This window comes from Lygodium microphyllum, unplaced genomic scaffold (genome assembly GCF_053477565.2).
Source record: "Lygodium microphyllum isolate KBCC unplaced genomic scaffold, Lygodium_microphyllum_v1.1.10 scaffold_33, whole genome shotgun sequence".
Taxonomy (NCBI): Eukaryota; Viridiplantae; Streptophyta; class Polypodiopsida; order Schizaeales; family Lygodiaceae; genus Lygodium; species Lygodium microphyllum.
In genome coordinates, this window is record NW_028229516.1 from 2,003,489 (window position 1) to 2,075,577 (window position 72,089).

Consider the following 72,089-nt stretch of genomic DNA (forward strand, 5'->3'; position numbering starts at 1 on the left):
AATTACTCGAAGTACCATTGGCATCCTCGAAGTGAGCAAGGATACCACAATCTTGGGTATTTCTCTTTTCATCTATACGTTGAGTTCGAAGATGTTTACCCTCACACCAAAGTGCATTGAATAATGTGCACTAGTCATAAAAGATAAAAGATCAAACTAGACATGCTGGACCCTCATGAGGTGTTCAAATAACTAGACATGTTGGACCCTCACGAGGTGTCAGTAGCAAAATATATTGGGTAGATGAAAGAGCCCTTAAGCTATGGTACACTTACTTGGGCCTTAAAACAAAGATCAACATTACTCCTACTCTAGACTTGGATAAAAGTGCCAGTGAAGACTCGAGTGTTTTATGGCTCGAGACTCAATCTATGAATGGAAAAACATCACGTCCACATCTAGGTTCTATCCCACCCTTCAAGTTCAAAAAGGGCATGGGGTTTGGAATTCCTGGCTTTTTTAAAGGCAAGCCAAAACCATTGAATAGTTTGATGGAAGGCCCTCCCTTTTTCTATTTTGAAAATGTTGAGAATGTTCCCAATTCAGAGTGGGAGACAATCAAACAGCATTTTAATGGCATAGATCCACAATTCACAGACTCTAGATATTTTTCAGCATGCTTTAGGCTGAGGTGGTTATGTTTATAACCTTCCACTAGATGGAAGAAGGTTGATCCTTCCCCTTGCTCCCATGACAATCTTTGAGGTGCTTTCGAAAACAAAGAAGTATTGGCCCCCATGGGATCCGAGAAAGAAGCTGAATTGCATAAACACACGGGGTGCCCCTAGCACTATATGTGGATTGATCAGAAAAATATTTTCTTCCCACAAAGAAAGCAAGATACCTTCTTATCTTCAACATGAGATTGTCCTGGCATAAAAAATATGGAACTTGGTTTGGGTCAGCCAAGGCCAAGCTGCCCCACTTGAACCCCATGAGATTGAGCTAGTGCTTGGATATGATCGTGACCGCACTTGAGGCTGCTCTACCTTTTCAAATCGGTATGATGCATTGGGCAACTCATTTCAGGTCAATACTATTGCATACAATCTTTCACCACTAAAATAATTATATCCACAAGGTTTAACAGTTTTGTCCTTATTCTCGAGCCTTGGTGGGAAAGAAGTGGCATTGCACAAATTGGGTATAATTTTGAAGGCTATTGTTATTGTGGAGATCAATGATAAATGTAAAAACATAATAGCCAGTTAGTGGAACAAAACCTTACAAACAGGACGATTTCAAATGGAGGATGATGTTAGAGATCTTACTGATGATAAGTTGGCTGAGATTGTGGATGCAGTGGGAAAGATTGACCTCATAATTGGGGGAAGCCCCTGCAACAATCTCTCAGGTAACAATAGAGTAAGCAGGGTAGGCTTGGGTGGCAAAGAATCCTATCTTTTCTTTAAAATTTCCAAGATTCTGAGTAGTTTAAAACATATCATGCAAGCAAGAGGTTACCTGAATATGACCAAACCTCTTAACAGCTAGTATTTTTTTGAATCGGGCATGATTGGATAGGGCATGATTGGATGTATATACATCATAATTACACCTGGATCATATGCTAGGACATGATATACATGTATAGGATCATACAGACATGATATACATGTATATACGACATGATATACATGTATAGGGCATAATATACATGCATAGGACATGATATATATTACCAACTTTACTTCTTTCTGAGTATTACAAATATACATCCAATCATTCAAAGCTAATTACATATATGTGATTTCATGCCCTATATACATCCAATCATGCCCTATACAAATGTGATTGGATAGGGCATGATGATTGGATGTATATATAAATCAAAGGTTGACTTGTGCATTTGCAATATGTATATATAACTGATCAATACACTCACATGTCTCATTTAATGTTGTACACTTAACCTAGCCATGCATGCGAATTCATAGCATGAGTAGATTGATGTAAATTAGTTGGCTTGTGCATATGCAAGCTATTCCAATCATGTCAAGGTACACTTATAGCGCACATATATTTGATTGATTGATTGATAATATGCCTTTCTCTATCTCTTTCCTGTACACCTTTATTTCATTATCTTTCTCTAGCTAAAAACCATTCGTGCTTTATCCACCTATTGATATGTAAGTGGGATAATATGCAATTGTAAGTGGGATGGTCTAGTAAGTCACTACATATATATGTGCCAATTGACTTGCGAATGTGTTATCTCTTATCCTCAAGCTTTGTTATATATGTCACGACATAGGCCAATTGATTCCCTAAATGCATGCATTGATTTCTTAAATTGTTGCTGCGCGTCTATAAGCGCGTGTAATAGGAATTATCTGCGCATATACACACGCTATTACACGCGCTAACAGACGCACCATGCAAGTATAGAAAAATTTAAAAAGAGTTTTGGCTTTCTTTTCAAACTTGTGCTTTCCTACGTTTTTTGCGTGTTTTCTGCCGTTCGAGCTCAACATCACTACTCGTGTCTATCTATCACTTCATGAAGACAATGAGGCAACGAAATAAGAGTAAAAAGAGGACAGGAGGAAAGAAGAGCCAAAGAGTAAAGAACAAGAGCCAAACAGCAAGGAAGAGAACAAGATTGAAGCAACTTACCAAGGGAAGGGAGAAGGAGGACAAGGAGCTTGCAACCTAGCCACTGCCACCCATTGGAACAAGCAAAGAAGGTGAATTCTTCTTCTCTCTCTCAATCTTGTTTGGTTTCTCTGTTTGTTTGTCTCTCTCTTCACATGCTAGATCTTGTCATCTATGGAGGTTTTTTAGCTTTGTTTTTTAAGCAAGTTTGAGAAGAAATGGTGCGACTGTGCGCGTCTATCAGCGCGTCCAAATGACAGTGTAGACGCTGCTATAGATGTGGAAATAGACGCGCTCACAGATGCCCACAGAGACGCGCTGACAGACGCTCACAGAGACACAGGTATAGACGCGCACAGAGATGCATGTATAGACACTGTATGTAATATGTTTTATCTACACAGGGTAATATGATTTTTATTGTGTAGATGTGGAATCCCGGATCCTCGAGCACCCCATTCAACAAGGAGAAATTCATGGGGGAGATGACCAATTATCTTGGTCGCCCTCCCACTGCAGATGAGGTTTTTAGTGTGATGTCTGGGGCACCTATCACATCTCTGCCTACACAGGGATCAGCTGAGGTACATGGATCGGCCGAAGCACGTGCATCTGCAGAAGCACGTGTATCGAGTGAGGTAGAGGGTAGTGAACATCGAGGGAGGAGGGAGAGTGGTGCGGGAGGACGAGGAGGTCGAGGGCTTTGTGGGGGTTGCCTAGGTGGTGGCTCTTGATCACCCTCACCAAAAAATGAGAGAGGTGAGCCTCCACAAATGTACTACTCTATCACTAATGTTGGTGGTATCTTGCATGACTTTGAGGGGAGAGAAGTGATAGCCTACTTGAGGAGTGTCGTGCATGCCACATACAAAGATTGCATGATTCCCTTCAAGCACCAAAAAAATGGTTTGTGGCAAGAGGTGCTGCGGGTAGTACATAAAAGGTACCCTAATCCCTAGAACTCATGGTTCTCAGATAATTGGGGACGGTCAAAGGTGAGAGACGCACTTCATAACAAGAGGTTTCACCTTATGACGCGCGCCAAGGAGTCATTGCGGAGACAAGAGCAGGGGCGCCCTGGATATGGCCAACCACCCAATTGCCACCGCAAGGAGTGGAAAGAGGCCAAGAAGAGAGCAGCGGGGAAAATGACAAGTCACCCGCATGCAGAGGCGCGACGTATCCAGATGGCAACCATGGGATCATCGCATTATGGATCAGGTGGCAGGGAGTCATGGGAGGCTGAGTTTGTAAGTATTATTTGATTTCGTTTTTTAAATTAAGTTTTGTAATTTGTTTCACTTCATTATGCAGTGTGTTTTAATATGTTGTATGTTCAAATTGTTTTGTAGTATCATATCGTTGGTAGGATGCCTACTCCTAGAGAGGTAGGCTACCATCGAGGTCATAACCGGGCGTCCACTTGGCAGCATTTCTACGAGGAGGGACTCATCACGGAGGAGCAATATAATCGCGCCATGAGGATTCCACCACCAGAAGAGGTATGTTTTATTTTTTACATGAAAAGTATAGATAACTCTAATTTATTGTTTGTAATGGTACTTATATACCTTAATCCTTTGTGTAGGCGAACCCTGATGCAGTTGAGGATAGCAAAGGGGGGAGTAGCAGTAGCGATGGCGGCAACGGCAGCGGCACAGGCAACGGTGGTGGTAGCGATGATGATGCCTCTTTCGAGAAGATATAGAGGAGCCCCATGCATGCATGCCTCCCCTTGGCTTGTAATTTTCATTTTTGATATGTATTACGTTCAACTAGTGCTTGCGACCATGACGTCACAAGCACTAGAACTCATAATGTAAAAACGTTTCATCTATATATATGAAATTTCGTGTGCTACATACATTGTTTTGTTTTTAGTATCCAATCTTCAAAATAATATTTCTCTGTTTTCCCTAAGCATAAAATTTGATGTTGATGGGGGGAAAAAAAAACCAGAGAGCATGTGGCTTTTTCATATCTCTGTTTTGCGCGTCTATCAGCGCGTCTAAATTGCAGGATAAATGCACATCTATTCTCGTAAAAAACTTTCAGAGTAAATGCAGTTTTAGACTCGTAAATACACGCTTGTATAGATACACAATATGAATATGTCTACTTTTTTATAAATATGATTATATATTTATGTAGCGCGTTTATACGAGTGTCTATAGGCGCATCTAAGTGTGCGTGTAACTCTGATCATAAGGGCACTTTTAGATGCGATTTTGTAGACGTGCAAATAGACACGTTAATAAACACACCCAATATTTTTTTTCAAAATTCAAATATTGCACCTACAAGTGCGTCTATGAATCCTTTTTGTTGTAGTGTGAGATGGAGGCAATGATAGATGCATTGACGCCCAAGGATGTCGAGACTTCTAATCCGCTTAGAGAGGAAGCATCCATACAATAATATGATGGGTGCTGAGTATCTCGCCTGAAGACACTGCTTGCACTCCTAAGTGTGTAAGAAAAATACGGGTGGAGCGATGCGAGTGTGACTGAGTTGTTCAGGTACCTTGTACATACTCTTCATTTATTTCTTTTTGGCACTATCATTAAAAACATTTGTGCTTTTTCAAGGTGTTTTATGATTTTTTAAAAGGTTACTGAAGTATGATATATTTTCACTTGTAAATACCATGCCTGAGTCTTGTGATGATGCACTACATATTTTACGAAAGCTTGGCATGGACTACAACAACATCCATGCATGTATCAACGATTGCATATTGTTTTGAGAAGAATACAAGACTAGAGAGACATGTCTTAAGTGTGGTGCTCATAGGTATCAATAGGACTTGCAAGGACAAACCATCCCTCAAAAAGTTATTAGATACTTTTCGCTTATCCCTTGCATAAACCACATGTTTCGTACGTCAGGAATGGTGAGCTTGACAACATGGCATGCGTAGAATAGATCCACAGAAGATGGAGTTCAACAAATATCAACAGATTCATGCGCATGGACCCATTCAGTCAGCACTCAACTTCTTAGAGTGTGTGGCCTATAGTCCTTGTCAACTACAATATCCCACCATTGCTTTCTACGAAGAAAGGACATCTCACCATTAGCTTGCTCATTCTCAGCCGCTACAAAGTCAAAAATATGGGTGTGTATCTTTGTTCATTAGTCGATGACCTTAAGATTTTGTGGCACGAGGGGGTCACCCTGCAAGATATGAGCAAGCGCGATGGTCGGCGGTCGGCCATTCTCATGTGGACCATGCATGAGTTTCCGGGATTTGGAGAGTGCTCAGGTAAGTAGGCTTCCATTCTCGTTGGTAATATCTATTATAGCTCATTTAAGTTTATATTCATTGGATAGAGGTGTTGGGACAGGTCAGGTTACCTGAGGTTATCATGTAGGTCCATTGTTTGGGCAATAATTAGTATCCCGAAGGTCACGAACCATGAAGAAGATGGTATATCAAGGACACACCACTTTCTTGCCAGAGGGTCGTGAATTCAGGGAAGGTTTGCTTGGATGACCTCTAGCACGTATGAATGCACAAAGCTGGTATGAGCTGAAAATTATTTACATAGAGTCACATCCAAACAGAATGCAACAATTCTCAATTTTCTACGAGTTCCCATATTGGATCCACTTATAGATCAACCACTTGTTAGATATCATGCATATTTTCAAGAGCATGGGCACCTTGCTATGGGACCACATCACAGGAAAGAGAGACATTGTAGGGGCAGGAATGGATTTGAAGGAGGTAGACAAGATGGAGGCGCTTTGGCCACAGTTGAGTGGTGATGGTTGCTTGCAACTACCTCGCACTCCTTGGGTTTTGTTCACTAAAGAAAAGTGCATTGTGAAGTAAATAGTCACTCTATCTGCACTCCGACGGGTATGATGCGTTTTCTCAGGTCCGTGTTTTCTAAAGATGACCAATTATCATGGCTAAAATCCCATGATTGGCATAAGATATATCAAGTTTGTACTACAAATGGATTGTAAGTAGCATGCGTATTTTGCTATTTGGAGTGTAGTCGTTGTTCATAATGCTTCCTTGTTTGTGATAGTTTGTACTACCGATCGCAATCACAGGATGCCTTACTCCAGAGATACGCGGGGTAATTTAGAGATTGTCGAATTTAATGCAATGGATCTCACAGAGGGAGATTAAGATGTCCTCTATTGAATCCGCAAGGCGGGGAGCAATGGAGACGGTCTGTCTCTTTCAAAAATACCTACATACTAGCATGCTCACGATAGGAATCCACCTTCTTATGCATCTTGTAGATGAAGTGGAGATTGCTGGACTTGTCCATACAGCATGGATGTTCTTTTTGGAGTACTTCATGAAAGCCCTGAAAGGCTTTGTGCAACAACGTGTTCGGCCAGAAGGTAGCATGGCTGAAGGTTGGTTGGTGTTTGAGGCACTATTGAATATTTCACAATGGCTACCAACGATGGATTCAAACAACAATATGCTATGGTCACTAAAGGACGATGATAGACTAACCGAAGATGTCGTGATTGAAAATGGGGTAGAAAAATGGAGAAGTAACTGAATAGCTTTTATATGTTGCACCATGCCTCTATGGAGATGTGGCTTGCTAGATATCAATAAGCTAGGAAAGATCAAGAGGAAGCATGATATGAATTTCGACGTAGTATGCACCATCGAACTGATTCGATATCCCAAGCACATGGAGCAGATGCTACAGTTTATGTCAACGCGATGGTTGCATGGAGCTTTGATCGCAACATCTTGCGAAGGGGTGGAGATCTCAACCGAGTGGGAATTCTCGAGGGGATGTAGTCCAAAGATGATGATGTGTTTAGGGGTTGTCGTATCTATATTTGATATTCGACAACTAATTGAGTGTTTCAATGTACAATACAAAATATATAGTGTGGCGTGGTCATGCGGACGACATTTCCACGTGGAGCATATTAACAAAATGCGATGCACAACAGATTGTGGTATCATGGCAAGGTTCAAGCAAGAGAACTGATGACGAGCAACAGATCAAAACATGGTTATAGATGAGATGGAGTATTTTGGAAACTTGCAAAGCATTGTCATGGTGGATTACTATAGCTTCTCCATGATCTTATTCGATGTGCAGTGGTTCAAAGTGGTACTTGAAGGAGCTTGAGCAACAGTTCGAGGAGATCCATCTAGATTTCTTGAAATAGATTCCAGAAAAAAATGGACGGATTTGCGTGACACGTTTGTGTTACTGGCCCATTGCGAACATGTGCATGAACTCATGTGTTTTTTAATTTTATTTGTATGTGATTGTGAACATCCAATTTTTTATACAAACCCCTAACAAGCTCGATGGTGGTACCTTAGCTCCCCGAAGTGCGAGAGTATATGATCAAAGTGATGTTCCGAGCATAGATGAAGAATATAGTATGGAAATAGAGAGGTCGATATTACAAGGGGTAGAGGCCACCGAAAGCTTGGAGCATGTAGAGGAGCCAACATCGAGTAACAATGATAGAAATACAAGAGTCGAATAGTTCTTTGAGAATGAGATGGACTCATCCTTTTGTGGTGACATGTCTATCAACCGTCTAGTGTATGAGGATTTGTGTTAGGAGATTAACATGGAACCATAGGTACTTCATACTTGGAGCATCCACCTACTCAATTTGTTGATGAATTGCTTACAAGGGTACATAAGATATGCATTTTAAGTAAGATCATTTTTAAAAGATTTATATTATCGTGTTTTGCGTGATTTATATTGATTATGCTAACATCAATTTTTGTTTGTGCAGGTGACGTTTGTGGATATTTAGATCATCATGATAATTCGAGGGATGAGGACGAGGAGCTACAAAAGATTTTCACACCTATGTCTCCAGATCAGATGGTGAGATTCAAAGATATGAAGGACTAGGAGCTGTCTCGAACACCATTACACCACTCTATTAGATCTACTTTGACATGCTTTGATGCTTCAATTTCCAATTGACAAGGTCGATGCTCCAAACTTGGGCCAAACGAAGGGAGTGGTTTAGAGGGATGTTGCATAGATCTGGATGCACTGAGCCTATAGTTGGCTTGGGATATAGGTGCCACTCCTCGCTCTCATAGCACTTCGAGAGAGCGTGGCTTAGGTGGTTGCTATGGAGATACCAACACAGTGTCTCTGTCTCGTCGTTTAGCTGGAGTTGCGTCATCTCCGATATTTGTCACACCTGTGGGGACATCTACTCTAGTCACTTTGGCTTTTTCTCAATTGTCCGCAGGTGGCACCCCTATGGGTGCTACTCCAAGAGATACTACCCCAGTAGGTACACCAAATGTACAAGGGTCTCTTGGATATGCCCACGAGTATGGTCGTAGGTGGGAGAGAACCCATCTTAGGTATACCCCAGAGGGGTATGCATACATTGTAGATGATAGATCAAGAGCCATCATCATGAATGATGAGGGGAGGAGGATGATGGCTCGTATGAGAGAGTTGTACTAATAAGTTTTTCAGCACAATGTCTAAGATCATTGGAAGAATATACTAGAGGGGAGCAAGGACTATATACTACCATCCTTGCATGAGGATTTTCCGGTACCAACCGGAGTAGATAGATTTTCTAAGGGTAGGATGATGGAGTGCATGTGTGTATACATGTCACACAGACGATCAGACGCATGCAAGGCACTCAAGAGTGGGGCTTCAAAGCCCGAGTGGCTAGACGTGCACGACTGGCACTGACTCATGGAGGAGGCTATAGATTCTATAGGATGTTGGAGACAGTAGCGCAAGGCAACTAGGGCATAACTACAACCCGGAGTGGTCCATCATCTTGGGAGTGGCAGCCACATGATATATTTGGAGGACTTTGGAGTGGTCCATTATCTTGGGAGTGGCAGCTACATGATATATTTAGAGGACTTTGTAAGTTTTTATTTTGTTCTACTTTCTTTTTTTTTACAATATCCTTTGTACTGACAATCGTGTTTTTAACAGTTGTATTTTGTTTTCTTTGCAGCACTCCATTACAAACCGCAATCCCACCGGCCTTGGGACTCGACATGAAGAGAGGCACGATCTTACTACATTGATCGACCGATTGTATAGACACGGTAACCCTGTAAGTCACTCATCTTTATTGTTTGTAGTTACTAAGTTTAATTAAAATGCATTATTGTATGGTGGATTGATGTGTAGTTGCTTCTTTTTTAGCAGAGTCCATTCGATGCTCCTTTGTGGCGGGACGAGGTTTCAGATGGCGAGGATCTATAGCTCACCCTTGGATCCCTCGAGTTGACATACTTGTCTTTTTTTGTCACGTGATCTGGGTAGACATTTTCTATGTAGTAGTACTATCTTGCTATGATTGTACTGATCACTTTCATTATGCGATCATGTATTTATTTCATGTATCAGTGTTATGATTTAAGTACACTTTGCCTTTATTTACACAAGCATTGTACACATTATTGAAACTATTTTGTATGGCCTAAATAAAGCACATAGTGCTATTTGCCACAAATTTTTTTCCCCTATTATTGTCACTATTAGTGTCGCAAAATGCATCGCAAAGTGTCGTTATCAACGTCACTATTTGATTTGTGACGTTGATATCGACGCAAATAGCGACGCTGATAACAACGCTAATACGGATTGTTTTGTGGCATCGCCAATAAATGTTACAACTATATATATCATCTCTCACTTAACTTGGGTCTCACCTATATATACTAACTCTACATCAATATAAATCATTCTTTGGGAGCATGTCTTGTGTATGTCTCTTGTATTCTCTCTCTCTCTCTCAACATGGTATCAGAGCTATGGATGCGTAACAACAAGGAAGATAAGTTGTTTCATTGTTTATAATTGATTGAATTCTTTACACAAGTGATGATTTAATACATGAAATTGTTCAAATTAGAAGTATTAGTTAATTTTGTCTTTAAAAACTGCTTGTCAATCAGAGTTCTGGATCAAAAGTTATGACAGTTCAGGATTCAAAACAACAATTCTGCTCGAATCTACGATTCTTTATTTAAAACTATAATTCGAATTATAGTTCATTAATCCCCAATTACAATTAATTAATCGCTCGTCTTCATTAATGATGTTGATTACAACAAGCAAACATCTTGCTATTTTTAGCGATGTTTTATTATCGTTCACGTTCTTTGCTCGACCGAAATAGCACTTTTCTTATATGCGTCATCTCGTCTTGCACGTTATGTCTCTCTATTTCAGGCTTTCTTTTTAGTCACTTAATACTTTTCGTCGTTCTTACGTGCATCTCCCTATTTTGACTGTCGTGCATCTCAACTATGCTCATCTTGATCATGGTTTGCAGATTCTGCGATCTCATCTTATTTGTTTTCTCTCCACATACATGCATGGCCAATTGCGTAATTGTTAACGGATATCCGTCTGGCCAACGTTCAGTTCCCTTCTTCCAAGGACAAGGCTTTCCTGGGTGGAAAGCAAATATGATGCTAATTCTTGAAGGTGACGAATTATTTGATATTATTTTGGGCGACCTGTCTTGCCGAGTTCAACCTATGGATGTGATGAATAACAATTTTGTGATTACTGATGGCCCGTTATTTGAACAATGGAAAATTCATCATATTGATTGGATTTGTCGTGACAAAGCGGCTCGTCATTATATATTGTCCGCACTTCCTGACTCACTTATGTTGGATGTCTTTCATCTGGAAACCTCTCATGCTGTTTGGGAGTATCTTATCTCAATGTTTGAGAAGAAATCGGTCACTAAAAGTTTATACCTCCAAACTTGTTTAAAGATTCTTCAATATAAGGTTGGTACTTCTATGCATTCTCATATCGAGGCTTTTAAAGACATTATCAATCAGCTTGGTGCTGCCGGCGTTCCTATTGCTAAAAATCAGATTGTTACTCAACTTCTTCATACCATCAAAGATCCTTTATATGGCAATATCATCATTATTTTGTCTAACAAGGATGATATCCACTTTGACAAAGCATGTATATCTCTTATTGAATATTCTCAATGTCATGAGCATCATTTGAAAAAATATGATGTTGTTTTGGTCACTCACGAAAAAAGGGATTTTGATGCTACTTTTACTGCTCGCAAGCGTCCCGCTTCACGTTTTCAGCAGGGTGGATGCCCTAATCAAGGTAGTAAATCTTCTCATCTTGCTTATCCTAACAAACATTGTTCTTATCACAGAAAGGCCATGTGGCTTCTGATTGTTGGGCACGTCAATATGCTGAGGAGCATGGAGTTACTATAAAGCAACCTTGCTCGTTCAAAAGTTTTCCTCCTTGTGATTATTGTGCACATACAGATCATCCATCTCGTCGTTGTTATAAACGCAGATATGATGAAGAACATTCTTGAGCTTATATTGTTCAACAAACTACAACTGATGATGATCATACTCATCAGGAGCTCAATTTCGTCCATCATGATATCTCTCCAGAAAAGGTACTTCATGTTCATGATGGTTCTCTATTCATTGTTGATTTAAGTGCCACTGGAAACATGACATACCAATCGCAGTGGCTTCACAATTATCATTCTCTTCTTGTCAAGAAGTTTATTTACCTTGCGGATGATACGACTTTTCAAGTCAAAGGAGTGGGTGATTTATATCTGGGGACTGTTTCATCCACTAGAATATTAAGAGGAGTTCTTCATGTTCCCAATTTGCAAAGAAATCTTCTTTCTCTTGCTCATGTAGTTGATCTTAGTTTGTTTGTTGGCTTTGATCATAATCAATGTCATATAGAGAAAGAGAGACATACTATAGCAGTGGCTCCTCGACATGGTAATCTATTTGAGCTATCATTGAACGATACAGTTGCAAATGTTGTTGCTTCCCCTGGAGATGCATATTGCAAATTATGGCATCAACGATTTGCACATTCCGATTTTGCCAAAATTCTTGATCTTCATCGTCATGGTCTTGTGCAAGGTATGGATCTTAAATATCATCTACGTATGGGAATATGTGAGTACTGTGCACTTGGAAAACACCATCGTTTGCCTTTCCATACTTCTAATTCATCACATTCTTGTGCTCTCCTGGATTTTGTTCATACCAATATTTGCGGTCCTTTTCTTGCCTCAAAGTCTCAATATCGATATTTTATAACTTTCATTGATGATTTCTCATGGTATACACATGTCTATCTTCTTCGACATAAGTCTGAGGCTTTATCTATATTTAAAAAATATAAGATAAGTGTGGAGCTTCAAACAGAATTCTCTATAAAGACTCTTCACAGTGACAATGGTGGTGAATATGTATTCAATCTATTTGATGACTTCTGTAACGATCAAGGTATTCATCATGAGTTTACAATTTCTTATTCTCCTCAGCAAAATGGTGTTGCTGAGTGCAAAAATTGCACTATTCTTAATGCTATACATTGCATGCTTGTACACTCTGGTTTGTCCCGAAAGTTCTGGACTGAAGCACTTCTAACAGCCGTTTTTATTCAAAATCATCTTCCAACAATTGCACCTGCTGGTAAAATTTCTATAATAATCTGGACAAGGAAGACATCTTCAATCTCTCACTTTCGCACATTTGGCTGCATTGCTTAGATTCATGTTCCCAAGGACACTCGATCCCAAGGACACTGGACATAAGTTGGATCCTCCAGGTTTGAAGGTTATTTTTATTCGTTATTCAGATCATTCCAAAGGTTACAAATTTTATGATCCTTCTACTCAAAAGGTTATCATTAGTTGTGATGCTATATTTGATGAGAAGACTATGGGTGGCACATGGTCGTCTGATGTTTTAGATGATACACAGTCTTTGCTTAGTGCATTTCCTTACTTACTTTGTGAGTCTACTAATTTTGATGATCATAAACCTCCTTCACCTCCAAAGAAGATTGATGAAAATTTGGAGATCTACGTCGATCTTCCTATTGAGATAGAGCATGGATTCTATTCTATTGAATATGATGTCTTTGATGATGCTATGTCTATCCAAGAGGATCCAATATCATATATGGAAGCTATCAATTCGTCTCAAAGGGATCAATGGCAAGAAGCTATACAAGATGAGTACGATTCTTTAATCTCCAAAGGTACATGGATTCTTACTGAACTCCCCCCAAATCGTGTTCCTATCAAATGTAAATGGGTTTATAAAACCAAGACCAAAGCTGATGGCTCATTTGATAAGTTCAAAGCACAACTTATTGCAAAAGGTTACTCGCAGATTGCAGGAGTAGATTATCAAGAAACATTTTCTCCCGTTGTGTGCTCCACAACTGTTCGTATGATTTTGGCTTTTGCAACACTATTTGATCTAGAAATTTACCAAATGGATGTTAAAACGGCTTTTCTCAATGGAGATCTTGAAGAAGAAATCTATATGGAGCAACCTGAAGGTTTTATGATTGCAGGAAAGGAGCATCTTGTATGCCAGCTTCATCATGCATTATATGGATTGAAGCAAGATATACTCAATTGCAGCATGATGATGTCCATATTTGTGTATAGAAAATAGAAATGACAATCGCATGTGTTTTTGTGTTTTTGGTGTCATTAGATGTTTTCCGCACATTTTTCCCCTCCTTTCCATAAACTTTGAGAAATGCTGAGAGTGTGTACATGCTTCATCATATATCAATCAAACAATTGATGGTGTTTTTTACACTGTAGAGGTGAAGATTGGCAGATTTTTAGTTGCAATATATGTAAATAATTGTCCCATCATTACTAGTTTGACAATTCTGATACGTTTCTCTCTCTGGTGAATTTCAAAGGTTGCAAGTCAGGAGACATTTGGTACACTTGGAACCATAGTACAAAGTAGGACAGGGACTCCTCAGGGGGTTTCTGACAAATCGACATGTTGTGGTTGATTTGGACTACCCCAACCAGAAGATGTTCCGTCCACAGCCTCCAAATGTTGGACATGGTGTTTATTTGAGTGTAGTGGAAAGGGCAACGTCTTTTATTACAGATGAGCGGTGGTATGGCATTTTTACAAGTGTGAACCCAGGTTTCCCTCTTTGCTACTTGTTTTTGAGCTATCTCTTGTTAAGACATTTTGTATTGTCCATTTTATAAACTTCTCTATGAGTTGAAAGAAGAATTCTAGTTTCCGTTTCTTGATATGACAATATTGATACTTGATGATGTTTGCTCATGCAGCAGAGACATTTGTGCAAGCTGATGGTGCTTTCATTCCATTCGAGGAGTTTTGATGTCTCCAAAGTCACAACTACTATCAAAGGGGTAGGTGAGATGGGAGATGTTATAACTATTGACTTGCAAGCAAACATCAACAGCATCGTGGGGAGGAGGGTAATAAAAGTTAGCAGAAGCTCAGGGCTAATAGAAGAAAGCATCATGGCATATGCCTTTGAGTACAATGACGAGAAGGGCAATTGCTTTTTCACTAATTTCCTGATTGTGGGCGAGAACCAGCAGGCATTTGACATGCAGGGAGACAGTGGCAGCCTGGTACTGATGCAGGGAGACAGTGACAGTGACAGTGACAATGAGACAGTGAAACAGTGACAGTGGCATTTGACATGCAGGGAGACATGAATATGTACTTGGAATGGGCAGAGATTAATGATGCATTTGCTTACCTTTCCAATTCAACATCTTAACTTTGCAAGAATGTAGTGTAGCCCCTGAAGCGGTTTTACTCTGTGCCTTAGCAGTATTTTGTTAACTAGCTTGTGGGGTATAATTACTGGTGCAGATGGTATAACTAACTTGTTAACTAATGAAGATGCAGATGATTCTGACCAACCACCACCAGATCCCTATCGCAACCGGTCTTTTGGCCTTCGAGCACAAGTCCAGGCCTGCCAGCAATGGCTACACCTTCCTCGATAACAATGACACCCACAATCACAACATCGTCAATGGATCATCAGATTGTGACGAGGAGGATAGATTGGATGAGGAATCAGATGCAGCAGCTATTAGGAAATGCGTTGAAATTCAACAAGCCATATCCATAGGAGCCACATCATTTTTACTGACAGAGTACAAGCATTTGGTTTATTTCATGGCCATATTTGTTGCTGTAATTTTCTTGTTCCTAGGATCTGTGAAGGGGTTCAGTACTAAGCCCCAGCCTTGCAGATACGATCCAAAGCAGGAATGTGCCCCAGCTCTCTTTACAGCAATTTTCACTACACTTGCATTTATATTGGGAGCTTTGACGGAGCTTTGATGTCCATAGTGTCGAGATTTTTGGGCATGATGATCACAACATATGCGAATGCTCGCACAACTTTGGAAGCCAGAAAAGGGATAGGCAAAGTATTCAAAATCGCCTTCCAATCAGGTTCGGTGATGGGTTTCTTACTTGCTGCTAATGGCCTCATAGTTTTATACATCACTATAAAACTGTTCCAGCTTTATTACAAGGATGATTGGGAGGGCCTTTTTGAGGCCATCACTGGCTATGGGCTTGGATGCTTATCTGTGGCTCTATTTGAAAGGGTTGGAGGTGGAATCTATACCAAAACTGTGGATGTTGGAGCAGATCTTATTGGAAAAGTAGAAAGGAATATCCCAAAGGACGATCCGCGAAATCCAGCGATCATTGCTGACAATGTGGGTGATACTGTGGGAGATATTGCTGGAATGGGTTCAGATTTGTTTGGCTCCTTTGCTGAAGCTTCTTGCGTAGCTCTTGTTGTGGCTTCCATGTCATCATTTGGCACAAATCATGACTTCACTGCTATGTGCTTCCCTCTACTCATTAGCTCTATGGGCATTGTGGTGTGCCTCATCACAACCTTATTTGCAACTGATGTGTTCGAGATCTCAAATCTAAGGGATATTGAATCTACACTAAAGAGACAGTTGTGCTGATATCCACCATCTTAATGACATTCGGTGCAGCTTTCGTTTGTTGGTTGGCACTACCATCCACGTTTTACAAATATGATCCTAACGGTGGTGCAAAGATGGTTCAAAACTGGAAACTATTTTTTTGCGTTGGAGTAGGGATTTGGGCAGGGTTGGTAGTTGGCTACGTTACAAAGTATTTCACTAGTAATACATACAAACCAGTCCAGGATGTTGCTAATTCTTGCAGGACAGGAGCTGCTACCAATGTCATATTTGGTTTGGCACTTGGCTACAAGTCTATAATTGTTCCAATATTTGCTATTGCTGTTGCCATCTATGTCAGCCATACCCTAGCAGCCATGTACGGGATCATAGTTGTAGCTCTTGGAATACTTTGTACCATTGCCACCTGTCTAGCCATAGATGCATATGGTCCCATAAGTAATAATGCTGGTATCACAACCAGTCTCTGGATGACCATGATACTTCTTACGCATCTCTCCACAAGAAGCACAGCCACAGTATAGACTATGAGGTCACGAAGGCTTTCAAGATAGACAGATTCCTCAACCATAGGACTTCCTCAAAGTCTAGCTTGTGCAATCAACAGCCCCTAGTTGACAGCACTTTGGGGGACCGCTTTCTCAGATTGGTCTCCGTGATCCGCACTTTGGGGGAGCGCTTTCTCAGATTAGAAGAGATGAAATTGCAGATGCAGAGAGAGTCTGAGCGATTTCGTGATGATCTGGAGGCCAGGCGTACAAAGATGCTCCCAGAGTCCCAGAAGCAGATTGCTGAGATGTTTGCTTGGGCTCTGAGCAACAGTAAGAAAACTTATGAGCTCTTGCTGATGATTGTCGGTAGTTTGTTCATCATTTGATTATTCTAAATGTTTCTTTTTTCCAACTGATTTTTGGCTCTTCATGCTACGTTTCATATCATTTCATCTATATTACAGCTAATGCATTGAAATTATTCCATGCTTTGTTTATAAGAAATGTTTCGAGCTGATGGGATGATATTTCATTTCATTCTTATTCTAGCTGTTGAAATGTTCTAGCTGATGTTTCATTATTATTCGAGCTGTTAAGTTGTTCTAGATGATGTTTCATTGTTTCCAGTTGTTGTTTGTCTATTTTTAGTTAATTCATCTATTCAAGCTTATGTTTATTCTACTTGATGTTTTATCTATTCTAGCTAAGGAGCTGATGTTGCAGCTAATGTATGCTCACTTGATGCACTTCTGGGGTTTCACTTCTGGTGTCCCGTGTCTCTCTTCTCTTCTCTCTTCCTTTGTTCCTCATCTCCCTCGCGCACTATTCTCAACAGGAAGTCTATAAGATGCTTAAAACCAGAAGGAGAAGTTGGTGAGCCCATAAAAGTATGAACAATGAATTCCTTGTTTTCACCTGCTCAATTTACTATCAGATGGTGTAAAGAACAGGGAAAAAAAGATATGCGTGTTTTGATGTTTTGGTGTTTTACAAATGTGTGTTTTGATGTTTTACAATGGTCCCTTATGTTTCTAAAATTTGGTTTATTATGTGTACATAAAGGTAACAAAATCACAAATGATGGTACAAGAGATAATGAAACAATGAAAGCTAAGGAGGTCATTGGCCCTAATGTCTCTTCAAATCACGATAGAGGTATATGTCTTTATTTCTACTAAACTTTCAAAATTAAAATTTGTACATATTTTACATCTTGCTTTATTAGGTGATTCATTTTGAGATTAACTCGCTTTAATTAGTCTCTTTGTCTAATTTAAAATGTTCATAGTTATTCCTATTTTTAAACTTTAAGTAATTATGTGCATATATATAAATATAGATTAAAGAACATTAAAAGGTGGGAGAAGAGGTGATGTAAGAAAGGGAGATCAGGAGGTTACTTGCAATAATGTTTCTTCAAGTCAAGATGCAGGTACCAAATTTAAGGATAAAAAACTTGTACATATTTGGTGACCCAAATTGATACAAAATATCTAATTACTTTCTTTTGTGTTATTGAAATTTTTCATAACCTTGTATTATCGTGAGCTTTGGTTAACTCTATGTATATATAGGTAAACAAGTTACTAAAGATGACACAAGAGACAATGCAAGAAAGGAAGACATTGAGATTGCTTGCCTTAACACTTCTTCAAGCCAAGAATCAGGTATTACCAACTTTCTTATGTTGATAATGAGTCATTTTTTGAAATGGTTATACTAACTAATGATATTTGATCACTTGAGTATCAATAGGAGTGATACACATACCATCATATGATGATATCTATCGGCCACCCATGTTGAAATTTAGAGAAGAGGGTAGACAAACATTTATTACTTTGCAACATATTGGAGATTTAAGTGATAAATCAATCAAGACACACATGCTGCTTAATTCGTTTTTAGTTCTATGTTCCTTTAAAATTATTTTCATTTTTCTTTTGGTTGCTAGAAGTAGATGTTGATATCTTAATTTTTTTAATCTATTTTGATCATTAGATGTATGTTATTGATCCTTACTTAGAAATGATGACATTCTCTATATAATTTTCTAGTTAAAATTTTATTGTGCAATTTCTCGTTTGATATTAGCATGTCTAAGAGAAAGGGCAAAGTAGATAAAGTGATAAGGAAAAAAGAGAATTTCCACGGAATTCCCTAGTTGAAAGTACATATAAGTAGGGAATGTAAAAAATAGGAAAACTGAGAGATTTTCTAGTGAGAGTACCTAGGGAATCACTTCTAGAAAAATTTTCCTATATATGAAATATTTCCTATATAGGAATTATTCCCTACATAGAAAATTTTGTATTTTCCTATGTAGGAATAGGAAAGGTCTTATGTGATTCCCTACTTATTCTCACTAGGAAATGTCCCATTTTCCCTAGTTTTTACTTTCCCCACTTATATGTATTTTCAACTAGGGAATTCCATGGGGAATTCTCTTTTTTTCCTATATGGGGATCGATTGAAAGTTCATTGTGAATTAGGCAGGGGATGGGACCGACGATCGACAACAAGAAGAAGCGTGTGGACGTATTCTCTAATCGTGATAAACGTGTCTCTCTACAATACACAATGATCGAATAGTCATAGTCAGCATCTTGTTGTTGTCATGCAATGTCTTTTTGCATCTATTGGCGGAAATGAGGCTATCGGATATCATTCCGTTCACCTTTAGTTGAAACAGGTAGCCGTATATCATGCCCTTAACATTAGTCCTTAACGCTAGTCTTGTAGGGAGAAATTCATTTTTCAGGGCATTTGTAGGTTCTGCAAAATCCTCTTGGTACACTAATCTAATCATCCGTAAGTAGTTGAAAAAAAATAGTGGTTATGTAAATCACTTTCACTTATTGAGACAAATTTTCTTATTTCTTCTAGATTTTCGATATTATCATTAAACATGATTCAAAAAAAGTTTTTGTAGAACCATTTTGATATAAAAATTTCTTCTTGTTGAAAAATTTAACAATGAATATTTTGATACAAATACATTTGTCAATATGATGTATGAAGGTTCTCAAAAGTAATGAGTTTTTTCTTGCTAGAGGGCCATTTCTTTTGACTATTTTCCCCACTTTTGATTGCAACTTTCTTTGTCTTCAACCGCTCTTAAATAGTTCATAGATCACGTACCTTCAACACTTTAAACATGTGGACACATGTACGTGATTCATGCAATGTTACGTGTCTTCTTAGCATCAAACACTGCTTTTCAACTTATGGAATGTGCCAGAATTCATTCTTATTTTATGCACTCCAAATAGATCATAGGAAGCTTGGTCACCATCTTTATCACATTCATCTACTTTTTCATCGCTATCGTTGCAGTCTTCTAACTCTTTCATCCCCCATCAAAACCTCATCAACAATATGTGTAATAATAACATCCTTCCTCATCTAAGCTTTTCAAGGTTAAGGACCCATATCTTAAACACTATTTACTTTAGCTTCCATAGTGCTTTCTCATGATCGTGGTGCTCCAAAGGTCACGGCCTTCCAAACAGCTTTACATATAGAACAATACGTATGTCTCATAAATTTCCATTGTTAGCCAACAAGTCAACTCAGCTTTCTCTCTTACCGCTTCAACACAGTCACAAGTGAGGACTAATGCATGGAAATAAAAACAAAACAAAACGATGAGTCTTCTCCTACTCTACTAAACACCATGACATCCTGCACGAACACCAACTCCCTCATTATCATGGATGCCTTCTCCCATTTGTCAATGCTACAAACAATTTTCAGAGGCTCTATCGGATGATTAGAGTTGAGCTTGGATATGTTGCACCTTAGGACGCTTTCGCTTAAAGCTATGCTAGAACAGCTACAATGTGGTGGAATCTCCTACAATCACCATGATATCCTCGTTCTCCAAGCACATCCTCCCCCAATACTATTCCTCCTCCTTACTTTGACCATGGTGGCGTGAAATCTTATTTAGCCCTGAACAGTTAAACACACTACGCGTTTCAAAACAAACCTATTTTCACATATCTTTAATGACAGTAGAAAAGCACACATGGGAGTCTCTGGAATCGCACCATCATCCATAGCTCTGCATGATAGGCTCATTCACCCCCTTGAATATGCTTTTTCTCCCCTTCTTTCCCTTTAAGAGTAGCATTAATAAGTCTTTGGGATACAATGTGCTCATCTTCCTCCGTCGCATCAAAACATGTCTCATTGTAGCCTTCAAGATTTGAATCTAAAACATTAAACTCGATTGAGACACCAGTCTTCAAAGTGGATTATTCATGATTATATGGTGCCCACATTCAAAGTCTTGTTTCAAGGTTCACCATAACTTGTATACAAGATGAGCATTGTTCATTATCAAGCAGCTACAAAAATCACCCTTGTACTACTTCTGTTCATAGCTATAAGATCCTTAATGATTTCCTTGATAATTTGGCATACTAATGCTTAGTTTTAAAAGCTTCTTCAAGTCATAAACTTGTAGATGAAACCTATCATGTTCTAAAGCTTCAACAAGAGGTATTGTTATAACTTTCTGATCAGTACTAATAGACCAATTGAGCATTCCGTTTGCAGTTCAAACTCGGTAGCTTGTCAACACTTTATGTGCTTCTTGTAGGCTAGGACACTTGTTATTCATGTGGTTTGCAAATTAAAATCCATGCAATGCAATCAATTAAACCATGCTTCCACACAAAAATTTATAAATGCACTGAAGAAAATGTGCCTAGCCTAACTACATGTGCTCGTGCATCATGCAAAAAAGTAAACAAAAAGACACAGAATGAAAAATAAATTCTTAATGACCCTGATTAATGTGTTCAAATTCTTGGCAAAAAACTCCTGCCTCAGGTTTGCACAATGGTGGATGTGCATCATCATGACATCCACTCCTTGCAAACCTACACATCCTTTGGATAGGCCACAACAACCTATCCTCATCTACATTATCTCTTGACTCAAGTCCATCATAAATCTCGTAGCCAACAAGTCAACTCAGCTTTCTCTCTTACCGCTCCAACACAATCACAAGTAAGGACACTACAAGGGTACACACATATAGCAACGCTAAGTAGCGATGTTTTTTTTTCGACATCGCTATTTACGTTGCTATTTGCGTCGGTATTAGTGTTGCTATCTGCGTCACTAAAAATATCGGTATTAGCATCGCTATCTACGTCGCTATTAGCGTCGCTATTTAGCGACGTAAATAGCGACGACTTACTCTGGTAACATTTTGCGGAAACTCGAATGCTTCTTTCAAACGCGCGCGCGAACTGCAGAAGCAAGGTGAAGGCAGAGAGAAAGAGAAAGGGAGGTGAGCAAGAGAGGGAAGTGAGCAAGGAAGCAAGGCGCGAGCCCCACGCGAGGAGAGGAGCGTCGCCTGCACGAAGAGGTTGTGGAAGAAGAAGAGAGCACAACAGTATGCCTTGTTTTGGTTTCTTTACAATCTTTGTTTTGCTTTGCAATGTAGGTTAGAAAGTGTTGGTTTCTCTTCGATCTTTGTGTTGCTTTGTGTTGCTTTGCAATGTAGGTTAGGAAATGTTGAAAGAGAGAGAAATGGAAGCGAGTGTTTTCAATTTTTTTCTTGTGTTGGTTTTTATTCTTTGCAATGTAGGTTAGAAAGTGTTGGTTTTTCTTCAATCTTTGTGTTGCTTTAATTTGCAATGTAGGCTAGGAAGTGTTGAAAGAGAGAAATGGAAGAGAGTGTTTTTATATTTTTTCTTGTGTTGGTTCTCTTCAATCTTTGCAATGTATATAGGGTCAGAAGTATTGAAAGAAAGAGAAATGGAAAGGAGTGTGAAGGGGGATGCTTATTTTGCTTGATTATAATTTTAGAGAGAGAGTGAGAGAGATAGAGATGTAGAGAAAGAGCAATGAAATGCTTGTTTTGTTTGGATTGTATCTTTTGCAAGATCTTTCTAAACTACATATTCATCCACAATGATATTTCTAGATGTAGAAATACTTCTTTTTCTATGATCATAAAAGTAAAATGCTTTGGTGATGTTACTATTACTCATGAGAATACATTTGAGAGATTTAGAGTCTAATTTCTTTCTATGAGCATAAGTAATGCTTCCAAACACTTTCAAACAACTCATTACTAGCGTTTAACCAATAAAGGCTTCAAAAGGAGTTGTGCCTTTCAAGGCATAGTGGAAGATCTATTAACTGTTATAAAAATGTATGTGTGTGAGCATAGTTTAGAGCCGACCTCAAAGATAGATAAGTTTAGAGCCGAACTCAAAGAGATAGGTACGAAAATTTAAAAAAAAAGACCTGAAATATATATAGTGGACTGGTCCCAATATACAATATAGAATCGTTATTAAATTACCATTCCATTACATCGCAGTGAAGATGTCTAGCACTCACGACCAACATGATGGGGATCGTGAGGCTTGGCTCAATCAATGTGTCCCCTGTCCATGCACGCAATGCGAATTGGCCATTCATCGGAAACATCGTTTGTCCATAGAGCATGTGCAACGGTATGGAGAGTTTCGAGTTGAGATAATCGACCAAGCAGTCTTGAATTACGAGATTGTGGTAAGTTCTCTCTCGTTACTATATGACATGTAATTTATTTAAGTATAATAGTTTGGTGTTATCTTAGAAATTAGCTCCTTAACGTCCTTTACATGGTCAAGGCCATGTTAATACAGGATCATTGCAGTCTGCAGATATCTTGTGTCCAGTAAGATGGGTTTGTCCGCGCTCTATACAAATGTCGTCTGAGATAACTAATTGTCCCATAGAAGGTGATAACTCTCAACCCCCTTCTATGGGTGAGAATGCTGGAGACATAGACAATCCTCCTGCTTTTTTGAAGCCCAAATTAGAGGACATGATCGAATCATTGCTTCCAACGGACTCGAAATCCCAATATCCATTAATTGCAGAGGCTGCCATTCCATTGTATGATGGGAGTTGGGTATCTCGTTTGAAGACACTTCTTGCATTGTTGAGTATACAAACAAAGTATGGATGGAGCGATGCAAGTGTGACAGAGCTATTCAGGTATATTATGATGTGTATGATTCTTTATTGAAAGCCATTAAAATGTGCTATGTAGTACTCTAATAAGGTGCTTCATTGCAATTTGTAGAATGTTGAAATCTTACATTTTTCCTACCCAAAACACGATGCCTGAGTCTTGTGATGATGTAAGACAAGTGCTGTGAAAGCTAGGCATGGATTATAATTGCATTCATGCTTGCCCCAATGATTGTGTTCTCTTCCGAGGAGAGTTTGAATTGTTGGCCACATGTCCCAAGTGCGGTGCGGACAGGTATCGAAATGACTTGCAAGGACAGACTGTTCCGCAAAAGGTTTTGAGGCACTTTCCGCCGCTAATACCGCGTGTTCGTCACATTTTTCGGACCAAGAGTTTTGCAAAGTTGACTACATGAAATGCGGAAAATCAATCCATTGATGGTGTACAACGTACACTAGCTGACTCAGAAGCATGGCATCACATTGACGTTCCTTGACTTTGCAAAGGAGGCGAGGAATCTACGATTCGGTCTTGCCATGGATGGGGTAAATCCTTTTGGTTTACATTCCACCTCCTATAGTGTATGGCCCGTGGTCCTTGTTAACTACAATATACCGCCATGGCTTTCCACCAAGAAAGGACACCTTTTGCTCAGCTTGCTTGTGCCTGGACGATACAAAGTCAAGAATATGGATGTCTACCTCTCTCCACTGATTGATGAGCTAAAGGAGTTGTGGGAGGGAATTGTAGTGGAGAACATGAGCAAACATATTGGTAGGCAATCCACAACTATAAGGTCAATTCTTATGTGGACCATGCATGACTTTCCAGGTTATGGAGAATGCTCTGGTAAAGCGTGTTTTCTTATTTTGCTAGTTTTCTTTGAGCAATGTTGGTGTTATGCAGGGCTAGTCATGCCAGGTTACCATGCATGTCCTTTGTGTGAACCAAGGTTGGATTCTCGTATGTCATAATCTATGAAGAAGATGGTATTTGAGGGACATCGAGCTTTTTTGCCAGAGGGTCATGTCATGAGAGAAGGATTTCTTAGTCGCCCTCCTGCGAGAATGAACACACTGAGCTGGTTTGATCACAGGATGGTGGACCAAGACTCACTTCCTAGTGGAATGCGACGCTTCTCAATTTTCTATGAGCTGACTTATTGGAAAATTTTGAAAATTAACCACCTTTTAGATCCCATGAACATTTTTAAGAGTGTGGGTAGCTTGCTATGGGACCACCTCACTGGGCAGCGAGACACACTAGGAGCGAGGATGGATTTGAAAGCAGTGGGAAAGATGGAACCATATTGGCCTGTAAGTGGCGTCGACGGTCGAGTGCAATTGCCGCGCTCTCGTGCTGCTGCGCGTCCGAGCCGTAAACACCTCCATTTTTGTTGCGCATCTGTGTTATCTATTCACGTGTGTTTCATTGTGTTTGCTTGCTGCATTATCTTTCTGTCCTTTTCAGTACCCGCATCCAATGTACATACTCCACTTGTGTGTTTGTGTTTGTGTGTGTGTCAGAAAAATATGAAAAACTGATGCCAAAGAATATTATCAAGCTATTAATTTCAATGATGAACTCCAAGAAAAGTGCAGGATACCGTGGAATCAAAGGAAGCTTTGTAGAAGCTGACATTTAAGCTATAAAGACAAAGGTGTAAATTGAGGAATATCATGAGCAATGGGAAAAGCTCAAGGAGTGCTCGACGGGTTTCCTTGTCGAGATGTAGTCTCTTGAAATGCACTTATTGCTAGGTATGCACAGCATGGACCAGGTGAAGAAGTGCTAAAGTTCTTTGATAAGATGCAATTTGAGGGTCACTCTCTCAATGCAGTCTCATAATTTTATATGTGCCTTGAAAGCATGTGCTGACATAGGAGCACTTGCCAAGGGCCAACAAGTTCATGATGAAATTGTCAAACTAGGTTGGTTGTAAAGTCATATTCTGCTTGGGACTGCTGTGGTGGATATGTATGCCAAGTGTGGTGCATTTGGTAAAGCATAGGGAGTGTTGGATGAGCTTCCTGTCCGGAATGCAATAACTTGGAATGCCCTTATCGCAGGTTATGCTTTACATGGGCAGATTGGAAATGTGTTGGACTGTTTTGGAGAAGATGCAAGATGAGGGTGTGTCCTCAGACCCAAGTTCTTTTGTCCGCATGCTGAATGCGTGCAGTCACTCATGCCTACTATTTGAGGGGAAAGGGAATGTAAAAACAACACTTGTCGAGGGAGAAAAAGGATGCGCTAATATGGGAGTGGAGGAGCTTTTTCTCTCTCTCTCTCTCTGGGAAAAAAATTATGTTGGTGATCAGAAAATTCCCTCCAACAAGTAACAACGAATACGAGCAGGGCCATCAAGCTTTAAAGATGGGAGGAGGATAGTCAAAAACCAGGATGGAGGAGAGGCTGATTGGATGTGGAGATAGGCAGCAGACAGTGGTCTCAAAGAAGACGAAGCACATGTGGGGATGGGCGGCATGCAACTCATGGATGACCTTGGGTATCAGCTTTTGAAAGATGTCGACATGCGGCTTCTACGACTGGTTTGCATATTGGGTGATGAAGCCGAGAAGAACAAGATCGCTCTCGACATCGGCGCATGAACACCAAGACCTCAAGATTGGATCAAAGTGAGGCAATTGGTCAACACATTATCATTAATAATGGACTCTTCAAGGGGCATGCTTGCTGGAACAGTTGATAGATTTAAAAAGTAGAGCACCGAATTGCGATACTCGGGTTGATCTATCTTCTCTTCATCCTTGGAAATACTGGTCGCGATCCTGCAACGTCTGAGGCGCCCATCGTTAGGCCCTCCATGAATTCCCGCAGGGATTATCGCAATGGGTGATCTGCTCTGTTTGATGGGCTAGAAGAAGGTGTTAATAGAGCTTCATCATCGTATGCATCTCTTGAAATTTCTGAGCAAGAAAATGACAAAGACATAGATGGATTGCAAGACAGAGTCAGCATATTGAAGATATTAACAACTGATATACAGGAAGAAGTTGAGTCCCAAAATAAAGTGCTGGATTGGATGGGAAACCAAATGGACTCTTCATCTTTCAGAACAAGATGAAGATGATTTCTTGGGAAGAAAAAAATAAAAGGCAAAAGAATTATTGGTGTCTTCTGCAACACGCATGTTCCAACAAAGCAGGATGGAGACTGATCAAGCTATCTACAACTAAGTCCTGAATCAGGATGAATTACTTGGTGCAATTGAACATCTTACCCTGAAAAGCAAGTTCTTACGCTTTATTGTAAAGCAGTGGACAAATTGTAATGCTTTGTCATTTATTTTGATTCTATACCCATAAGTTGTCACCACTAGTCTATGAAAAGAGCTTTATCAAAACATTGCAGCAGTGCAGAGCCGAGAGATGCTTAGCCTATGCAAAGCAAGTGTATACACAAGTCTGCAGAAGTGGCTTCGAAGCTAACAAGACTTTCAGTGTTTTTTTTGTTCCTACACAAGGTGGATGTTCAGAATGAGCACTCATGGACCTCTTAGTGATCTTTGGCATCAAAAGTTGAGTTTTTCTTGTTAGCCTCTTTCCTTGCTGCATCTTGAACCCCGTGTTCAGCAGCTCTTGTATGAACTCCACGACAATGCACTCCTTGGGTTTTGTCTAGCAATGAAGTGCGACGAGTAAAGGAAAACATCAAGTCCTTTCACACGCCGACTGGCCTAATGCGTTCTCTCAAGACATCATTCACAAAGGATGACCAACTGACAGGACTCAAATCCCATGATTGGCATAAGATGTATCAGGTATGTACGTTATGAGGCTGCGTATGGCATGATTCTGCATATTAGATTTCAGAATCTCCGTTTGTTTATACACAATATTAATTACATGGTTATCACAGTTCATATTGCCGATCGCAATCGCGGGGTCTCTGACATCGGAGGTACGGATAGCCATTTAAAAATTGTCCAAGTTGGTTCAGTTTGTCTCCCAAAAAAATATTCACACATCATCGATTGAATCCGCGAAATGCATGGCAGTAGAGACTACTTGTCTTTTGGAGAAGTATCTTCCCACTAGCATGCTCACGATACAAACCCATCTTCTAGTGCATATTGTAGATGAATTGCAGGTTGCAGGTCGAGTCCATAGTCGATGGATGTTTTTCCTTGAACGGTTCATGAAGACCTTAAAGGGATTCGTGCGACAACGGGCTCTTCTTGAGGATAGCATGGCTAAAGGTTGGGTAGTGTCGGAGGCCTCGGTATACATTTCTGAGTGGTTGTCCCACTGTGGACCGGGACAAAGGCTTGATATGGTCACTTAAGGAGGATGATCTTCTAAATGGAGATGTCCTAGTGGGAAACGGAATAGAGAAGAAGATGGACGCATCCATGGAGTCCAAGGAGAATCGATTTTGTATGGTGCATAGCGCTATGATGGAGAAGGAGCTGCAACGGTATGAGGATGCTCGAGCTGAGCGAGAGTCTACAAGATCTGACTTTAGATGCGGAGTACGTAGAAACGGCCCATTCGATATCCGAAGGGCTTAGAGGAGATGCCTCTACTCATGTCCACTAGATGGCTACATGAGGCCCTAACCAAAGCATCTCAAGATGGAGAAACAGTTACTGAAGAAGAGTGGGACTTCTCACGTGGATGCAATCCCAAGGTATGGATGTAATCCCAAGAAATTACAATCTATACTACAAATCGCAACTAATATACTTGTTCTTCTCCCAGTATAAGGTCCATAGTGCAGCATGGTCACGTGGACTACATTTCAGAGTAGAGCACATCGATAAGTTACGCTCGACAATGGACTGTGAAGTGATGGCAATGTTTGAGCAGGAAAGCCGACGACATGCCATAGATCCAAACCGTGTAGTTGCAGAGATGGAGTATTTCGGATGTTTACAGAGTATGCACAGCTTTCACGTTCCACCTCAACACGATTCGCAGACTGTGGATTGTCCATCGGGCTTTGGCCTCCACTAGACGTAGTCGCATGTCTCACTTTGCTTCAGAGTCACATAGTCGAGGGGGAGGTAGCTCCTGTTGTGGGGATACAGATGCAATCTCTCCCACTCACACTGCCACCAGGGAGTCGACACCGTCTTTCACTGGTGGTGGCGGGCAGACGTCTACTACTCCCACTCCTTCACGCACCCCACCGATCACTCCTAGGGCCGACAAGAAGTATACGAAACCCACTCCTCCAGATATGTATTTTTGCATCCTTTTTCGCAGTAGCACTTATCAATTCAAGTTGTGTTTGACACAATTGTATTAATGTCATGAAAGTACTCGTTTGCAAAATCTTGCAGGTTACTCGTATCTCATAGATAAGGCCACTTGCCATTTATACATGAATGATGAGGGAAAAGCTGTCATCTCTAGGATGCATGAGTTGTGCCAACAAGTATTTCGGGACAACATTACAGACAAGTGGAAGCAGATCCCAGATGCCAGTAAGGAGTACATAATGGATACATTGTATCGAGAGTTCCCTCAACCCTCTAGCAATGATAGATTTTCAAGAGGGTGGATGACGATGCGTATGCGTGACTATCAATCGCATAGGTAGTCTGATGCATACGAAGCAGTCAAGTAGGGCAAATCGAAGCCAGAGTGGCTGGATACAGAGGACTGAAGTAATCTATAGGATGAGGTGACATCCACTCCAGAAAAGTGGAAGCAGCAGAAGAATGCAGAAAAGGCACACTTGGACGCAGGATTGGTGCATCACCTTGGTAGCAGCAACTACGCAACATTCCTGGCAGATTTCGTAAGTATTAATAGGGTAGAGTACTCTAATTTAATGACATCCATGTTGATGTAGGTATTTCAAATATGAATCTCAAGTACGTTGTTTTTCAATGTTTGTGTGCCACAACAAGGTTTTTTGAATTGCGACCCAACTGCACTAGAGGTGACATACGGGGAGAAGCATGGCTTGAGTGCCCTGATCGAGAAGCTCTATACTCGCGAAGGACTGGTAAGTAGTAATAAATATCATTCCTAATTTGAAAAATCTGTGATTATATGTCAGTTTGTATTTGGTACTCATAATTATATATGTATTTGATGTTGTAGGCTCCCTTCGATATGCCACTACAGTGAGAGGAGTTGTCTGATGCGGATGAGTTGTAGAGAGCAGATTCGGCTACATAGGATTAGTCCCCATCTTGTATTATGTAAGGCCTTATGGCCTCTATCCTCCATATGTAATAGCTAAGTGTATATGATTCGGACTTCTATGTTGTAGCATGACTCCATATACACATCTCCATGTTATTCACCACATATTGATATACAGGTGTATACATATTTGCTTTGTTGTAGTAGCACTTCTCAATTTAAGTTCTATTATTTTCTTTATCAATGTAGTGTATATTTGTGTTAATTAATTTCATAAAAGTACTTGTTTGCAAAGTCTTATCATTATTTGGGATCGATTTTCTAACTTCTTGAATAGTAGGAATTGTCTCTTAGCTCTGTGTGGCTCTAACTCTGGCAAGGCTGCATCTGCAACTCTACCACAAAAAAAAATAAATTGCAACTGTCGGTATTAGTGTCGCAAAATAATTCTGCAATCTTTGGTATTAGCGTCGAAAATTCCTCTGTAACCGTTGCGAATTTTGTCGGTATTAGCATCGCTAAATAGCAGCGCTAATACCGATGAAATTAGTGACAAAAATAGCGAGGCAAATAGTGACAGTTTTGTAGCGACGCTAATAGCGACAACAGGGATATTTTTCATATATAAAGAAAATGTCATTATAAACGTTGTTATAGCTCGTATATGTTGTAGTGGGACTAATACATGGAAATAAAATAAAAACAAAACGATGAGTCTTCTTCTACTCTACTAAACACAATGACATCTTGTAGGAACACCAACTCTCTCAATATCATGTATGCCTTCTCCCGTTTGTCAATGCTGTAAACAATTTTCATAGACTCTATCGAACGGCTAGAGCTAAGCTCGAATATGCTACGCCTTAGGACACTTTCACTTGAAGCTATACCAAAACTACTACAACATGGTGGAATCTCCCACAACCACCCTAATATCCTCCTTCTCCAAGCACATCCTCCCCCAATACTGTTCCTCCTCCTTACTCTCAGGGGGGTCACTCATAAATATATATATATATAACGTGAGTTCAAAATAAGGGGTTTTTAAACATACAAAGGGTGTCATATACATTTTTTAACACCATTTTTATACATTTTTTACATACAAAAGGGTGTCATATAAAGGGGTTACTTACAAATTGAATAGAAAAGGGTCATATTTTATTCAAGAAAATTTCACAAATTAGGATATTTATAACTAGGCCATGAATGCAAGTTATATAGAGGATATATATAGAGTGCACCCCGTGAGTCCTTACTTTGATCACCATGGTGGCCTAAATACTTCTTTAGCCCCGAACAGAAAAACACACCGCGCTTTCCAAAACAAACCTATTTTCTCATATCTTTAATGACAATAGAAAAGCATACTGCATGGGAGTCTCTCAAGTAGCACCATCATCCATAGCCTTGCATCATAGGCTCCTTCACCCCATTGCGTATGTGTTTTCTCCCCTTCTTTACCTTCAAGAGTAGCATTGATAAGTCTTTGGGATACAATGTGCACATCTTCCTTCGACATCAAAACATGTCTTATTGTAGCCTTTAAGATTTGAATGTGGAACATTAAACTCAATTGAGACACTAGTCTTCAAAGTGGATTATTCATGAGTATATGGTGCCCACATTCAAAGTCTTGTATCAGGGTCCCCTGTAACTTGTACACAAGATGAGCATTCTTCATAATCAAGTAGTTGCAAAGATCACCCTTATACTGGTTCTATTCATAGTTATAAGAGTCCTTATTATTTCCTTGATAAATTGACATGCTAATGCTTAGTTTTGAAAGCTTCTTCAAGTCATAAACTTGTAGATGAAACCTATCATGGTCTAAAGCTTCAACAAGAGGTATTGTTATCACTTTCTCATCAGTACTAATAGACCAATTGAGCATTCCATTTGCAGTTCCAACTCGGTAGCTTGTCAAGAATATATGTGCCTCTTGTAGGCTAGGACACTTGTTATTTATGTGGTTTGCAAATTCAAATCCATGCAATGCAATCAATCAAATGATACTTCCACACAAAAATTTATAAATGCATTGAAGAAAATGTGCCTAGCCTAACTACATGTGCTCGTACATCATACAAAAAACTAAACAAAAAGACACACAACGGAAAATAAATTCTTAATGACGCTGACTAATGTATTCAAATTCTTGGCAGAAAATTCATGCGTCACGTCGAAATTCAAATCGCACTTCCTCTCGATCTTTCCTAGCTTGTTGGTACCTAGCAAGCCACATCTCCATAGAGGCATGGTGCAACATACAAAAGTGATTCACTTTCTCCTCCATTGCAACATCCATTATTTTTTCTACCCCATATTCAATCACCACATCCCCGGTCAGTCTATCATCATCCTTGAGCAACCATAACATATTGTTATCTGAATCCACCATTGGTAGCCATTATGAAATATTCAATAGCACCTCAGACACCAACCAACCTTTAGCCATGCTACCTTCTGGCCGAGCTCGTTGTCGCACAAAGCCTTTCATGGTTTTCATGAAGTGCTCTAAAAAGAACATCCATGATCACGTATGGACAGGTTCCAGCAATCTCAACTTCATCTATAAGATGCACAAGAAGGTGGATTTGTATCCTGAGCATGCTGGTATGTAGGTATTTTTGAAAGAGACAGACCATCTCCACTACTCCATGCTTTGCAAATTCAATAGAGGATGTCTTAATCTCCTTTTGTGACATCCATCGCACTAAAGTCGACAACCTCTAAATCGCGCCGCATATTTCTGGAGTAAGGCATCCTGCGATCATGATCGGTAGTACAAACTATCATAAATAAGGAAGCATTATGAGCAACGACTACACTCCAAATAGCAAAATACGCAGGCCACTTACAATCCATTTGTAGTACAAACCTAACATATCTTATGCCAATCATGGGATTTTAGCCATGATAATTGGTCGTCTTTAGAAAACGCAGACCTAAGAGAATACATCATACTCGTCAAAGTGCGGATAAACTTGACTATTTGCTTCACGATGTGCTCTTCTTTAGTAGAAAAAACCTAAGGACCGCAAGATAGCTGCAAGCGACCATCAGCACTCGACTATAGCCAAAGAGTCTCCATCTTGCCTACCTCCTTCATATGCATTCATGCCCCTACAATGTCTCTCTTTCTTGTGATGTGATTCCATAGCAAGGTGCCCATGTTCTTGAAAATATGCATGGGATCCAACAAGTGGTTGATCTATAAGTGGGTCCAATATGGCAACTCATAGATAATTGAGAACTATTGCATTCCGTGTGAATCATTTTCAACTCGTAGCAACTTTGGGCATTCGTATGTGCTAGAGGTCGTTTAGGCAAACCTTCCCTAAGTTCATGACCCTCTAGCAAGAAAGTGGCGTGTCCTTGATATACCATCTTCTTCATGGTTCCTGACCTTTGGGAGTCTAACTATTGCCCAGACAATGGACCTGCATGATAACCTAAGGTAACCAGACCTATCCCAACACCTCTATCTAGTGAATACAAACTTGAACGAGCTATGATAGATATTACTAATGAGAATGGAAGACTACTTACCTGAGGACTCTCCAAATCCTAGAAAGTCATGCATGGTCCACATGAGAATGGCTCGAATATTGGATGACCGTCGACCATCGCCCTTGCTCATATCTTGCATGGTGACCCCCTCCTCCCACAAAATCTTAAGGTCATCGACTAATAAACAAAGATACACACCCATGTTTTTTACTTTGTAGTGACCAGGAATGAGCAAGCTAATGATGATATACCCTTTCTTCGTAGAAAGCCATGGAGGGATATTGTAGTTGATAAGCACTATAGGCCACACACTGTAAAAAGTTCAGCATAGACCGAATGGGTTCACGCCATCCATAGCAAGACTGAGCCGAAGATTCCTTGGCTCTCGGGCAAAGCCTAGGAAGGTAAAGTCAATGTGGCTCCATGCACGTGAATCTTCTGATATTCATTGAACTCCATCCATAGACCTATTCTATGTATGCCATGTTGTCAAGTTGACTATGGTTGACGTAGAAACATGTGGTTTATATGGAGGATAAGGAAAAAGTGTCTAATAACTTTTTGAGGGTTGGTTTTCCCTTGCAAATCCTGTCAATACCTGCGAGCACCACGCTTTGGATGCTATTGTAGTCCATGCCAAGCTTTCGTAAAACAGGTCATGCATCATTACGAGACTCAGGCATGGTATTTGCAAGTGGTAATATATCATACTTCAGTAACTTGAAAGAAAATCATAAAACACCTTGAAAAAGCATAAATGTTTTTAATGATAGTTCCGTAAAGAAATCAATGAAGAGTACGTACAAGGTACTTGAACAACTACGTCACACTCGCATCACTCCACCTATATTTTGCTTGCACACTTAGGAGCGCAAGTAGTGTCTTCAAGCGAGATACTCGGCACCCATTATATAAAGGTATGGATGTTTCCTCTCTAAGCGGATCAGAAGTGTCGACATCTATGGGTGTCAATGCATCGATCATTGCCTCCATCTCAAGCTCGAAGATTGTAGGTAAGTCTGGAAGGCTTCCTGTCTTCTCTGGTATTGATGGTATAGATTGGGTAGTACCTTCTAAGTGGTGGATTGGATTAGGCACTCCATCCATTGCACGTCCACAAACTCTTCTAGCAAGCCACAAAGGGTACACTCCTTCTTGGGACAAGACGTCACCTCCTTGGATAGAAAATTTACCAGCCATCCCCAATGTATTTGTATATGGTATTCAATTAGTTTACGAAAACAATGCATGATTGATATACACTTTTCTTACCATTTGCTCAAAATCTGAGATTGCCTGATCAATGATCTCATATTAAAACTTACCAAAGCATCGTACATGTTCTATAGATAATCGATATTTTCGTCCAATTTCCAACTTACATTGAGAGCAAGGACATGGGACACACTGATTAAGATATGCCTCGCAGTCTTGAACATTATGACCTTCATCGTTTTCCATTTGGTTTATATTACGACAAACAATTTCTTTTTGTTATCAATGTTTTTTCCTTTCTTAAATTGTTAGAGTAGGGATTTCTTCTCTTGTAACTTAGCAAAATTAACGTATGTGAAGTCTCCACCCACCTACAGATTATCGGAGTGTTTCTCATCTCGTGGTATTGCACCGAACCTCGCCACCACTCTCTCTTTGTTTTTTATCCATTCATTCTCTTCTCTCCTTCCATCTCTCTCTCTTTTTCTCTTTCTTTATTATGTTATATGTTTATTTCCTCTCTCTCATTCCTTTTTTTTTTCTCTTCCTCTCTTTGTCTCATTTCCTTTAATAAAAGATCTCTCTCTCTACTACCAATTTTCATTAACAAAAAATCTCTCTCTCTCTACCAATACCACTACCACTACAATAAACAAGAAACGAAGAGAAAACAACAACAACTACTACTACTACTACCACTACGACTACAAACAAGAAAAGAAGAAAAAACTACTACTACTACCACTACTACAACAACAATAGCAAATAAGAAAACTAAACAACAATAAACAAGAAAATAAAAAAAACCAACAACAATACACAAGAAAACTACTACTACTACTACTACTACTACTACAACCATGACTACGACTATGACTACTACCACTACTACAACAATAATAACAAATAAGAAAACTAAGCAACAATAAATAAGAAAAGAAAAAAAACTACAACAACAATAAACAAGAAAACAACAACAACAACAACAACAACAACAACAACTACTACTACTACTACTACTACTACTACTACGTTATCAATCTTTTTTTCTTTGTTAAATTGTTAGAGAAGGGATTTCTTCTCTTGTAACTCAACAAAATTAATGTATGTAAAGTCTCCACCCACCCACAAATTAACGTATGTCAGAGTGTTTCTCGTCTCGTGGTATTGCACCGAACCTCGCCACTACTCTCTCTTTGTTTTTTATCCATTCATTCTCTTCTCTCCTTCCATCTCTTTCTCTTTTTCTCTTTCTTTATTATGTTATATGTTTATTTGCTCTCTCTCATTCCTTTTTTTTCTCTCTTCCTCTCCCTATCTCATTTTCTTTAACAAAACATCTCTCTCTCTACTACCAATTTTCTTTAGCAAAACATCTCTCTCTCTTTGCCACTACCAGTACCACTACCACTACAATAAACAAGAAAATAAGAGAAAACAACAACAACAACTGCTACTACTACTACTACTACTACAAACAAGAAAAGAAGAAAAAACTACTACTACTATTACTACTACTACAACGACAGCAAAGCAAAAATCTAAATAATAATAAAAAAGAAAAGAAAAAAACAACAACAACAATAAACAAGAAAATAAAAAAAACTACAACAACAACAACAATAAACAAGAAAACTACTACTACTACTACTACTACTACTACTACTACTACTACTACTACTACTACTATGACTACTACTACTACTATGACTACCACTACAACTATGACTATGACTACGACTACATCACAACAACAAACTACTACCACTACAATAAATAAGAAAAGAAGAAAAAAAACAACTACTACTACTTCTACTACTACTACTACTACTACTACAGCAAACAAGAAAACTAAACAACAATAAACAAGAAAAGAAAAAAAACTACTACTACAACAACAACAACAACAAATAAGAAACGAAGAAATTAAACAACAACTACTACTACTATCACTAGCACTATCACTACCACAACAACAACAAATACGAAAATAAAAAATTAAACAACAACAACTATCACTACCACTACCACTACCACTACCACAACAACAACAAACAAGAAAAAAAGAAAAGAAGAAATACAATAACAACAATAATAAAAACAACCTCTCTCTCCCTCCCTTCCTCTCTCTCCCTCTCTTTCTCTCTTTCCCTATTATGTTTAATGTTTTCTCCCTCTCTCTCTCATTTCTTCTTTCCTTTTCTCTCTTCCTCTCCCTCCCTCATTTCCTCCCTTTGTCTCTCAATACACATGATTTTTAACAAAAACAAGTAAAAGAAAATGAGAAAAAATAAAAACAAAGTAAGAGGGAACAATGCACTCACCGCAAAGACCCGAGGATGCATTTGGCGGCTCCTCTTCGCAACGGCGGCTTTTCTTCGCTCTCCATACACTTCCTTTTCTTCTTTGCAAACGGCGCTGGCATCTGTGAGAACCTTTCATTTTCTCTCTTTCTCTCCCTCTCCCTCTCAAATGCACGATGGAGTTCGCTCTCCCTTTTTCTCTCTCTTTCGTTCATTCCCACAAAATAACCCGCTCGAGGTTCGGCTCATGTTTTTTTGTCTAAGTACCGTCGCTATTTGCGCCGCATTTAGCGACACCACTATTTTTCGTCGGAAAGTGCCATCACTATATCTCTGTATCCTTGTGGTGAAAAAAAAAAACCTAGGGACTTGTTGGTTGAAGACCTATGGCTCCAACCATACTCTGCAACAAACAAGCAATACCATGCTCCCCCCCAAATTGTGTACTCATGAACCATTATCTTTGCGAATCAAGTGTTGACACAATAACATAGTTTGAGTAAACAAAATGTTAAATGATAATAAAAAACAAGAATTAGAGGAGATCCAAGTTGAATCAAATGGTAGAAGAAAAGTTCTTGAATTATGTAATAATAACAATACAAATTGCATGAGGCCATTTAAAACTTATTGACAAGTTCTTACAAAAAGTATAAGATGATAGTGCTAGAGAATCCATGGCAAATTACTATGTATTGCACAATACAAGATATAATGAAGCCTAGAGACATATGGAAAATCTTGGAGAAGGGCCTTTGCTATCAGTATCTCTCTCTCTCTCTCTCTCTCTCTCTCTCTCTCTCTCTCTCTCTCTCTCTCTCTCTCTAACTATTTACTCTGAGTTTGCCCCAAACTTCTAGTTTTTGGGGCTTTTAAGAATACCTAGTTTCGATGTGGGTGATTTAAAAAATCACTCTACATTTTAAAAAACGTAAAATCACATATGATAATTTAAAAATGAAACTTTATTTTGATTTTAAATGGTGACTTAGTTGTGATTATTAACGCATCCAATAATGCACATCACACCTCCACATCTTTGCTCTAATTTTGTTGTGGTATTATTTAATGTTATTTTCTAGCCTTATTTTCTTGAATAAGCTTTACATATGAATTTCTTTCTTCCATAGTGTAAGACAACTTTAGCTAATCTTATTACTATTTTCATTAACAATTTGACCTAGTATGAGCCCATTCCCTATTTTTGCAATAACTATGAGGCTTAAATGTGTGATGGTAAATTTTCATTCCTCTTCCTTTGAAATTTTTTCACTACAATATATAGGCCACATACTGACATTTAATGAAATGCAAATATTCAATTAAAAGTGGCCCCCATTATTACTATAAGGGTCGATATATATGTCTCTATAGATCCGCCATAATTAGCATCGCTATTTGCGACACTTTTTAACACATATATTGGTGTAGATAGTGATGAGTGCAGTAAAATAGTGATGTGAATAATGATAATTGCAAAGGAAAAGAAAATAAATGGTAGCCACCTCCTAGGAGCATGTATTGAATAATGTTACATAAAGCAATTACATATTGAATACACAATTGTCATCAAGATATGTGCATCATGAGATATTGGAAAAAACACATGGTTGTTTCAATATTCAAATAAGTAAAAGACTGATAATGATAACTCATAGAACAACATGGAACCATAGAGAACAAAGGCCAAAATAAACACAAAAATGTATTTACAAATATCATAAAATGCGAGTTTATACAAAGGATAAGAAATATACCTAAGGAGTGCTATATGGAAAGAGCTTTCATGGATAAGATATTCAAAAAAACAAATGATGTGTGCTCCACAAATGTAAGTGTATGATACAACTCCTCGCCACATCCAAAAGCTCATCCTAACGCAATGGAGCATCAAAGGAACTCTACAATATAAAAAATCAAAAATTAATTCATAATACATAATGTATCACAAAAAAAAGGGTACAAACAAGAAAGAGGCTTGACTTACTGTGCCACCACACGTATATAATCTATTGATGAGTGTCGTGAGACCATGTCTCTCTACATAAAAATTCTCGAAGCTTTTGGGATCCTGATTTGTGATGGAGTGCTATAAAGAAAGAAAAGTAGCATAATTAGAAATAAGGTTGTTAGTATAAGTGATATTCTAAATAAGAAAGTGAGAAGAATCAAAAGAAAACTTGCAAAATCCTCCAAATAAGTCATATGGCCACCACTCCCTAGTGGATGATGTATGACCCTTGCCTCTAATCGTGCCCTTACTGCTGCCATCAAGAGTTTGTTGCCTCCTACTTGAGTCTCTGACAATTCTCTACATGCAGCATCTGATGCCAGGAGCCATATTTTACGGTGGATTCCGTGCCACGATGGATTCCGTGAGGTTTTATGGTGGATTCCGTAAACTTTGACGACCGGGGCTCATACACAAAGTGGATTCTTTGTGCAAGAAGTTGATGGGGACGCCTATCCTTTTTGGGCGTTTCATTAATTTAGTGTGTACATGGGTGATTCCATAGCGGGTGATTCTGCAAAATGCATATTAAATTAATAAACGTTTATGAGTTTAGAGTGCGCACTCGTAATAAATTAAGGTTAGGATTTATTTCTAACCAGTTTATTTATTTATGTAGCTGAAGACTGCTAGGTATTCACTTTTGTCGGTTTAATTGTATTATTTTACTAACGATTGTGAATGCTTCAGTTGATGTGTACAGATAGTAGCAGTGGCGGAGGAAAGCATTGGAGGATAGCGAGTATTCGATTTATGGATTATATTTTGATAGGCGCCACACCTATATTTTGTCATGCCTATTTATTGAGGCATCGATTATTTATTATTATTTTGTATGCGCATGGGTGCACGGTTATGTTATTTCTATTTGGACATTGTACTGGGCATGCCAGACTCTTTGGGCACCATCCATTAGCTTTATTCCTATTTTTGTGTAAAAGCAAACTCAAAAGCTAAAAGCTTGCTATTTTGTAATTTGGGCTATTATTTGAGCATGAAGATGAAATATACATAAAATACATGCTTTGTGGAGCACTCACACAAGGCATGGGGGGAGATTGAACCCAATTGGTCTCTTGCTCTTGTCGTTCATGCGTTTTACCTTGTAATTTGTGCAAAAAGTAGAGTTCATTGTTCTTGGGGACCTTCCGGCATTCACTACGCGAGCATACAGCGTCCGATCTGTGCGCCAGTGGTATCAGAGCGAAGTTGAGATCAAGAGCTTCCAATTGCTACCCATCTCGTGCGAAGGCGGAGCTCCTGGAACGATAGGGCTCTACGGTCAATCTCGTCGCGAACCGTGGATACAGGCAGACTTTTGGCGATCAAGAACCCCTATTTTTGTCATTAGATCGCGAAGGACTGGGCTACACAGGTGGAGGACCACTCCTACATCTCCTTCATCAAATCGTGGATAAACAGAGAAAAGAGTAACTCCCATACCTCTCACTAAGCTTCAAAGCTTAAGGTTATAAGTTAGTAAGCTTAGTTAGAAGCTTTAAGAAGCTTCAATCAATGAATTGTCAATCGGCGGCAAGAGGACATTTTTGGCGGTGTCAAACTCGACGTCAACATATCGACGTCCTAAATCCAAAAAATCATAAGCTTTAGTCACTAAAGCTACTAAACCAACTAATTTCCTAATTCTTCCAAGTACAGCAAGTCTGCAAGGTGCAAGTTCAGCAAGTCCATTAAGTTGAAATTCTGCAAGTCCCGTAAAGCAGGTCAAGTACTGCAAGTTCCATAAATCGACTAAATTTTGCAAATCTGCAACTCTGCAAGTCAGACTAGTCAACTGGAATCAGAACTGACTTGTGCTCAAAACTCATAGGACTGTTCCTGCGTAGAAACTCCGAACTGCAAATTTGTTCATTGGAAGGTACTCTACCCATACGCAGGTTTGCTGAAGCATTTTCAGCATACGAAGAAGGATAAAACACAGATTTTCTAAAGATTGAGAAAGCTATACCCAAAAATACATAAGCCTTGTATTCCTGAACTTGAGCTACGCTCATCTCGCTAACTTGATTTTGAGTGAGAAAGGTCTTTTGAGTTTTGCAGGATGACGGAACCACATATGGATGATCTTATTGGCTAAAGGCGACTTACTTGAACCTACGATGGAGCAAAAGCTGGACTTAATCGTGATGCAATTGGAAGAATAACAAAGGGCTACGCAAGCATTGCAAGTTGAACTGGAAATTTTATAAAGAGCGTCTACCGACAAAGAAGAACCTCAAGCTGAAGATCTTATTCGACGTACCATCGATGCAACTCTTGAAGCTCAAACCATCCGCAAGGAATCAAAGATAAGTAAAAGAACTTTCAAATTCCGTACTTTCAATGCCATACGAGAAGGAAAAACTGTTCTAGCATTCATTAGTCAGTTTGATGATAATTTCCATGAGGAAACCTATGTAGAAAAAGATAAAATCAAGTGTGTCACTAATCATTTAGTAGACAAAGCATCTCTTTGGTGGACTGTAGTACGCAAGAGTATAGATTGTCCTACTACTTGGGAGGATTTCAAGAAGAAGTTCATGTAGAATTTCCTTCCACCACAATTTCATGAGAAAGCTATTAAGCAATGGGATCTTCTCCAGCAATGGGATCTGAGCCTATTCCTCAGTATACAGAGCATTTTTGGAATGCACTACTCCAGCTACGCAGGCTTGAAGATGTACCTGAAGCAACACACAAGCTCAAGTATATGTCTGGACTCCTTGGGAATTACTACGCTGAAGTTAACATGTTCAAGCCTGCTACTCTTGCAGATGCCATTTCACTAGCTCACGACACTGAAGATAAGCTAGGAGGTAGAGACAAACGTCCACATCAATTCCAAGCCAATGGTAATTATGGATCTAAACGATTCAATTACAATTTTAGAAGATTTAATCCAGGTCATTTCTCTTCATCATCTTTCCGCAAAAATTGGGCAAAACCACTTGCTTTACCATCCAATGTCAATCAAAATCCTAAGCCTATTCCACAGCCAAATCCTTATGTCCCTAGACTTCCCACCATTGCAAACAATGTAACCAAAGCCAAGCCAATAGTATGCTATAAATGCCACCAGCCTAGACATCTAGCAGCAAATTGTCATTCAAAGAAGCCACCTGCCCATATCAACTACCTTGGAGCAATGGAGGAAGACAAACATGAAGATATGCCTGATTTCACTGAAGATGAGGATGATACTACTACACCTTCGGATGCTTTACCAGGTATGCCTACTCCGCATTCTTTATTGACTATGAAATGTTTGGTGCATGGAAAGGAAAAGATTATTTTTCATGATGACGGTAGCACTCATGATTTTATTTCAGCAAAATTAGTAAAAGAATTAAAGTTACAGACTGTACCTACGCATTATCGCATCAAAGCTGCATTCTTAGGCACTAGGTATAATGGTACACATGAAGTACATGACTTAGAGATTCAAATTGGTCAATACACTGAAATAATAAATTTCCTAGTTGTTCCATTACAGTCAAGTGAAATTATTTTAGGTATGCCTTGGCGTCATCAGCATAATCCAGATATAGACTATTCCACACACTCAATGAATATTAATTTTCAAGGAAAATTTATTACATTATATGGTATGCATGCATCTAATGTTTTCCCTTTGCTTTCGCATACTCAAGCTAAACGTGCATTACGCAAGAGTAGTAAATCTTATCTCATTTGGGTGAATGAACTGCAAGTAAAAGATAATCATATGCACCCTAGGCATAAATAATTTCTTGTACATTTTAAGGACTGTTTTGCAGAAGACCTACCACCTGGTTTACCTCCTTCACATCCAGAAGACCATAAGATAGATTTGATCCCTGGCACACAACCACCTTGTAAAGCACCATATAGGCATAACCAGATAGAGAAAAAAGAAATTCAGAGTCAAGTTGAGGAATTACTAAATAGAGGACTGATTGACCTAGCAGTTCTCCATTCGGTGCACTTGTTCTGTTAGTCAAGAAAAAGAATAATACCCATCGTATGTGCATTGACTATTGAGCTTTAAATAAGATCACTGTAAAGAATAGGTATCCTATTCCTAGAGTTGATGACCTTATGGACAAACTGCAAGGATCTGCTATATTTAGTAAAATAGACCTTAAGTCTGGTTATCATCCGGTGAGACTAGATACGTCATACATATTCAAGACTACATTTAGGACACAGTTTGGCCATTACGAATTTTTAGTGATGCCATTTGGATTGACTAATGCACCTGCTACGTTTAGTAAAATGATGAACCATATATTTTTGAAATTTCAGTATTGTGTAATTGTCTTCTTTGATGATATTTTGGTGTTTAGTCAAAATGATAAAGAACATTATGAGCATTTGTCATTGGTTTTCCAGTTATTGAAAGAAAATCAACTGTATGCAAATCCTGAAAAGAGTGAATTCTTTAAAACAAAAATTGAGTATTTAGGTCATATAGTATCATCTGATGGAATTAAAGTTGATCCTAAGAAAATAGATGCAATATTGAATTGGCTTGTACCTAAAAACGTGCATGAGTTACGCTCATTCCTTGGTCTTGCTAGTTTCTATAGGAAGTTTATACATAATTTTTTATTACTTGCATTACCATTAACCAAACTTTTGAAGAAAGGTATTGTCTATCATTGGTCCGAAAATCAACAGAAATCCTTTGACTTATTGAAACATGCATTAACCCATGCCCTTGTTCTACAGTTGCCTGATTTTAATAGACCATTCTTTCTAGTAGTAACCGATGCTAGTGGTTCAGGAATAGGAGTTGTACTTATGCAAGACAATCATCCTATAGCCTATTCTAGTTGTAAGCTAAAACCTTCTGAACTGAAATATTCCACATATGACAAAGAACTATTAGCAGTTGTACAAGAATTAAGACAGTGGAAACACTACTTAATGGGTTCAGAATTAATGATTAAGACCGATCAGCAAAGTATTAGACATTTACTTAGCCAACCCCAAATCTCTGACCGTCATATCAAATGGGCCTCCTTTATTCAAAGTTTTCATCCTATCATTCAATACCAACCTAGAAAAGAAAATGTAGTGGCTGATGCATTAAGTAGAGGACCTGCCATCCATAATTTTTGTGTTATATCTTTTGATTCTTTGATTGCTATGAAAGATACTTATCATCAGGATATTACTTTTCATGCTGATTGGAATAAATTAGTTCAAAATAATTTGATTCCTATTGATTCATTGTCATATAATGATGGATTTATGTTTTATGAAAAGAGATTGTGTGTTACAATTCCATTCCGATCTTTTGTTTTGAATGGGATTCATTATCCCCCATATCAAGGTCATAGAGGTATCATATCTACTTTACGTACATTAACTAAAGATTTTTATTGGCCTCATATGGACACTGATGTATCTAACTTTGTTTCTGAATGTTTGATTTGTCAAAGAGTTAAGAGACATCATGGTAAACAGTATGGATTACTTATGCCTTTGTCTATTCCATCTAAACCTTGGGAACAAATTTCTATGGATTTCATTACTAGTTTACCTAATACTAAATCTAACCATGATATGATTTGGACAGTAGTAGGTAGATTTAGTAAACAAGCATATTTCATTCCATGTAAGAAAACTTTAACAACATCACAAGTAGCACAATTGTTTTTGAAAACTATTTTCACTAACCATGGATTGCCAAAAGTTATTATTTCAGATCGTGATTCTAGATTTTGTAACAACTTTTGGATTCCTCCGTTTGCTAACCTAGGCACCAAGATTGATTTTTCAACTACATTTCATCCTGAAACTAATGGACAAACAGAAGCCACTAACAGCACAATTCTAGATCTTTTACGTGCATATACTATCTCTAAACCACAGACATGGGACACACATTAATTGCATTTATTAAAGTTTGCATATAACAATACACCACACACATCTACAAAGAAAGCACCGTTTGAAGTGATTTATGGATATAGATTATCTACACCTGTTGCATCTTTGTCAAATAGAATTCAAAGTGCTGATGATATTGCTAGTATGCATAATACTATTTTTGATGAGGTTAAAGATATGATTGCCAAAGCCCAGCAATCATATACCAACAAGCCAACAAGAAAAGACAAGCAATGAATTTCAAAGTTGATGACTATGTTTGGTTGAGAATAGAAAAACGTAGACTACAAAATGTAGATAGACATCCAGTTGTGAAATTAGCCCCTAGATTCTATGGACCATTTAGGATCATTCATAAAATTAATGAAAATGCATTCAATTTAGAATTACCACCTCATTGGAAAATTCACAACACATTTCACATTAGTTTGTTAAGACCATTTAGAGGCCAATTACCTATACACCCTGTTTATGAAAACCCACCTTTATTAGAGGAAGAGACTGAAATACTTGAACCAGAAGCTATCATAGACACTAACTTTATGACCACTAGAACTGGCCGAAGATATTCTAGATATCTAGTTAAATTTAAGAACCATCTTGTAGAGGAAGCACAATGGATGCACGCTAGAGACTTAAATGCTTTCCCACTCTATTAGCTCCACATTGAGCTAATAGCAATTGAGGTCAATTGCTATCCCACCCCGGGGGTATGATGCCAGGAGGGATATTTCATGGTGGATTCCGTGAGGTTTTACGGTGGATTCCGTAAACTTTGACGACCAGGGCTCATACACAAAGTGGATTCTTTGTGCGAGAAGTTGATGGGGATGCCTGTCCTTTTCGGGCATTTCATTAATTTAGTGTGTACATGGGTGATTCCATAGGGGGTGATTCCGCAAAATGCATATTAAATTAATAAACGTTTATGAGTTTAGAGTGCGCACTCGTAATAAATTAAGATTAGGATTTATTTCTAACCAGTTGATTTATTTATGTAGCTGAAGACTGCTAGGTATTCACTTTTGTCGGTTTAATTGTATTATTTTACTAACGATTGTGAATGCTTCAGTTGATGTGTACAGATAGCAGCAGTGGCGGAGGAAAGCATTGGAGGATAGCGAGTATTCGATTTATGGATTATATTTTGATAGGCGCCACGCCTATATTTTGTTATGCTTATTTATTGAGGCATCGATTATTTATTATTATTTTGTATGCGCATGGGTGCACGGTTATGTTATTTCTATTTGGACATTGTATTGGGTATGCCAGACTCTTTGGGCACCGTCCATTAGCTTTATTCCTATTTTTGTGTAAAAGCAAACTCAAAAGCTAACAGCTTGCTATTTTGTAATTTGGGTTATTATTTGAGCATGAAGATGAAATATACATAAAATACATGCTTTGTGGAGTGCTCACACAATGCATGGGGGGAGATTGCACCCAATTGGTCTCTTGCTCTTGTTGTTCATGCTTTTTACCTTGTAATTTGTGCAAAAAGTAGAGTTCATTATTCTTGGGGACCTTCCAGCATTCACTACGCGAGCATACAGCGTCCGATCTACGCGCCAATATCTACTCAAACTTTTAGGCACCACTCTTGATTACCTTGCATACATGTGATCATCTATGTGGCATGGATATATGCATACAATCCATTATCCATCTAGTGGAAAACCTCTCTACCGCTTTATAGGTACCAAGAACTTCTTGTACAATGATACTACCACATAGTCCTTGCTCCCCTTAGTTATATTCTTCCAATGGTCTAAAACATTGTGTCTAAATACTTATGGCACTACTCTCTTGTGCAAGCCATCACTCTCCTCCCCTCATCATTCATGATCACAACATGTGTTTTGTCATCTATGAGATATTCATACCCTATTGGGATATGTCTAAGGTGCACCCTCTCCCACATATTACCATGCTCTTGGACATAACCATGAGAACCATGCATATCTAGCATACGTGTGGGAAGGGTATCTCTTGGAGTAGCACCCATAGGGATGCAACCTACAAACATCCAAGCAAAACTTGAAGTCATGGAAGTAGACATTTCTATAGGTGTGACAAACCCTAGAGGTGGCAAGTGTCCACTACAGGACAAGGAGATTTTGAACAATTCCTACATAGTAAAACTACTAGAATATAGAAAATTCTCCAATTTTTCCTAGGTACATATATGTGCATTCCCCATGTATAACTAGGGAATTACATTCCCTACATCCCGAAATACGGAATCCTAGGCGTGCATGTATGAATTCCCTACATATAACTAGGGAATTCAATTCCCCACATTTTGAAATAGGGATTGATGAGGCCATATAACTAGGGAATCCTATTTCCCACGTACTAGGGAATTATAGTTGGCGACACAACTAGGAAATTCAATTCCCCACATTTCATACTAGGGAATTACAAATAGCTTTATATAGAATTATATGTATTTTGGAAAAAATTACAAATAATGATATCACGATATACTTTGTGAAAGATGGTCAATAAACAAATGAGGCGTATGTTAAGTACTCACTTAATGTTACTTGGTGGTGCACCAAGCCCTTTAAAGGTAACTATATTAATTTCATATTACAAAGAATTGTCTTGATAGCAATCATCACTTTAATGCCAAGAAGTCTTCTCAAGCCCCTCTTTCCAATAAAGGCTCGATTCAATAACACAATTCTCTAGAAACTTATATGTGGAGTATAAGCATAGTGGAGTTGATGTGTAGATTCTGGTATGCTCCTTCTCTTACTTATACTAAAACATGAATAGTATATTGTTAAGGTACCATGTACGCCACTATGAGTAGCTACCTTCTTCAATTTTCATTAAGATAATGGACTTTGGGCAACGAAATTTCTATTGACGCAGTTTGTAGAAATTTCTTATGCTCCTAAGGTACTAGTATTTTAAAGCCACATGAGAGCAAGATAAGAAGCCCAAATATTTACAATTCATTTCCTGCTTGAACACAAATAGGCTATGGGGAACTTTTAATCATTCCCTACATAGGAAAAAAAAGGGAATTCCCTAGGAAAAAATATACATAATTAGGGAAAGTAAATCATAGGAAAAAAGGAACATTTCCTGGTTTGAGAAACTAGAGAATCACATTTGAAATTTCTTACATAGGAAAATTTTTCTACATGGGAAAAAATGTGATTTCCCTACATACGAAAATTTTCCTACTTTTCCTACATAGAAAAATTTCCCTACGTAGGGAAAAATAAATTTTCCTACCCTCCTTTCTTTAACTAGGAAATGTTCCATTTTCCCTATGATTTACTTTTCCTACTTATATTTGTTTAACTAGGGAATTAATAGGGAGTCCTCTTTTTTTTCTTTCTTATGTAAAAAATTTTCCATGTGTGGGGATTTTCCAACATAAGAAAAATTTATTCTCTCTACATGGGAAATTTTTCTTGCATATGATAGTTTCCCTATCTAGGAAATTTCTTACATAAATATATTTTTTCTCCAACTTAGAGATATTACATTTTTCCTAGTTTGCACATGCCTAATTTTATCTATTTTTAAGTAAAAAATCATATTAAGAATTCTCAACTCAAAATTTACATGGTGATTATTTAGTTAATTTCAAATAAAACCTAGTGCACATATAATTGATTAATATAAACTCAACAAATAACAACATCAATACATAGTGTTAATAAAAGAGAAAAAATAACATTTCTAAAGTAATAATGAGTTTACAAATGAGCAGTGTATAATAACACTATGCTACAATATTCACATCCAAACTAATTATATTGTTGCTTATGGCTATTACGATCTTGCCATTCTCTAAAAGCCAATGAATAATGTCATGTATCATATTATCACTTGTTGGTTTTTTTGAATCTTTACAAAACACCCAAAAACCCAACATCAGTCTTTTTAAGATTTATATATGTACTTTTCAATGAAAAGTACATATCATGAATCGTATGTACACCGAGGTACTTTAAAAGTATCGTCTCCATATTTTCTTTCGTCATATCAACTTGCATTATAAAATAAATCACAAAGTATTCAATCAATATAATTTATTTAAAAATAATTAAATTATAATATTCAAAAATACATATTGATATTATTATGGTTTTAAACGAATACCATGTACAAATAAAAAATAACTCTCAAGAAAGTTATCCTTTGAATATCATTGAAAATATCAATTTCAATGCTTGGATTTGAAATATCCTTACATTCCTAATCCAAATAAAATAACTAAATTAGATTATTCTTCCAATGTAAAACTTATTAAAATACAAAATTCATATATAATACCTTTAGTTTCTTTTCTTTGATGTTGTTACCTCCTTTTTTGCTTGTTTATTGCAAACGATTCATCATTTTTTTATTTGGCTTTAAAAATATATATAGATAATTAAATAATAAATCACATTTAGAATTTTACAACGTTATGTAAATATAACCATCACATAAATATTAATATTTACCTTTCGCTTTCTCAAAAATTTTCATGTTACTTCATCATTTTTCTCATCTGCATAAACCTATATTTGAAAATAAACTTAGTAATAAAATTTAAAAATATATAATTACAATATTTAAAAAGAACATATACCTTATCTTTGCTTGAGTTGTTGATGTTTTATTGTATAGTTTCTTTAGAATATACTCTTTTTGTTAAACCATGTAACAACAACTTTGAAAAGCTTGCATAACTTTCTACATCAAGATCCTCATCTTCATTTTCAACATCCTTTAGTAAAAACACATTTTAACAAAGTAAATAATAAGATAAAATGTTAAAAATACAAATATGTAGTCAAAATAAATTTTAACGTAGATATCAAAACTTCAATTTTTGTATAATCTTGAAATTCTTGAAAGCTTTCTTCTCCTTCAATAAACATAATTATCTACCAAGATAAATAAATCTTCATCTACAAACATATATAAAATATAAATTTTCTTATAAAAATATAAAAGTTTTAAATAAAATCATTACGTGTAATGATAAACCTGTCTCCTTATCTTCATGCAAACCTTCTAAGATGTTTTTTTCTCCAGGAGGCTAAGATAATACCACACATATATATTAAATACATGAAATATCATAAAAGCTTAAAATCATGCATTAAAAAATAAACACACAATTTTATAAGATACATTTTCCAAGACTTGATCAATTGGAATATTATCCATAGTCCAGATGTATACATCTTGCTTTTGAGAGTCAGCAACAAGAGTATGTACTTCACACTACCATCAAAAGGTATATATATGGGTATGGAAGAAGTGAAACTAACAAGATAATCATAAAACCAAACATATAAATGATATTATCTTACTGGTGATGCTATTGTATTTGAAATCACATCTTTAGGTATAGGTTCAACATTATCCAAACTTTGCACTCCAAGAAAGGCTGTGGATTCTTTTTATATGACAAAAATTTAATGGATTCACCAACTAAAATTATTTGTCTCAAATATTACGAAAGTTAATAAGAAAAAAATTGACTAACTTACCTTCTTTAGAAGGCCCTTTCTCCTCAAATACTTCCTCTCATCTTGCCTTGTACTTTTCCACCAGTCATAAATATCACACTTTCTCCACAAGTACTCACATCCATGAAACTTCAATGGTAAAATTTCATGGTGATTTTGAGAGATTATTAATTCAATACGTTCTTTTTCAATCTTTTTGTAGAGTAGATAATTTAACTTGGAGGAGTCAAACCATCTTCGTACCCGTTGATAATTTTCAAGCATGACTGCATGTTGCCTTTTAAAGCATTCAACCATGAGTTTTTTCCCATAAAATCTACCATTTTCTCTTCTTTCCAAGGTGGGTGGTCGAAAGATTTCATCATATGACGGTAGGCAGATTATACTTGATGAAACTTGATGAAACATTAAGACCGGTAACATCCTTATCTTTCTTTAGTGCATTCTCTCTTTTAAAATCTTTAGTAATATTTTCTTCCCTATTTGCATACAATTAATCAAAGTTTATGTTGATATTAGGATTATAAAATTTTGAGAAAGTTAAGAAACAAATAAAAAACAATGTATTAAGATTGAAGCACATGTTATTGTACCTTTCACCTCATTCATCATAGAATCCACAAGCCCAAGGAAGCTGGGATCTTCACTCATCATATTCTTTAGAAGAGCCATCATCTCTATGCTAGAAGCTGATATTTGAAACCTACACAAATGTAGTGACTCTGAGAATATGGATATTAATTCTATTGAAAAAATATTAGACAACATAAAAAATAATGTTAATAAACATACTATCATAAGATTTTTGACTCATGTGCAACTCAACACAACGTAATAGGTATGTTTTTTTTTTCTTTTATTGATTATCATTGTTTTTGTTTTGATTGCACGCCATCACTTTTGTATGGATACATACAACCACCAATCTTTCCATTCTGGATCCTCTCATTTCACCTTCCAAATACTTTCTTGCAAGTGGACATTAGTCAACCATCTCACTTTAACTTGCTTCATTTCATAATTAACTGACCTTATGATGGCATATTTTAAGTCATTTGGCCCACACAATGTTGATAAATCACATTTCATATAAATGATTTCATTCTCCTCTAACCAAGGAGGGATACAACCAATGCAACTTGTATTTGTTAAGTGCGACCTTAGTCTCAAATCCTTTGTCTCATATGCAATAATAGAATTTCCATGTTGAAGTGGGATAAATTTATGTAATAATGACTGTATTGGTCTAATACAATCCCATGAAAATGGCACAAAGGTATTTTGCAAGTGAGTCATGCCTGTAGTGGTATTGTAATATATCAAATTAATTAACCAAAGGGGAATTTTCTTTTTCCCTTATCCTCCTATCCGCAGTGCGTCGTGCTGGAAGGAGGGAAAGGGATAGAGGAACCAACAAGCTCCTCGCTGGAGCTTGCTCGGCTCCACGAGCATGCAAATGGACACGAAGAGGGGGGAGGATTCCCTCCCCTCCCCTATATAAATGAAGGGAGAGGACGAAGCCATGGCGCTGCTGGTGCTGCTGCCGAGCTATAGGAGGGAGGACGAAGACGAGGAGGACGCTGCGCCTGATGCTACCGAGCTGTCGCAACCGCCTGCCACCTCTATCCTCTCTCCCCACGTGCGCCATCAACGGCATCACCTGCAGACTTTTCACCCCCCCCATCACCGTCAAATTTCTCCCCCCCATGTGGCTACAGAAGCTTCTTGAAGCTTCTAAGGGGGGGGGCTCCTTAAGCCTCCCTTCCTATAGCCTTATTACCTTTCACACCCCCCTCCCGGTTTTATTCCCTTAGAACCCTTTCACCCCCCCTTATATCCCTTTTTACTCACCCTTTTTCTTCCCCCCCCCCCCCCCCCCCAAGTTTTTAAACCCCTAAGCCCTTTCTACCCCTTGTCCCCTTTTCCTTACACACCCTTTTCCCTCTCCCCCGTGCTATAAGCCTTCACCCTTCACCTTTCCCCTATCACTCCGGGTCAAAATCCCTAAAACCTTTACTACTCAGTGTCCTAAAACCTCTCTAAAAATCCCCCTTCCTATACCTTTTAACCCAAGCCCAAAGTTCCAAGCCCAAAGTTCTCCCAAGGTTTATATGGTTGACAAGCCACACTCACCCATAACCTTTTTGCTGTGTATATACCCTATAGGGCCTTCTTGGGCTTTATAAACCTTTCCCTCTCTGAAGAAGCTAAGACCCTAAAGGTCTTATTATCCCTTGTCGTGGTGGTCAATCCTTTAAAAGGCTCCTTGCCTCGAAAGAGAGACGGTGGAAATCTGAAAAGGAGAGTAAAAGCTACATTTAAGTTTGAAGGATTACAACTACGATGCCGCCTAAGAAAGTCCAAGGAGTAGCTGCGGGAGGGTCATCTCTCGGTATCCATGTGGATATCTCACCCGAAAACCAGGTTTTTCCTTCTTGGTTTTATATCGGCTTTAATTCAATCATGCAAGATGAATTATTAGGGATAAGATATATTTTTTCCTAGTTATTTACGATGAAGGAGTTTAGTTTAATTGAACAAGCAAAAATGATCATGTATAAAACATAGTTTCCTTCAAATAGCATTATGCATTGAAACGAATTACGAGCAAGATTATCTACCTACTATAGTAGTATAATTTGGTTAAATCTTGAAGGTATAAAAACAACATCTTGCACCATTAACCCCTATTCTTTTTTGTAACAATTCATCATAGAAGATGAAATTCATGAAAGGTTTCTTACGTTGCTTGAACTCTAGGAAGTTATCATTGCTAACTGCATATCTTAGCAAGGAAAAGATTGTTATTTGGGATGAGTTTCATTCGCAAGGAAAAAGGAATATTAATTGAATTTACCTAACCCCAAAGCAATAAAGTTTGACTGAAAAATCAATTGTCACAAGGATAACAAATCGTGCCGAGGTGATCTCAATATTACCTTCTAAAAGTTAACCGAATTAATGTAAACTTAGAAATACCTATGCTGCAAAATATGCCTTGGACATGATTTAAAAACCAAGAAATGTTTATACGTTAAATACTTGCCTACCTTCCCTGATTGTAGGGTCAATAAATCATAAATAAAAAAGAAGTAGCATTTGTCCTTGAGATTCTTAAAAAGAGATCTTAGGTTTGACAAACATCAACCTAAAGAAACTAAAACGGATTGTTTCATCGTGTATTACGATGCAGGACTTGCGCAGCAAGTACAAAGTCATATGGTCTTGTGATTGATTCACAAGAAGGAAGGTTAAATACCCCTAGCAAGGATGGTGGATCCTTACGCAAGTTATCTTGCAAAAGGATGTATTCTTTGATATCCTTCTAAATAAGGAATGTTAAAAACCGAAAACTAAAGTATCCAATAAACTTTAGGGTTGACCAAGTTGGGTTAATAGGGTACGCCCTAACCCAAAATATAAGGGATCTTGTCAAGTTGCAAGACACCCTGGAACGAGTGCTAATGCATTCGAAAGGAAAGAATCATTCCTTGGCAGTTTGCCAACAACAAGATCAGTTAATGGAAGTGTTTGTGGTTGGTAGAGATTTAAGAGGACTGTTTGATTTATGAATTACAAATTAAATGAATATCTATACTTCAAGTTGAAGGCCTGAAGGGAGAGGCAGCTTGAGTTACCCCCGACTGCCTGCCTGACCCTAACCAAGGGGGTTGTTGACTGCACTGGGAACATGGACCGAACCCACCACGAGAGGTCTCTCCGTTGAGCTCTACTTGGCGCAGGAGGACACTTGGGTTCTAGGGGGGGCTATGGCCACAAATCCCTCGCCTTCCGGGTCCTACACAAGAGGCTAACGTGACTCGAAATTGGATCTTGAGGCCCGCATACTAGTCTACGGGCGGAAGCTTGGAATAGTGATCCCTGTGGATTACTGGATAGCCTTCGCGTGGATTATGGACAAGCCTACGGGCGGAACTCCTTGTATTTCAAAGATAAATATGATGATGTATTAACAAAGAACTTGTCTGATATTGTTTTTCTATGTCACGAGATAAGATTACGTGAAGGAACTAGTGCTTAATGGATTAATTAAAGAAGCTGATTGTTATATGTCCAACTAACGTGTTAGATAATTACCTAGCTAAAACAAACCGAGGAAAGTGCGGAGGATGGGCCATGGGTCCGTCGTACAGTTGGGTGGTCCCGCTTGGCCGGGAACTTTTCTCAAATCTTGAAGAACAGTGGGATGATCGTCAAAGGACACAAACAACGAAAGCGATTACCTAGAGTTATGTCTTACCCGATTTACACTATTTTAGGGGAACCGAATGGGACTATGCCTTATGGCAGAGAGGTTGAGCTTTGCATCCCTCTCGTTTTCCATTCTCCTTGAATCAAGTGCAGCATGAATCCGCTTCGGACCTAGCGTTTCTGCGTAAAGTAGTTCGCTTGGGTCTGACGCTAGTTGCTGTTAGCTAATGACCAATCAGGAAAACCCTAATTCCGATCGATCCTAAGTAGGAACGGCCAGAATACTTCCACTATGTGGCAGATGCGGGAAGCCATAGTTCACAAAAACCCGTAACATTCCATGGGAGTGCCGGGAGGAGCTTTCTAGACATTCTTTCCGATGAACTGCTAAGACATGTCCTAGATGATGCTAGTGGACATGTTACAGTTGGTATCAGAGTCGACTAACAACGGAATTTTTTAAATGAAATCTCAATAAAATAAGGTAAAGAAATTGTTGCTGTCCAAACATTTTCTTACCTTCAATATTGTCTTGCAGAATTACGAAGCATGGAACAAGTTTTTGGTATTTCAGATCATGTTTATGATTGCAATGCATTCTCCACTTTATAGACAAAGGATTGGGATGATGAACGTCCTGGAGCAAATCTATAGTCCATCACCTTTGTACATAGAACGAAGATGAATGGGTGCTTCAAGAATCTACTATATAGCTGCCCACCGGTTTGCTTATATACAAACCAACCTAAAAAGGATCAAGTGATTGGAAGACCTGAAAGTCGTGAAGCTGTTCGTTTTTGTGGAAGCTCACGTAAATTCGACTTTACATATTCGAGGTCGGAGGGTTGAAATGAACTCATATGTATATGAGGAAGTAGCCCGTGTAATCCCCGCCGACAGGATTAAAGTGTTGGGCTACCATGAAAAGTATGGATTCCAATGGAAAGGATATCCTGAACTTCCAATGACTTATCGATTCCTGAAGATCCATGACCCAAAACCCTACTATTACACAGTTCATGTAGATAAATGCAATACAACGTTGTTCTCCCCAAACTAAATGTAACAATTGGCTTATCATCACATGAAACATTGTATTCGAAAGGGCTATGCCCATGTAAATACAAATAAAGACTTCTTTTTATCAATGCCTCGCTATACATAAGAGTTGATAAAAAGTTACGTAACTACATTATTTACGAGATAGCTGAATTAAAGAGGTAATATAAGCTAATTTCAATTGTCATATAATAATGTTAAGAAAACCTTTATTCAGGCACAACCCTAGGTACAGGTTGCAAATTTGCCTCCTACATCAAAAACTGTTGTGATCCAAGAGAAGAAGTTCCTCCTCAAGCAGATTAAGCCACCCGAGTTTGACGGGAGAGGCAGATTCGTCCAGGTGATGCTAAAATTTGGATTGAATCTATGGAGGATTACTTCCAAGCAGCCGGTACTGCACCCGCGAATTAGGCTATGCTCGCCAAGTTAAAGCTTACCGGCGAAGCTAGACTTTGGTGGAAGCAATGGTGCAAGGATCAAGGGACCGCAGAGGGATCTGTTGCCTGGGAGAAGCTGAAGAAAGCCGTGCAGGGAAGATACTTACCACCTGCATATCGCACGCAGAAAATAAACCAGTTCTACGAGCTAAAACAATTAGGACTCACTCTTGACACACACTACTCTAAATTCGTCTCACTTTTAAAGTATGCGCCACAGATGGACATGACACAGCAGGTGTCCAAATTTTGTGGGGGCTTAAATCCACCAGAAAATACTTGTCTTGAATCTATGCGTCCATCAAATCTTCTGGATGCACTCATTTGAGCGATGCCTATAATTCAGAAGGTGCAAGCTAGACCAAGGGGTAACAAAAGTTGGTCTTATAATGATCCGAACAGAGGAGCATTTAGACCTCAAATGAAGAGAGTTCAAGGTCATAATCAGGGACAAAGAAAGAAAGTAAGGACGAATAACATCAACAACTTTGTTCCTACTTAAACTAATGGCCAAAACCTCCCTTGTTTCCACTGCAACGAACCCGGTCACTTCAAGAGGCAATGTCCCAAGCTTGTTGGAGGACATTGCCAAGCGCCTTTCCAAGGAACAGGTCATGGTCAAGGAGCCGCTACCCGAGGAAGAGGAAGAACCGCCTACATTACCAATAGGCAAGGATGCGAAGAAGAAGAAGAAGAAGATCCGACCATGGAAGTAGAATTTCAAAGAGCAACTGTCCATGCCGCTTTACACAAGAAAGGGCCGAATCGCTAGTTCTCAGTGATTCAGACACCGTCGGACTATCAAGGTAAAGGTTTCAAAACCTTGATGGATGGTGGCAGTACACATTCCTTTATCTCACCAGCATGTGCAAAAAGATTAGGATTAGCCACAGTAGAAGCACCTACCCTGCTTGTGGAATTGGCAAATGGTCGTGAGGTAACTTGTACTAGGCAAACTGCTAAGTTGGAATTCTTTCTGGGAGGAAAGAAGACTTTGGTTAAATTCAGAGTTATGAACTTAGGTATCCATGAGTGTCTACTCGGAATGGATTGGCTTAAGCCCAACGATGCCCACATTTACTATGGAAAGGGTCAAGTTTCCTTTCGAAACTCTAAAAGGGAATTAGTCACAATTCAAGGTGAGGGAGGAGTGCCACGAATCCAATTGGCCAAAGTATCTCGAATCATAAAAGGATTCAGAAAAGGATTACATGTTTACTTGATCAAACTCAACAAGTTAGATCAAAAGTAAGAGTCTCATGAAGGACCTTCTTGGCTAAAGGAATACGCGGACGTATTCCCTGAAGAGTTGATCGAACTTCCGCCTCAAAGAGAAGTGGATCATGAGATTAGGTTAGTACCTGGAGCTGCGCCAATTGCCAAGAGACCTTATAGAATGTCCATACTAGAAGTAATTGAGCTGAAGGAACAACTCAAGCAACTGTTAAATCAGGGCTACATCTGGCCTAGCAATTCACCATGGGGAGCTCCAATACTATTCCAGAAAAAGAAAGATGGGACACTTCGACTATGTACTGATTACTGAGGGTTGAATCAATCAACAATCAAGAACAAGTATCCTATTCCTAGAATAGATGAGCTTCTTGATCGTCTTCAGGATGCAAAGATCTTCTCCAAGATTGATCTCACGTTAGGTTACTATCGGATAAGGATCAAGGAAGAAGATATCCCAAAGACGGCCTTCAAAACAAGATATGGGCACTTTGAGTTCCTGGTTATGTCATTCGGGCTTACGAATGCACGTGCCACCTTCAATAGATTAATGGAGGACATCTTTAGGCCATATCTTGATGACTTCGTGCTTGTCTTCTTTGATGACACTTTAGTCTATTCTAAACAGGAAGAAGATCATGAACCTCAACTGCAGATTGTCCTTTAGACAATGAGGTCATATAAGTTGTATGCAAAAATGAAAAAGTGTGCATTCTTCAAGCGTCAGATTGAATATCTGGAATTCATAGTATCATCAGAAGGAATATCAATAGACCCAGCCAAGGTCAAAGATGTGCTTGAGTGGCCAACACCAGTATCCATCAAAGAGATATGTAGCTTTCTTGGATTGAGAGGATGGTATAGGGTCTTCATCAAAAACTATTATTTGATTGCAGCACCTCTGACGGATTTACTAAAGAAGGAGACTTCCATTACATGGTCAACTCCCGAACAAAATAGCTTCGACAAATTGAAGCGAAGTTTAGTATCAGCACTTATTCTAAAACTTCCAGACTTCAATAAGGAGTTCGAGGTAGTAAGTGATGCTAGAATTCTTGCCTTGGGGTGTGTACTTATGCAGGAAGGTCATCTAGTAGCATACTCTTCAAGGGAACTGAAGAACCATGAAAAGAATTATGCTACGCATGATCTAGAAGTACTAGTTGTCATCCATGCCCTAAAGCTTTGGAGACACTACTTGTTAGGTAACAAGTTTACTCTAGTAACTGACCATAAGAGTCTCAAATTGATCTTTACCCAGAACGAGCTCAGCATGAGGTAACGTCGGTGGATTGAAGTGTTGGAGGAATATGATTTTGAAATCAAGTACCGACCAGGGAAAGAGAATGTAGTTGCGGATGCACTTAGTCACAAGGCATTCTTAAATTCCCTAATCTTGCAGAATCCATCAACGGCCAGATCTCTAGCTACAAAAGTATCAATGCCAAACAACCCTATACTTGAGTTAGCTAGAGAGGAAGCATGCCATGATTTGGCCTACCAAAAAATGCTAAAGGAGATCTCTACCAAGGAGTAGAACCAAAAGTTACAAGCTAAGTATCAGGAACTTTCCATTGATAATGGACTTGTCTACTATAGAACAAGGCTGTGTATACCAGCAAGCCAATGACTTAAGCAGAAGATAATGTGGGAAGCTCATGATTCCCCTTTCGCAGGACATCCTAGCTATGCTAAGACTCTTAATGCAGTTAGGAACAGCTACCATTGGGAGAGGCTCAAAGGTGACGTTCTCAAATATGTCACTAAGTGTTTGTCTTGCCAACGTATCAAAGCCAAACATGTCATGATGCCAGGGAAACTGCAACCGCTTGACATTCCCCAAATGAAATGGGAATTCATCAGTATCGATTTTTTTGTAGGCTTACCCCAAGTCCATGGAGGATAGAACTCCATCATGGTTGTGGTTGACATGCTTACTAAGATTGCACACCTTATTCCAGTAAAAACAAACTATAAAGCCTTCGACATTGCAAGATTGTTTATCAAGGAGATATTCAAGCTATATGGTTTACCCATAAGAATCATAAGTGACCGAGATTCTCTCTTTACATCACACTTCTGGAGAGCTATCTTTGAAGCTATTGGGACTCAACTCTGTTTTAGCACCGCCTACCATCCCCAAACGGATGGCCAAACAGAGCGAGTAAATCAAGTCATGGAGGATATTCTTAGGGCATACTGCTGTCGAGAGCCGAAGAGGTGGATTCAATACTTGCCATTGGTTGAATTTGCCTACAATGCTTCTTACCAGCAGAGCATTCAGATGACCCCTTTTCAAGCATTATATGGTCATGATTACAGAAGTCCCCTAAACTTCTCAGATCCAACCTTAAGGGTTGAAGCTTCAAGATAGATGTTGGAAGGCATGGATGATAAAATAAAGTCAATAAGACAAGACATACAAGCGGCCAAGGATAGACAAAAGGCATACACGGATTTGAAGCGTCAAGAAAGAGTCTTCGAAGAAGGAGACATGGTCTTCATTCGCGTATGCCCTAAAAAGAGTTCTCTATCCCTAGGAGATTGCAAGAAGCTAAGTCCAAGGTATTGTGGGCCGTACAAAATCCTCAAATTCCTAGGACCCAATGCTTATAGATTGCAACTCCTTGAGAACCTAAAAGTTCACAATGTATTTCATATCAGCCTATTGAAAAAATATATACCCAACCCTAACCATGTACTTGATGACCAACAACTTGTAATGCCTAGTCAAGGAGTCCTTGAACTAAGGCCTGATAGGATCTTAGATGTAAGGGAGAGACAATTAATATCCAGAACCTTGAGAGAATGCCTCGTCCAGTGGAAAGATTATCCCGAAGAGGATGCCACTTGGAAAGAAGAAGGCACTCTCAACCATCAATATTCCTAGTTTGTCTCGAGATGAGGACATCTCGATTCCTCTAAGGGGGAGAGAATGTAATATATCAAATTAATTAACCAAAGGGAATTTTTTTTTTCCCTTATCCTCCTATCTGTAGCACGCCGTGTTGGAAGGAGGGAACGGGATAGAGGAGCCAACAAGCTCCTCGTTGGAGCTTGCTCGGCTCCACGAGCATGCAAATGGATACGTCGAGGGGGGAGGATTCCCTCCCCTCCCCTATATAAATGAAGGGAGAGGAAGAAGCCATGGCGCTGCTGGTGCTGCTGCTGAGCCATAGGAGGGAGGATGAAGACCAGGAGGACGCCGCCTGATGTTGCCGAGCTGCCGCTGTGGCCTGCCGCCTCTATCCTCTCTCCCCACGTGCACCATTAGCGGCATTGCCTGTAGACTTTTCACCCCCCCAATCGCCATCAAATTTCTCCCCCCCACGTGGCTATAGAAGCTTCATGAAGCTTCTATCGGGGGACTCCTTAAGCCCCCCTTCCTATAGCCTTATTACCTTTCACACCCCCGCTCCCGGTTTTATTCCCTTAGAACCCTTTCACCCCCCCTTATATCCCTTTTTACTCACCCTTTTCCTTCCCCCTCCCCCCCTCCCTAGTTTTAAAACCCCTAAGCCCTTTCTACCCCGTGTCCCCTTTTCCTTACACACCCTTTTCCCTCTTCCTCGTGCTATAAGCCTTCACCCTTCACCTTTTCCCTATCACTCCGGGTTAAAATCCCTAAAACCTTTACTACTCCGTGTCCTAAAACCTCTCTAAAAATCCCCCTTCCTATACCATATAGGGCCTTGTTAGGCTTTATAAGCCTTTCCCTCTGTGAAGAAGAGAAGACCCTAAAGGTCTTATTATCCCTTCTCGTGGTCAATCCTTTAAACGGCTCCTTGCCTCAAAAGAGAGATGATGGAAATCCGAAAAGGAGAGTAAAAGCTGCCTTCACATTCGAAGGATTACAACTGCGATGCTGCCTAAGAAAGTCCAAGGAGTAGCTGCAGGAGGGTCATCTCCCGGTATCCATGTGGATATCTCACCCCAAAACCAGGTTTTTCCTTCTTGGTTTTATATCCGTTTTAATTCAATCATGCAAGATGATTTGTTAGGGATAAGATATATTTTGTCCTAGTTATTTACGATGAAGGAGTTTAGTTTAATTGAACATGCAAAAATGATCATGTATAAAACATAGTTTCCTTCAAATAGCATCATTCATTGAAAACAATTACGAGCAAGATTATCTACCTACTATAGTAGTATATTTCGGTTAAATCTTGAAGGTATAAAAACTGCATCTTGGACCATTAACCCCTATTCTTTTTTGCAACGAATCATCATAGAAGATGAAATTCATGAAAGGTTTCTTACCTTGCTTGAACTCTAGGCAGTTATCATTGCTAACTGCATATCTTAGCAAGGAAAAGATTGTTATTTGGCATGAGTTTCGTTCGCAAGGAAAAAGGAAGATTAATTGAATTTACCTAACCCCAAAGAAATAAAGTTTAGGACTGAAAAATCAATTGTCACAAGGATAACAAATCGTGCCGAGGTGATCTCAATATTACCTTCTAAAAGTTAACCGAATTAATGTAAACTTAGAAATATCTATGCTGCGAAATATGCCTTGGAAATGATTTAAAAACCAAGAAATGTTTATACCTTAAATACTTGCCTACCTTCCCTGATTGTAGGGTCAATAAATCATAAATAAAAAAGAACTAGGGTTTGTCCCTGAGGTTCTTAAAAAGAGATCCTAGGTCTGACAAATGTTAGCTTAAAGAAACTAAAACGGATTGTTTCATCGTGTATTACGATGCAAGACTTGCGCAGCAAGTACAAAGTCATATGGTCTTGTGATTGATTCACAAGAAGGAAGGTTAAATATCCCTAGCAAGGATGGTGGATCCTTACGCAAGTTATCTTGCAAAAGAATGTATTCTTTGATATCCTTCTAAATAAGGAATGTTAAAAACCGGAAACTAAAGTATCCAATGAACTTTAGGGTTGACCAAGTTGGGTTAATAGGGCACGCCCTAACCCAAAATATAAGGGATCTTGCCAAGTTGCAAGACACCCTGGAACGAGTGCTGATGCATTCGAAAGGAAAGAATCATTCCTTAGCAGTTTGCCAACAACAAGATTGGTTAATGGAAGTGTTTGTGCTTGCTAGAGATTTTAGAGCACTGTTTGATTTATGAATTACAAATTGAATGAATATCTATACTTCAGGTTAAATGCCTGAAGCGAGAGGCAGCTTGAGTTACCCCCGATTGCCTGCCTAACCCTAACCAAGGGGGTTGCTGATGTCACTGGGAACATGGACCGAACCCGCCACGGGAGGTCTCTCCATTGAGCTCTACTTGGCGCAGGAGGACGCTTGGGTGCCAGGGGCGGGCTATGGCCACAAATCCCTCGCCTTCCGGGTCCTACACAAGAGGCTAACGTGACTCGAGATTGGATCTCGAGGCCCGCATACTAGTCTACGGGCGGAAGCTTGGAATAGTGATCCATGTGGATTAGTGGATAGCCTTCGCATGGATTATGGACAAGCCTACGGGTGGAACTCCTTGTATTTCAAAGATAAATATGATGATGTATTAACAAAGAACTTGTATGATATTGTTTTTCTATGTCACATGATAAGATTACGTGAAGGAACTAGTGCTTAACAGATTAATTAAAGAAGTTGATTGTTATATGTCTAACTAACGTGTTAGATAATTACCTAACTAAAACAAACCAAGGAAAGTGCGGGGGATGGGCCATGGGTCCGTCCTACGGTTGGGTGGTCCCGCTGGGCCGAGAACTTTTCTCAAATCTTGAAGAACAGTGGGATGATCATCAAAGGACACGAACAACGAAAGCGATGACCTAGAGTTATGTCTTACCCAATTTACGCTATTTTAGGGGAACGGAATGGGACTATGCCTTATGGCAGAGAGGTTGAGCTTTGCATCCCTCTCGTTTCCCATTCTCCTTGAACAAAGTGCAGCGTGAATCCGCTGCTGCTGGCCTAGCATTTCTGCGTAAAGTAGTTTGCTTGGGTCCGACACTAGTTGCTGTTAGGTAATGACCAATCAAGAAAACCCTAATTTTGGTCAATCCTAAGTAGGAACGGCCAGAATACTTCTACTATGTGGTAGAGCGAGAAGCCGTAGTTCACAAAAACCCGTAATATTCCATGGGAGTGCCAGGAGGAGCTTTCTAGACATCCTTTCCGATGGACTGCTAAGACGTGTCCTGGATGATGCTAGTGGACATGTTACAGTTGGTATCAGAGTCGACCAACAATATAATTTTTTTAATGAAATCTCAATAAAATGAAGTAAAGAAATTGTTGTGGTCCAAACATTTTCTTACCTTCAATATTATCTTGCAGAATTACGAAGCGTGGAACAAGTTTTTGGTATTTCGGGTCATGTTTATGACTGCAATGCATTCTCCGCTTTATAGACAAAGGATTGGGTTGATGAACATCCTGAAGCAGATATATAATCCATCACCTTTGTACATAGAACGAAGATGGAGAGGTGCTTCAGGAATCTACTATATAGCTGCCCACCAGTTTGCTTATCTAAAAACCAACCTAAAAAGGATCAAGTGGTTGGAAGACTTGAAAGTCGTGAAGCTGTTCGTTTTTGTGGAAGCTCACGTAAACTCAACTTTACATATTCGAGGTCAGAGGGTTGAAATGAACTCATATGTATATGAGGAAGTAGCCCTGTAATCCTCGCCCGACAGGATTAAAGTGTTGGGATGCCATGAAAAGTATGGATTCCAACGGAAAGGATATCCTGAACTTCCAATGACTTATCGATTCCTGAAGATCCATGACCCAAAACCCTATTATTACACAGTTTGTGTAGATAAATGCAATACAACATTGTTCTCCCCAAACTAAATGTAACAATTGACTTATCATCACATGAAACATTGTATTCGAAAGGGCTATGCCCATGTAAATACAAATAAAGACTTCTTTTTATGAATGCCTGGTTGTGCATAAGAGTTGATAAAAAGTTACGTAGCTACATTATTTACGAGATAGCTAAATTAAAGAGGTAATATAAGCTAACATCAATTATCATATAATAACATTAAGAAAACCTTTATTCAGGCACAACCCCAGGTACAGGTTCTAAAATCGCCTCCTACATCAAGTACTGCTGTGATCCAAGAGAAGAAGTTCCTTCTCAAGCAGATTAAGCCACCCCAGTTTGACGGGAGAGGCAGATTCATCCAGGCTGATACGGAAATTTGGATTGAATCCATGGAGGATTACTTCAAGGCAGCCGGTACTGCACCTGCCAATCAGGCTATGCTCGCCAAGTTAAAGCTCACCGGTGAAGCCAGACTTTGGTGGAAGCAATGGTGCAGGGATCAAGGGATCACAGAGGGATACGTTACCTGGGAGAAGCTGAAGAAAGCCGTGCAGGGAAGATACTTACCACCTGCATATTTCACGTAGAAAATGAATGAGTTCTACGATCTAAAACAGCTAGGACTCACTCGTGATGCATACTACTCTAAATTCGTCTCACTTTTAAAGTATGCGCCACAGATGGACATGACACAACAGGTGTCCAAATTTTGTGCGGGCTTAAATCCACTAGAAAATACCCGTGTCGAATCTATGTGTCCATCATATCTTCAAGATGCACTCATTCGAGCGGCGCCTATAATTCAGGAGGCGCAAGCTAGACCAAGGGGTAACAAAACTTGGTGTTATAATGACCCAAATAGAGGAGGATTCAGACCTCAAATGAAGAGAGTTCAAGGTTATAATCAGGGATAAATAAAGGAAGCAAGGATGAATAAGTTTAACAACATTGTTCCTACTCAAACTAATGGCTGAAACCTCTGTTGTTTCCATTGCAACGATCCCGGTCACTTCAAGAGGCAATGTCCCAAGCTTGGTGGAGGATATCGCCAAGTGCCTTTCCAAGAAATAGGCCATGGTCAAGGAGTCGCTACCCGAGGAAGAGGAAGAACCGCCTGCATTGCCAATAGGCAAGGATGTGAAGAAGAAGAAGAAGAAGATCCCGCCATGGAAGCAGAATTCGAAAGAGCGATTGTCCATGCCACTTTACACAAGAAAGGGCCGAATCGCCAGTTCTCGGTGATTCGGACACCGTCAGACTATCAAGGTAACGGTTTCAAAACCTTGATTGATTGTGGTAGTACACATTCCTTTATCTCACAAACATTAGCAAAAAGATTAGGAATAGCCACAGTAGAAGCACCTACCCTGCTTGTGGAATTGGCAAATGGTCGTGAGGTAACCCGGGGAGGGAGATTTATCAAACCACTTTGGAAGGCCTTTTGAAGACCCACAGGAAAGGGGGAAAAGGGTGTAGAAGACCCTTTAGGATATATGGAATCCTTTTGTGGGGGGGAAAGGGGCTTAAAGAGCCCTTAGGAGGGATTTTTGAGAGGGTGGGAGGAAAGGGTGGGGGAATCGGGGCTTTAAGGAGTCCATATGAGGGGGTTCTTCTTAGGAGCTTTTAGAAGCTTCTAAGCTTTTGAATTAATGTGGAAGCCCCACGTGGCAACCTGCGGGCATATGGCAAACTAAAAGATGGCTTCACGACTCTTCTTCTTCTCCATGGCAGCATGGTGGCAATGTCCGCAGCCTCATGGTTCTCCTCTTCCTAATCTCCCCGGCGGCGACCAGCAGAGACTCGGTAGATTCTCCCTCCTTCAAGATAGCAACAACGTCTCCACTTGTCCTCTCCCTCTCACGGCAATGGCAGCGTCTCCACCCTCCTCTCCACTCACAGCGGAGTCAACGACGTCTTCCTCTTGTTCCACGACAGCCTCCACCCTTCCATTTACCACCTTAGCCTCCCTTCCCTCTGTAGCTCTGTCACAGATTAAATAGGTGAGGGGAGGGAATCCTCCCTCCCCCATGTGTCATTTCGCATGGGATCCCATGTGTCACAAGTTTGGCCTCCCTCCCCCATGTCTCATTTCCCAAAAAAATTGCTATTATGCTAACCTTTTTGGTCTCCAAGAGGAGATTCATATGAACAATGCATATTTTAGATTCGGAAATGTTACACGTGAAGCTAGGTATGAAGAAGAGGAGGATATAAGAAGAGAGGAGAATGAGTTCCATGGATGTTACCCCTTCTACAAATTTTTTCCGTCTCGATCTGCCAACAAGTAAAAAGAACTAGAGTTTCATGATAAGAGTGGAAGATTTGATGAAAGAATGTCATTTCATGATATTACTAACAAAGATAAGTCATTTAATGGTCAGCCCACTAATGGACAAAATCATTCTTTTGGATTGGGACAACCACATCATAGTGGTAATAAACCTAAAACAAATTCCTTTGGAAGAGACTCAATGAATAGAGATTTTTTGAGACAATTATCTTTGGAGCAGCATTTCAACAATTTTCAGCCAACTTATAATGAAAGGGAGTACAAAGAGAAGATTACCATTTTCAACTTCAAGGGGGCTAATGCATCTCCAACAGAGTGGGAAGAATGGGTAAATAAATTGGAGATGTACTTCACACTTTTTTCTTGCCATGATGAAGCCAAGATCTATTTTTCAACACTCCATCTTAAAGGCTATGTGCATACATGGTAGAGATGTATACAAAGATTTTGTCACAAGTTTGCTTCTTGGGAGGATTTTAAGAAGGCAATGTTGGAAGTGTTTGTCTCTCCGATGGAAAAGGAAATATTGCAAAGAAGATGGTATGGTCTTCAACAAAGGGGCATGTCCATTTGTGATTACTCTAACATGTTTCTTAATCTTTCTATGTAAATTGAAGGGATTGATGATTTGGCCAAATTAAATAAATATATCTTTGGTTTAGATTCAACCCTCTCTTTGAAAGTAGGTACAATGCAGCCGAAGACAATTCATGAAGCCATTTTATATATTGAAAGGTATGGGCCCATTTCATCCCTACAAAGGCCCAATTCACATCAAAGCAAGTGGCTCAACAATTCATGGAATGTATTTTCAAGCTTCATGGTTTGCCAATGAAGATTGTGTCCGATCGTGACACTAAGTTTATGGGCAGCTTTTGGAAAATTTTGTTCTCGTCAATTGGAATTGTTTTAACTCTTAGTATCGCATATCACCCGCAAACAGATCGGCAAACTAAAAGAGTTAACAAATGGCTAGAGATTTATTTGAGGCACTTTTTCCATGAGACACAAAATGCATGGGACGAATGGCTCCATCTTGTGGAGTTTTGTTATAACAATACTTACCATACGAGCATTGGAATGTCTCCTTTTGAAGCTTTATATGGCTACAAAGTACAAGTACCCTCTGCATTGTTTCATGAAGATATAAATCCACAAGCCTGTGAGGAGTTGGAAAGTATGGAGGCCCTTATAAAGCAATGCAAGGACAACATTCATAAAGCTCAAGAGACAATGAAGGTCTATGTAGATGAGAAAAGAAGACATGTGGAGTTTGAGGCTCATCTTGTGTACAAGTTATAGTGGACCTTGATACAAGACTTTGAATGTGGGCACCATATATTCATGAATAATCCACTTTGAAGACTAGTGTCTCAATTGAGTTTAATGTTCTAAATTCAAATCTTGAAGGCTACAATGAGACATGTTTTGACGACGAAGAAAGATGAGCACATTGTATCCCAAAGACTTATTGATGCTACTCTTAAAGGGAAAGAAGGGGAGAAAAAGCATATGCAAGGGGGTGAAGGAGCCTATCATGCAAAGCTATGGATGATGGTGTGATTCCAGAGACTCTCATGTGTGTTTTTCTATTGTCATTAAAGATATGTGAACATAGGTTTGTTTTGGAAAGCGCGGTGTGTTTAACTATTTGGGGCCAAATAAGATTTCAGGCCACCATGGTGATCAAATTAAGGAGCAAGAACAGTATTGAGGGAGGATGTGCTTGGAGAACAAGGATATCAAGGTGATTGTAGGAGATTCCACCACATTGTAGCTGTTCTGGCATAGCTTTAAGCGAAAGTGTCCTAAGGCACAACATATCCAAGCTCAACTCTAATCATCCAATAGAGCCTAAGAAAATGGTTTGCAGCATTGACAAATGGGAGAAGGCATCCATGATATTAAGGGAGTTGGTGGTCCTACAGGATGTCATCGTGTTTAGTAGAGTAGGAGAAGACTCATCATTTTGTTTTTATTTTGTTTCCATGCATCAGTCCTCACTTGTGACTGTGTCGAAGCAGTAAGAGAGAAAGCTGAGTTGACTTGTTGGCTAACAACGGGAATTTATGAGACATATGTATTGTTTTGTATGTAAAGTTGTTCGGAAGGCTGCGACCTTTGGAGCACCATGATCATGAGAAAGCACTGTGGAAGTTGAAGTAAATAGTGTTTAAGATATGGGTCCTTAACCTTGGAAAGCTCAGATGAGGAAGGATGCTATTATTACACATATTGTTGATGAGGTTTTGATGGGGGATGAAAGAGTTAGAAGACTGCAACGATAGTGGTGAAAAAGTAGATGGCTGTGATAAAGATGGTGACCAAGCTTCCTATGATCTCTTTGGACTGCATTAAATAAGAATGAATTCTAGCACATTCCACAAGTTGAAAAGCAGTGTTTGACGCTAAGAAGACACGTAACATTGCATGAATCACGCACATGTGTCCACGTGTTTTAAGTGTTGAAGTTACATGATCTATGAACTATTTAAGAGTGGTTGAAGACGAAGAAATACTATATTACTATATTACTAGTTGCAATCAAAAGTGGGAAAAATAGTCAAAAGAAATGGCTCTAGCAAGGAAAAACTCATTACTTTTGAGAACCTTCATACATCATATTGACAAATGTATTTGTACCAAAATATTCATTGTAAGATTTTTCAACAAGAGAAAATATTTATATGCAAATGGTTCTACAAAAACGTTTTTTGAATCATGTTTCATGAGAACATCGAAAATCTACAAGGAATAAGAAAATTCGTCTCAATAAGTGAAAGTGATTTGCATACCCACTATTTTTTTTCAACTACTTACGGATGTTTAGATTAGTGTACCAAGAGGATTTTGCAGAGTGCCTACAAATGCCCCCAAAAATGGATTCCTCCGTACAAGACTAGCGTTAAGGACTAGGGTTAACGGCATGATATACGGCTACCTGTTTCAACTAAAGGTGAACGGAATGATATGCGACTGCCTCATTTCAGCCAATAGATGCAAAAAGACACTGCATGACAACAACGACATGCAGAATATGACGATTCGATCGTTGTGTATTGTAGAGAGACACGATTATCACGATTAGAGAATAAGTCGACACGCTTCTTGTTGTCGTCGATCGTCGGCCCCATCCCCTGCCTCCCCTGCTCTCAAGATACTTACTTCATGCAAGACGACGTGCGCAATATAGTACACGTGCAGACGCGAATGACATGTGCAAAATCAATGTTGCAGGCAGTATTCTGCATTTCTTTGAGATGATTTGATCTAGTGGTTGACGAACATGTAAAAAGGAATTGCAGCAATTGCACAATGGAGTTTTCTTGGTACAAGGCGCAAGCCGAAGTTCTCATCAAAGCTCAGTGCCTTCTGATGCATGTGAGCTCGCTGCTAATGGCCCTGCGCAAGAGATCTCTCATGCACTTTGACCACCATCCGGAGAGAAGTGATGCTGGCTGTGGCATCAATAATGCAGTTGCAGCAGAAGCAAGAGCTGCTGCGGGAGCGGGAGTTGCAGGACTGTGCAGGTGGCGATCGCGTAGTCGGGTTGGCGAGATCGTCGTCGAAGACTGGGAAGTCCGGCTGGAACCGCATTAGAGCAAACGATGCCACAGTAGGTGGCACTCCCTACCATACTTGCATGTCACCAACCAGTATGGGAGGAATATAATCAACGGAAGTAGAGGAAGCCAGACCAACGTACGAGTAATTCTTAACTGAGAACCACGGATCTCGTCGAAGTCCAGCGATTGTGATGCGGTCCCTGGGGTGTACAGTGAACAACTGGCTGATAAGCGTCCTGGCTTGTGGGGATACCCAGGGCGGGAAGGAGAAGTCAGCATTGCATATCTTGTTGTAGACCTCAGGGGTTAATCCCTTCATGGCGGCGTCATGGAAGGGCGTGCAGCCGGCCAGGAGGGTGAACAAGGCAATCCCGTAGGAGCAGAGGTCTGCAGCCGCACCATCGTAGTCGCTCGACGCGATGCGTGCGGAGTGGTTCTTAATCCAGCTCATCAGCGGCGGCTTCTTCTTCCTGCCTGCGCCCGTGAGCACACTTAATATTTCCGGTGCCGCGCGGAGGCTCATCCCCGACATAATGGAAAGCTCGCTCCTGTGGCAGATCGATCAGGATATTGTCATTACCAGCGTGAAACACGTTCTCAGCCCGGGTATGATCATGATCGCCGGCTGCCGGAGATGAGGTAGGTGATCCGAGGGCACTCAGGCCAAAGTCGGCCAGTGGAGTGCTGCAAAGAAAACAAAATACAACTATTAGAAACACGATTGTCAATACAAAGGATATTGCAAAAGAATAAGCAAGCAAAATAAAAGAAAAACTTACAAAGTCTTCCAGATATATCATGTGGTCGCCACTCCCAAGATGATGGACCACTCCAGCCTCTAGTTATGCCCTCGTTGCCTCGCGTTACTATGTCCAATATCCTGGAGAATCTATAGCCTCCTCCATGAGTCGGTGCCAATCGTTTGCGTCTAGCCACTCTGGCTTTAAAGCCGCACTTTTCAGTGCCTTGCATGTGTCCATTCGTCTATGTGACATGCATACACGCATGCACTCCATCATCTAGCCTATAGAAAACTTATCTGTTGCGGCTGGTACCAGAAAATCCTCATGCAAGGATGCTACTATGTAGTCCTTTCTCCCCTCCGGTATATTTTTTCAATGATCTTAGACGTTGTGTCGAAAAACTTGTTGGCACAACTCTCTCACGCGAGCCATCATCCTCCTCCTCTCATCATTCATGATGATGGCTCCTGACCTATCATCTACATGGTATGCATACCCCTCTAGGGTATGCCTAAGATGGGTCCTCTCCCACCTGTGATCATGCTCGTGGGCATATCCAGGAGACCCTTGTACATTTGATGTACCTACTGGGGTAGTATCTCTTCGAGTAGCACACATAGAGGTGCTACCTGCGAATGACTGAGCAAAAGCCAAAGTGACTGGAGTAGACATCCCCACAGGTGTGACAAATCCCAAAGGTGATGCAACTCCAACTAAACAACGAGACAAAGACACTACGTCTGTACCTCCACAATAACCACCTAAGCCATGCTCTCTCGAACTACCACGAGAGCGAGGAGTAGCACCTATATCCCGAGCCAAGTCTACGCATCATCCCTTTGAACCACTCTTCTCTGTCTAGCCCAAGTTTGGAGCATCGACCTCGTTAGCTGAAAACTGAAGCATCAGAGCGCGCCGAAGTAGATCTAATAGAGCGGCCTGATGGTATCCAAGAGAGCTCCTGGTCCACCATATCTTTGAATCTTGCCATCTCATCTGAAGAAATATGTGTGAAGATCTTCTGTAGCTCCTTGTTGTTTATCCCTCAACTTATCGTGATTATCTAAATATCCACAAAGGTCACCTACAAAGACAAAAATTGATGTTAGCATAATCAATATAAATCACACAAAGCATGGTAATATAAATCTTTAAAAAATGATCTTACTTAAAATGCATATCTTATATATCCTTATAAGCGATTGGTCAACAAATTGAGTAGGTGGATGCTCCAAGTATGAAGTACCCTATGGTTCCATGTTAATCTTCTAACACAAATCCGCATACACTAGAAGGTCGATAGACATGTCACCACAAAAAGATGAGTCCACCTCATTCTCAAAGAATTCTTCGAGTCCTGTATTTCTATCATTGTTAC

At 39.3% G+C, this 72,089-nt stretch overlaps 1 long non-coding RNA gene and 1 pseudogene across 1 annotated transcript; both read left to right on the top strand.

Moving 5' to 3' along the window:
• The first annotated feature begins 14,805 nt into the window (after positions 1–14,805).
• On the top strand, positions 14,806–17,257 carry LOC148009198 (pyrophosphate-energized vacuolar membrane proton pump 1 pseudogene; annotated as a pseudogene).
• Positions 17,258–18,254: 997 nt separating this feature from the next.
• On the top strand, positions 18,255–18,733 carry LOC148009199 (uncharacterized). Its single transcript, XR_015689863.1, has 3 exons — positions 18,255–18,303; positions 18,446–18,538; positions 18,627–18,733. It is a non-coding gene; the product is annotated as an uncharacterized LOC148009199 (long non-coding RNA).
• Positions 18,734–72,089: the final 53,356 nt, after the last annotated feature.